The 71,434-nt window shown below is 41.2% G+C and overlaps 4 protein-coding genes across 6 annotated transcripts in view; all 4 read right to left on the reverse strand.

The window, feature by feature from the left end:
• Window positions 1-4,529: 4,529 nt before the first annotated feature.
• On the reverse strand, window positions 4,530-24,738 carry timeless (timeless circadian clock). The gene is made up of 30 exons (XM_034287030.1): window positions 24,580-24,738; window positions 23,182-23,323; window positions 22,536-22,689; window positions 21,598-21,712; window positions 21,433-21,495; window positions 21,187-21,288; window positions 20,677-20,832; window positions 19,698-19,831; window positions 18,732-18,819; window positions 18,406-18,582; window positions 17,645-17,862; window positions 17,339-17,442; window positions 15,859-16,028; window positions 15,470-15,589; window positions 13,807-13,958; window positions 13,318-13,415; window positions 10,041-10,161; window positions 9,678-9,879; window positions 9,171-9,316; window positions 8,969-9,054; window positions 8,697-8,820; window positions 8,437-8,519; window positions 7,804-7,964; window positions 7,442-7,664; window positions 7,190-7,258; window positions 6,945-7,063; window positions 6,215-6,440; window positions 6,034-6,079; window positions 5,860-5,927; window positions 4,530-5,635 (listed from the first exon to the last, which is right to left on the reverse strand). The coding sequence occupies exons 2-30, from the start codon at window positions 23,276-23,278 to the stop codon at window positions 5,532-5,534; spliced, it is 3,726 nt and encodes a 1,241-aa protein (XP_034142921.1). The 5' UTR covers window positions 23,279-23,323; window positions 24,580-24,738; the 3' UTR covers window positions 4,530-5,531.
• A 2,072-nt stretch (window positions 24,739-26,810) lies between these two features.
• Window positions 26,811-35,124, reverse strand: prph (peripherin). The gene is made up of 9 exons (XM_010881174.5): window positions 34,378-35,124; window positions 31,872-31,932; window positions 31,346-31,441; window positions 30,900-31,064; window positions 30,210-30,335; window positions 29,801-30,021; window positions 29,662-29,708; window positions 27,828-27,901; window positions 26,811-27,705 (listed from the first exon to the last, which is right to left on the reverse strand). The coding sequence occupies exons 1-9, from the start codon at window positions 34,938-34,940 to the stop codon at window positions 27,613-27,615; spliced, it is 1,446 nt and encodes a 481-aa protein (XP_010879476.1). The 5' UTR covers window positions 34,941-35,124; the 3' UTR covers window positions 26,811-27,612.
• Window positions 35,125-39,044: 3,920 nt separating this feature from the next.
• tuba2 (tubulin, alpha 2) lies at window positions 39,045-52,231 on the reverse strand. Of its 3 annotated transcripts, XM_029113779.2 has the most exons (5): window positions 52,121-52,231; window positions 49,024-49,246; window positions 48,784-48,932; window positions 47,749-48,675; window positions 39,045-39,228 (listed from the first exon to the last, which is right to left on the reverse strand). In XM_029113779.2, the coding sequence occupies exons 1-5, from the start codon at window positions 52,121-52,123 to the stop codon at window positions 39,181-39,183; spliced, it is 1,350 nt and encodes a 449-aa protein (XP_028969612.1). In that variant the 5' UTR covers window positions 52,124-52,231; the 3' UTR covers window positions 39,045-39,180. The 3 variants fall into 3 exon arrangements, with proteins under 3 accessions (XP_028969612.1, XP_010879475.2, XP_028969611.1); XM_010881173.5 differs by lacking the exons at window positions 47,749-48,675; window positions 48,784-48,932; window positions 49,024-49,246; window positions 52,121-52,231 and adding exons at window positions 40,264-40,412; window positions 40,504-40,726; window positions 42,272-42,391 and having other exon boundaries at window positions 39,045-40,155; XM_029113778.2 differs by lacking the exon at window positions 39,045-39,228 and having other exon boundaries at window positions 46,822-48,675.
• An 11,443-nt stretch (window positions 52,232-63,674) lies between these two features.
• The window catches only part of pmela (premelanosome protein a), an 8,593-nt gene continuing 833 nt past the window's right edge, over window positions 63,675-71,434 (reverse strand). Inside the window, exons 2-12 of the mRNA XM_010881172.3 lie at window positions 69,820-69,915; window positions 69,568-69,714; window positions 69,336-69,482; window positions 68,940-69,101; window positions 68,463-68,768; window positions 67,153-68,091; window positions 66,864-67,043; window positions 65,755-65,857; window positions 65,428-65,633; window positions 65,225-65,315; window positions 63,675-64,990 (exon numbers count right to left, since the gene is read on the reverse strand). Coding sequence (XP_010879474.2) covers window positions 64,837-64,990; window positions 65,225-65,315; window positions 65,428-65,633; window positions 65,755-65,857; window positions 66,864-67,043; window positions 67,153-68,091; window positions 68,463-68,768; window positions 68,940-69,101; window positions 69,336-69,482; window positions 69,568-69,714; window positions 69,820-69,915 — 2,531 coding nt within the window. The 3' untranslated portion in view covers window positions 63,675-64,836. The remainder of the gene's footprint in view (window positions 64,991-65,224; window positions 65,316-65,427; window positions 65,634-65,754; window positions 65,858-66,863; window positions 67,044-67,152; window positions 68,092-68,462; window positions 68,769-68,939; window positions 69,102-69,335; window positions 69,483-69,567; window positions 69,715-69,819; window positions 69,916-71,434) is intronic.

The raw sequence follows: 71,434 nt of genomic DNA on the forward strand, positions 1-71,434 counted from the left end.
AAGTCCAAAGAAATGGCATCTTAGCTGTGTTTGGAATAAAGGCCACTAAGCTAGCAGTGTGATTAAATATCTTATTAAACATTTAGTGAAAGTTTTGAATAAGTTATTAAAAACATCAAATATTATTTTTCTTCTAAATGCATTAATGCATTTTTCTAGGAAACTCAATAAATTAAAGGTTCACAGATCCTCCCTGCAGCATAAAAAATAAACTGTCCAAGAACAAATTGTCCATCTATTCTCATAGCATTCTCTGACAGAAAAGGGGGGAAATGTCTCAGTTCTCACAGCCAACATGAAACCATGTTCTGGCTAGGAGGTCAACACCATTTTAGTTATTTCAAATAAACTGTATAATTTAGAAAGTAGATTGCTTCTATGTGAGAGGCCTTCCTTCTCCCATCCTATGTCCATCAGCTGAAAATGCTAACATCATAGCTGACAGACCATCTGTTATTGCTGATGGCATTCAAATTTGAAGGAAAAGATATAGGAGCAGGGTTAACTGATTTGTTGTATCTTCGTTTTGATATCTCTGCTAGATGCATATGCATTGTGATACATTTGTACATGGCCTTCTGCACTTGTGTAGTACTTGTGTTAGCGCGCACATGAGAGAGAGAGAGGGAGGGAGGGAGATAGAGAAAGAACCCTTCAGTGTCGGTTTTCAATAAACCTAACAAAGCGTGGTTCTCTGGCGATTTTCTAATTGGGTGATTTGAAAACAAACAATTGAAGCCGTTAGGACAAAAGAAACAGGCAGGGAACAGCTTGCACGTGGAGGAATGGGCAGATATAGTGTAACCAAATAAAATAACAACCTGGATCCCAAGTTTACAACCATTAAAAATTTACTAATAATTCAACACTTTTTATCAAACATCCACACTGTTCCTACCCCCACAACCAGTCTCTGCTAACCCTTGACTACTGTATCATTCCTACTATGGAGTGCCATTTAGACTTAGATGCTATCAGAAAAAAAACGTTGGTCAAACTTAGCCACTTAAATCTTAATAAATATAGGCGGATTGTTCATTAGATATTTCCAACCTGGGACACACAGCTATCTGAAAGCGTTAACAATTTGTGAGGTGCTTAAAGGGTGAATAATAATAGAATTTTGTTAATATTTCTATATATTTAGCTGACCCATTGAATCTCAACAAGTTAACATTAAAATATGTATAGCGTGTTGAATTATGATTTGAAAATAAGATTGTGTAAATAGCAATACAAACCAACATTACTAATTTCATAAATTTTCCAACTGGCTTTCCACTCAGTAGGACATTGCCCAGCTGGTCAGCACAGAGTGGAACCTAACTGGGTTGGACATTTTGAGGAAATCTCAAAGCAAGTAAGCAATAGCTTCATGAGTGATTGAAATTGAGTTAGAATGATGATGAAAACTTGACTAAGATATGAACTTTTCTATCAAAAGTTGGGGCCAGAAATGCTAGAAGGCCCTACTTCAGGAACTCACAACAGACATGATACAGGTGATGTTGAGGTGTTTATTCCGAGTTCTGATTCTTCTCATGCTGCATGCTCCACCAAATTTCCTATACCTTACATGCTAGAAGGCACTATTCAGACTTCTACCTTAATTGAACTCAAAGGTGCACAAAGAGTATTGAGTGCAGTGGGGCAAGGAACCCAAATGTAAATGCTAACCCCCCCAATGCCAGAAGGTGCTGGCCAATTTCTTACAGGACAAACTAAACATCATTACAACATTGAAATACTGAGTTCTATTTCTCCTCAATACTAAAGCAAGCTCAAAATGATTCCACCTCATGACATACCGTATCACTGAAGAGGTCAACATCAACCATTACAATACTCTTATTCTGTGGTCAGCATTTGATTGTATGGCATCTAAAATGTTTATACAGTTATATGACTATTTACTTCACCTGTGTTTTATTTAAAGCAACAACACTTAAAATGTTCTCCATCAGCACTGCAGTTTCCGTGGGTTTGTGCCATCTGCCATGACAAACAGGCAGTAAGGCCAGGTGTCGTATGTGGTGAGTTGACAGTGTTGAAGAGGGAGCAGTGGGTCAGTGTTCAGCAGCCTAACACATGGAACACACATGGGTACACCATGGGGATTTGACATGTGCGCATGCCTGTGAGGCATTTTGTTTGAGAGGATGGACAAAGGCTTTGAACTGCCAAGATCACAACCCTTCCAGAAATAGGGCCAGGGGACAGCTAGATCGTCCAAGGAGTTGCCAGGTTTTCTACCAGTTGACAGTTCTGTTTTTGACTGTTACAGTTGTGAAATATTTGTTAACTCACAGCCCTTCCCTTAACATGTCAGATCAAAACAAACAGTTCATTCTACCACACAGGTTGTTCCCATCCCACATTGCACCACCACTGGCATATCATACTCACACCGTTAGCTGTGAATATTCAATAACTGGGTCATCTCTCTTGTAACAGGACACACAAACGTTTGTTTGTATAAGCTCCAACCACTCCTGTGCCTCTCCCATCCCGGCACTGGGTCTGTGGGATAGGGGCCGAATGGACGCAAGGACAGGAAGTGGCTAATATGCTCCAGATGTTTGGACCAGGGGGACCACCCCCACCACAGCTGGGAAAGGTGGGGGACCACAGTCACTAAATGTAAACATACAGGGATCCCCCTGAACCCACCCCTTTATTCACTCCCTTCCTAACAGAAATAGTCAAGAAAGATTTTGATAAGTGCCAATGAAGCCAGACATGAAGCCAACAGCACGGCAAAGATAATTTATTTATTTGAGATCAGCCAGACGATCAAATTTAGTAAAGCATGGGGATCGTGAAAACGTGCCTGTTGGGGAGGAATAGATTTAAATGTGGTTCTTTCATACGTTGAAATAACACTTGGCCCAACTTTGAAAACAAAAAACCAGGCAAGCCTAGTTCAGCCCCGGACGCAATAGAAAGTGTTGATCATGGCTGCCCTCTCAAGATTCTAACCTAGATCGCCCATGTGAAAGTGTCTTTAACCACAACACCGCAGAACTGACCATTTGTGGGGTGCCAGTATAGCATATTGACTTTAAATAATGTTGTCATGCATTAACATCATGTTAAGTTTGAATATTTCATTAGACACCATTAACCATCCTGTCAAACTGAGTAACATTTCTTATGAGGTTTACCTCCACAACAAATAGTATCTATGAACTGTATGACTTTTGCCACTGGCCGTTTTAAAAGCATATTAGCCAGTAAAATGTCGCTAGATGCTATTACGCATTGTGTTAAACTTAGTAACGTTTCTTATTAAGTTTACTTCCACCACATTTAGCATATATTCACTGTAGGGCTTTTGCAACTGGCCGTTTTAACAGCTTATTTGCTGATCGTGAATGACACTGATACAATAACTACTGTGTCGATATAGGTGACGATAACGGACTTATACGTCAAATGAAAACACGAGCAAATCGTGTAGCCAGCTTGAATTCAAAAATCCACCGCAATATAACAGTAAACTAGCGATGGCCGTTCTTCTAGCAGCAGGATATTATGCTAGCAATGCTCAGATTTTTTTTCTCAAAATAAAAGCCATCATTGAATTATATAAGGCGATATAGTTAATCTAGTCTGTCATTTTATGTTTAATGTCCGTTCCAATGTTATTATCTGTTTTTAACATACTAGATTGTCAACTATATGGTCTTCTAAATGTCGGCTTTTATTGAGATAATGAAAATCTTGAGTGCTGCCAGCATAATACCCTGCTGCTAAAACAACGCTAATGAAGCCTCGTTTGGCCATCACTTCAGTTGTTTCAATTTAGGCTTCCCGTAGCTACAAAAAGTCGTAGCCAGTGACGTTTTTGTCTGTGCTGAAGAACTCCTTTTACCAATGGCCGTTTTAACAGCTAATTAGTCATTCGTGAATGACAGTGAGTATGACGATATATTTATAACAGACTTTTTTGTCAAGTGAAAAGACGAGTGAATCGTGTAGGCAGCTAAGTGTTGGTCTTTCCTGAACAAATCCTAATATCAACCAGAACGGTTTTATTTCCTATTACGTAGCTACACAAAGTTATAGCCAGCGAAGTTCTTTTCTATCCTAAACCTCAGGCATCAAGTGTTGACGCTACTTAACAAGGGGTAGTGAGTCAGTCAGGGAGGGACGGACGGACTCGGTAAGAGACATTCACTCTTTTAGGCCGGCTCCGCTTAAGCGGTCCGGCAAAAGTCCACCAACATACCCCCTAGTGGCAACAAGGGCAAAAGTGTGAAGTCTTGAGTGGGTAATTACTGTGTACTCTTTGCAGTGGTTCCCAACCAGGGGTACGAAGGCCTCCAGGGGTACTGGAGGCCTTCGTACACTTGTCCTATCAACAGAGGTGTACTTGGGAACACTCATGAGGCCATAGGGTTACTGGTAAAATGAACATGACAGGGTATTTCAGGGCTATTCCAAGCTGAACAGAATTAGTTTGGTTGTACTGTAAATGAAAACACTGGAAACACAGCTCTGTGGACACAACAAACTTCTCACTCAAATTTCATTACTTATAAACATTTATTCATAAACATGCATAGGTCTTACCCTGAAATGTATGCGCAACATCAAAAACTATTCAGAAAACAACAGCTCTAGAAGATCTACTGGGACAAACGTTAACCATTAACACTCAAGTTTCTCTTTAACAATCTTGAGTATAAATAGAATAAATGAACTGTTTATGAATGGAGAATTAGTCTAATAAGTCCAGGTGTGGGAAGTCAAATCCCTGTATTGATAAGTCCTTTTAAATGCACACAGAACATTTAAGAATTCTCATGTGTAGCACGCTGCAAAACCAGACATTAGACATTATTAACGGCAAAAGACTAACACAGACCCCAGCAAAACATATGTTCTTACAAATTAATCAGCAGTTTCACAATGTAAACCAGTAATCATCCATTCTTTAAAACAAATGTAAGAAACAAACCTGTCTCACCTCCTCTGTGAGGACATGCATGCCTGTCTCACCTCCTGTGATAACGTGTACCTGTCTCACGTCTGTGATAACGTGTACCTGTCTCACGTCTGTGATAACGTGTACCTGTCTCACGTCTGTGATAACGTGTACCTGTCTCACGTCTGTGATAACGTGTACCGGTCTCACGTCTGTGATAACGTGTACCGGTCTCACGTCTGTGATAACGTGTACCGGTCTCACGTCTGTGATAACGTGTACCGGTCTCACGTCTGTGATAACGTGTACCGGTCTCACGTCTGTGATAACGTGTACCGGTCTCACGTCTGTGATAACGTGTACCGGTCTCACGTCTGTGATAACGTGTATACCTGTCTCACCTCTGTGAAGACATGTAAACCTGTCTCATGTCCTCAGTAGTAGCTGGTGAGGGTCGCCCGTAGAAGCATGGTATATGATGCTGCTTCAACAAAACCATGTCTAACTGGATGCCTCACATTTATGGTGGATGAGGAGTTTACCCCCTTTCTATATAAAGCACTGCTGTATTATATCCAATCAATTAAACGGAAAAAAGTCTCTAATCATCATCCTCGTCAATCAGGACCCTCTGTCTTCTGCGCTTGGTGGGGGCAGAGTCTGTGTCCTCATCAACCCCAAGGTCCATGGTGAGGCAGTCTTCATCTGTCAGGAGACAACAGTGTTAGCGAAACAATACAATGTTTAATTGTTGGTAAACCATTTTTATGGCTGGATGCCAGTCTAAACCAAATGTCCTCACCTTTGTTTAGCAAGAAGGACTATGGCAAAACAGTTGGTTGAACTGACTAGGCTATACCCAGGGCTATAATTTGTAGTTTGTGGATAAACTGTCACGACTGCTTAATTATGAGATTAAAGTAAAGTACCCTTCTCATCATCGCTATCCAACAATACCGCTCTGCTTCTTTTGGTGGAGGTCTTCTTCTCTGAGGATCTTTGAGGGTAATAGAGGACAAAACAGTCAGAGCAGAACCAGCAGACCAATGGATGGAGTTAAATAAAACTGGTGTAAAAAAAAAAATACAAGTTAAATAGCTCACTTCTGAGGTGAACTGTCTGAATCTATTTGCTCAACAGCTGTAAAATCTGTAAAGAGAATAAGACAATGGAATAGCTTGTCAAATAATTGTCGGAGTACAAATTAATTTTTCTAACAAAGATTTGGATGGGAGGTTCAACAAAGTCCATCCTGGTCCAGTGTCCTGTCTTTAATCTCATTACCAGTGTGTTCTGCTGTGGCTGAACCAGGCGGCTTCCTCTTGCGGGCCAGCAGCAGGGCTCGGAGGGCCTGAGATCTCTGCTCATGAGAGTCTGCTTCACCCTGCTTGACCGGACTACCCTCCAACCCCTGCTCCCCGGCCAAAGGCTCCTCACTGGAGCTCAGTGCTGCTGCTGCCCCCCTCAGTTGGGACGGTCTCATCTTCGCGGGGATCCTCCAGAATGACTCCTAAAGGGTCACACAGTGGAAACTCATTAGCTGTAGTATGTTGAAAACAGACAAACCATTTTACCAATGTGCATTTCTGCCAGCAAAATAGGTTCAGTGGGGAGAACAAGTATTTGATACACTGTCGATTTTGCAGGTTCCCACTTACAAAGCATGTAGAGGTCTGTAATTTGCAGTTTGTGCAAACCTGGTCAAGAACTACAGGAAACATATGATATCTGTAATTGCAAACAAAGGTTTCTGTACCAAATATTAAGTTCTGCTTTTCTGATGTATCAAATACTTATGTCATGCAATAAAATGCAAATTAATTACTTAAAAATCATACAATGTGATTTTCTGGATTTTAGATTCCGTCTCTAACAGTTGAAGTGTACCTATGATAAAAAATTACAGACCTCTACATGCTTTGTAAGTAGGAAAACCTGCAAAATCGGCAGTGTATCAAATACTTGTTCTCCCATGGGTAGAGAAACACCAAGCGAGGACTCTTCTAAGACTCACCTGTTCATCAGCTGGTGCTCGAACCCCAATTTTTTGTAGTAACCTCTGGAAGCTAGGTTTCTCCATGGCGTCCTCATTCTCCTCCGTCAGAGGGACAAGTGGTATAGGTTGAGATGAGCCTGTTGATGAAACTATAATATTACCCACCATTACATATTCTCTGTCTGAAATCACACATAAGACGTTGCAATTTCTAAGGAAACAATCCATTCATACAAATGAATCAAAATTACAGCGGCGCAAACCTTCTTCCTCACGGTCATCGGCCGTTCTGTTGAGGCAGTTCTGTAGCCACAGCAGGGGTCCTGACATACCTGTTACAAATACATACAGCTTAGGGACCATTACCAACTGTTGACAACAAGTAATACATGATTTTCTTGCTAATGTTACAACTTTGATCAGCTGTTACAATGAAGATAAACTACAATAGTCATCCCCAGAAGAGGTAGTCTGTATTTCAAATAATTATACAAACATGAATGCCCTGCTCTGACCTTCCTGCTGTAGAGTGTAAACCAAGGTCCCCACACTGGCAGTCTTCTCAAAAGTCTCCTCCTCTGCCACCCTGCCTCTTCTTCCCTTCGCCACTGTATCCTGCCTCTCTTGTTCTTCCTCCTCGCTCTCCTCTGAGTCATCTTCCTCTTCATCATCGTCTTCACAGTCCATTGGCTCTTCATCTGGCCCTCCGGTGAGGTCAGCTAGGAACTCCTCTTCAGTCTAACAGATTATACACAAATACTTGAAATTATCGTTTATTACAGGTGTGCAACAGCTTCTATGATTTCTCTATATTGCCAAACTATTTTAGAACATTCAATCACATCAAAAACCAATATCTTAAATGAATTCCCATTACCAATCCCACAGCGGAGTTCTTCCTTTGAGCGTTAGGGTTGCGGTGCCTCTTCTTGTAGAGTTCTCGTCGGTCTGAAACTAGGCCCAGGCTGAGCAGCTTCTCGACCAAGCGGGCACGCGAGCGTTTAGCTGTCACTTTCTTCAGGATGTTGCCCAGTATATCTATGGGGAAAAAAACAACCACGCATAACTAAGCTCAAGTACTCATACTCTGAAATGAAGGCTTGACTGTGCTAGTCGGACGATTTGCTTGTCAGACACATAGTGATAAAAAAACAACAACTGGGAAATCATTAGAACCACAGACAAATAATGAACACATTTTGTTAAAGACCTAGCAACCCATCTTTTATAGTGTGGTGAATAGCGGGTCAAGGAAGTAAAAGTACCCGTACAAGTTAGTAGACCTATTCTTAACAGAATTACTTCAGCTTTCATTCAGCTTACATTTACATTCACATTTTCTTTTCTTGATTCAGGTTTTCATTCTCAAACTCTATTCATTCTGATAACCATGATTGAAATTGTCATAACGGAACTTAACAACAACAACAAAGCAAATCATTCAATTTGTCATGATGAGAAAATGTTCTCCTAATAATGAAAATCTGCGTATCTTCCGAAAGAGTCCTACCATTTGAGTCTCTGAATTCTTCAAAGAGCATCTTGAGCTCCTCTTCCTGTTCTTCTGTCCACAGTATGATTCGAGTGCCTTTCCTTCAGGGAAGAAAGATCCGAGGTCACAAGTCATTGGTTGTCCTTTTCATTCTCCGGTTAGTAATGTCATGTAACCAGCATTTAACATCCACAAATTTAACATAGAATCTCATCTCTAATGTAAAAGCCGTCAGGCGACAATGTTCAACCTAGACACGGCAGCACCTAAACACTGACCTCTGTTGCTTCAGGTCTCGGACACTGTCTACAAGCCCCATGGCCACCATCTGGGCCACCAGCTGACGGCGTGTACGGGATGTGTTGCTGAGCAACGGCAGCAGAGTCTCCACAATGTCAGGCACTGAGAGGGAGTCGAACATTCAGGGAGAGAACGTGAGACAAGCATGGCATTCACAAGTATCTGTATGGGACTGTAACACCACAACACATCTTTCAGATGAACGCGTTTGCATTGAAAAGGAAATAAAAAGATGCCCCCGGCTGTTCACCTCCAGAATCACGGTGCTCCTCGTAGAGCGTTCGCAGCTCCTCCTCTTCCTCTGGTGCCCATTTTGCCTTCTTCTTGGAACCCTCCCTAAAAAAAAAAGAAACATGCAGTTCTTTTATTTCTAAAAGCGAAGCCTGGAACAGTCTACGATTAATCCACAAAACAACTATACTGTACATACACACAAACACACAAACACCCACCCTTCTCCAGGCTTGCTGTAGCCTTCTGTCATCTCCCGTACTGCTCCGACATTCTTCCAGAAGAGCAGCTCTACGTAGGCCTTACTGTTCCTAGCTGCTAGCGCAAAGAAACGTTTCAGCACAAATTTAGCAAAGGTCACCAGCTCCTGTAGGGGGAAGAGAAAACATTGGAATACATAAGTGTATTATATTCTGTGTTAAAATATTGTGCTGAAAACAAACTATTAATGTACTATAATAACTTATTTGCATGGAGGCATCTCTGGTTCAGATTCATCCTTAAATTCATCCTCAAAATGTGACTGTCGGCTTGCATCGATCACTTTAAAATGTCATCAAATGTATCCTCATCTCTCAGGGAGACTCCTATCTACCAGTTGATGTGATGCAGGGTCATATTGATAAAGTACCAAAGTCAGAAAAAAGACAAACGAGGGAGAAAGAAACAACTGACTTAATTTCACGTTCCACAGTGTAACCCTAATGAACAGGACCCAACTGGTGTACCTTATATGCAGCAGCAGAGGGGTCAGCCAGGATCTTGTTGAAGATGCAGAAGACAGAGAGCTGGAAGAGCAGGGCGTCCATTTTGAGGTCGACGGCCAGGCGGTGCAGCATGCGTGTGATGCAGTGGTTGGTGTGGGGGGAGTTCTGGGAGTAGGTCCGGAGCAGGAGAAGATAAGGTCGCACAATGTTGGGGTTGGCAAATCTGGTGAAGCACATTGGACAGTGTAGAGCTTCACTTGTATTCATTGTGATAAAATGGATTCTACGGTTATAACTAAAATAACTGGTGTCCTTGGTTACACGTCAGAGAGCAGGTTTACATCACAATTATAAGCTAAAGACAATAATACTTATTTCAGTCACCTCTTAATGAAGTCCAAGAAGTTGAACTCCGTCTCAGACACACGTACAGATTCCAATTCTTCCTCTACCTCCAACTCTCCATCTTCCTCTTCCTCCATCCCAGGTTCTGAAGAGGAGGGCCCTGGAAACACAAAACTCCTTTATTATAGAAAACATGAATGCAGAGTTTGTGCTCTCTGCTGTCGTTCGGCCAGACATGTCAGAGTATGAAGTCAGTGATCAAACGGATCCGAGGCAAAAAGAGCACTAAATAGCTAACATCTCCCATGAACTCTCCACACTAACTCAATCCTGGAAATACACAGACAGAATGATGCCATGACTTTTCAGGAGTAACGTTTGTAGTCCCATAAACCATTTTGGCAAACTTCCAACCCAAACCTCAGTAATCTAACTTTTCAATACAATTTCCTTTTAGAAAACAAGAAACCTGACAAGCCTGTTTTAACAGCTAATTGGCCATTCGTGAATGATATTGATAGAGTTAAACTGACTGATGTTTCTTACTAAGTTTACTTCCACCACAAACAGCGTCTATGAATAGCTGGCTTTTGCCACTGGCCATTTAAACAGCTTATTAGCCAGTAATAGGCTTTACCAGTACCTACAAACTTACTGGACTAGTCATAGGAATTGACCAATTGCTAGCAAGTCTGCCACAGCTATTTCATGGCATAAGAACGTATTTTTCTCTTTCATGGCATAACTACATACTTTTTTCTTTCATTCGTGAATTACATTGATACAATAACTATCAATAAAGGCGACGATAACTAACTTTTTCATCAAGTGCAATGAACAAGAGAATTGTGGAAATAAAATAAATGTTGTTTACAATAGATTCGAACTTGAGCCTTCCACGTGAGAGGCACTGTCTTTAACCACAAGCCACGACATTACGCATTCAACTAGTCATTAAACACTATTGTCAGCATTGTGTTAAACTGACTAATGTTTCTTATTAAGTTTACGTCCACCACAATTAGCATCTATGAACTGTTAGCTTTTGTCACTGGCTGTTTGAACAGCTTATTAGCCAGTAATAGGCTTACTAGTATCTACTAACTTCTTAGGAATAATCATAAGAATTGAGCAATTGCTAGTGAGACTGAAAATGAACGTTTCCATGCCAGAAACAGTCGTAATATATCCGTATAGAGTTTTAGGCTCACTACAACGTAACTACTACATGTTGTAGCCAGCAATGCACGGATGCGTACTTCGAAATTCCACCAGAAACAGTCGCAAATTAACCGTAAACTGTTTTATTTCCAGCTTTCTATAATGTAGTCATTGGAGGTTTTATCCAGCGAAGTTTCGTCTATACGTAATAATTAATAATGCGTACTTCGCCTGTGAGGAGATACGAACTCAGGACCTATAGTTCGCATGTCCGCTTCTCTAACCACTACGCTATTTAACAAGGTATACTCAGGCAGTCACTCAGTAAGAGACATTCGCTCTTCTCAGCCGGCTCCCCTTACGTTGTCCGGCAAAAAAAGTAACATAACACATTTCAGTGCCTCAAATCATTAACTTGTTCCTTTTATCAAACCTAATTCCTTTAATCAAACTACAACTAGGGCTGTCACGATTAAGGCATTTTAGTTGCAAAAATAATTGCGAAAAACTTAACAATATACTGTAGACAAATTGTTCATGCCACTATGATAGAGTAAGGCTGATAATACTGTAATAATACACCTGGTGATGTGGAGGTGGCTCTTCAGATTCGCCCTTTTGACACCTCTCTGGAGCAAATCCCACAATTCAGCTCCTCCAATTAATTGCTTAATCTGTCTTGAAACCAAAATGCATGCAGAGTGGTGCAGCGGTATTCACCAAATCCATGTTTTATGACTGCTCTACACAAAATGCAACTGCAGAGCAATGACAATTACATTTTCATTGCCATTTTCCTGCATTTCACCTCTCTCTCTGCTGCATATATTATAGGTTATTTTTTTTTGAAACAGCTCATTCTAAAACTATTATGTAGCCTGCCCTAACGTAACAAAACTTATTTGAACGCTCAATTGATTAATTCAGTTAAACGTGTACAAGGACGATTCATTTTATTTTCCAATGTAGGCCTAAATATGCAATGGTACAACCGATATACAGAGGATTTACATTTAAATTTTTTAGAACTGGACGTTCCTCCAAAATTGATGAAAAGGCAAGAAGAAAACTAGTCAGGGAAGCTTCCAAGAGGCCTACAGCAACATTAAAGGAACTGCAGGAATTTCTGGCAAGTACTGGCTGTGTGCTACATGTGACAACAATCTCCCGTATTCTTCATATGAATGAGCTATGGGGTTGGGAGGCAAGACGAAAGCCTTTTCTTACAAAGAAAAGTCCCCCAAAAGCATGTGAGAAAATGTGTTATGGTCTGATGAAACCAAGGTAGAACTTTTTGGCCATAATTCCAAAAGGTATGTTTGGTGCAAAAACAACACTGCACATCACCCAAATAACACCATACCGACAGTGAAGCATAGTGGTCAACAGGAGAATATAAACGTTTTGGCATGGCCCAGCCAGAGTCCAGACCTGAATTCAATTGAACATCTGTGGGGTGATCTAAAGAGGGCTGTGCACAGGAGATGTCCTTGCAATCTGACAGATTTGGAGCGCTTTTGCAAAGAAGAGTGGGCAAATATTGCCACGTCAAGATGTGCCATGATAATAGACTCCTACTCAAAAAGACTAAGTGCTGTAATAAAATCAAAAGGTTCTTCAACAAAGTATGAGTTTAAGGGTGTGCACACTTATTTTTCTAAATTTTTTTCCCCCCTCAAAGATTTCAGTTTGTTTTTCAATTGAATTGAAAAACAAGGGAATACTTGAAGAGGTGAGCATGGACTCTATGATGGATGTGTAAAGCCAGATAAGCATGGATTGGAAGATATTTTGTCTTTCAGAGTTGAATTGTTCACATTATAGGTCACATTAACAGTGGAAAATGTTCTGACATGATTTATCCCTTGTCTCATTCTTTTACATCACAAGAACCTGGCATCATTCACATGGTGTATGTTGAGACATTTCTAACATTGGCATAAATCTCCCTTATTCAGATTTTGGAATCTACATATTGCGCAAAAAGATAATTGTCATAAAAATAATGGCGATCTGGCTGCAATAATCGTGATCAGGCAATTATTATAATAATTGGCGACAGCCATAATGACAACATATTGCTTCTGAATCGGAAACCGTGTATCTAGACATTAACGGATCTGTGAAAGGGAAGATGCACAGCTTTCTGACTCACGAGGCAGATTGGCAAACAGGATCTGTTTGAGGAGCTCCAGTTCCTCCTCTGGCTCCACATCCGCGGATCCAAACACGTCTCCCTCTGGCCACACCTCCCTGTACATGGATGGAGAAAGACAGAATGTTATGACAACCACACTATAACAAAGGGGTTTTTAAAAAATCACAATAAAATCCATTAATTTCAATCACATTGTAACACAACAAAATGTGAAAAACCCCATGGCAGGGGGGTTGGGTGAATACTCACGCAATCCATTGTATAATTAACTATCCCTTAAAATAGGGTGTGAACTTCAGAGCGTCCTCCCAGACACAGATCAAGCCTAAAAACTAGGACTAAAAACTAATTCCCATGTAGATTATTTCACTGAGGTTGATTATTTTTATTTATTTTTTAGCCTAGGGCTAGACAATCTGACTGGGAAAGAATGGGTTTATATTAGTCCAAAAACACAATATCCCAGGAAAAGACAGACTGACTGACCTGGCAGCTCGTAGCAGACCCAGAGCCTCAGGGCCCAGTCTGTTGAGCAGGGAATCCTGGACACGCACCATAGCCTCAGTCCTCTGCTCCTCCAGGGGAGTTTCAGACGCTGCGTCGAAGGGCACAGCGCCTTCTGTCAGAGCCTCCGACAACTGCAGCCACACAGACAAGGAGACCCAGATTTAACAGACATGCAGATTAGACCAGGGGGGGTTTGAATGGAGGTCCCTGTAATCAAATTTACATTTTATTACAGGCCTTACCTGCAGAACATAACTTGGGTCAATATTTCTCTGTCCTATCCACCCTACTGCTATTTTTCCTATCCACTAACTCCCTTTATCATCAGGTTTTGTGGGAGATTTTGTTAGGCGGGTCTACAAATTGATGAGCGCTGTGCTGGTCTGTTTTAAAACCACACGTGATTAGTATGACAACATGAATATTCTTCAATCTTTGAACAACAAAAATATCCACAAATGAGAAGGCGTCCAAGCCTTTGACTGGTACTGTATACTTAATAGATTACAAGGGGACCCTCTACCATGGGCTCAATATAAGTGGGGTTCCTGGGCACAATAGTAAAAAGAAAAAAAACTAAAATAGACTTTGCTGCATCCATGATGTCTTTCCTAGCTGCCTGTTAGCAGTGTAATACCACAACGGGAAGCCATAAAGGCAGCCAAGCATTAACCTGCCTCAGTAAATGGAACTGACATATGGTCTGATGGAAAGTAGAAAAGCTAGCTGCTCAATGCGTGAACTATCCTCTGGCTGTTCCTGAAGATGGTTCTCTGTGCATGGGACAAGGCTGGAATGCGTTTAATTTCTGGGACCGCATGGCTGTCGGTCGCTTTAGGTTGGCATCACACAAAGCACCTTGCGTGTAATTTTGGTTGCTTGCAAGGGAGTTGCAGCGTGATTTCTGTGTGACCACCCGCAACTAAAAAAACATCACTACTGATACTTGCTGCGTGGGCCATGGTCAAGGTGAATAGAACACACCACAGCCAAAAGGAGCTGAATAATGAAATGTTGTCAACAGGTCCTGTCATTATGTCAGTACATCAGACTTGTTTCAACAGAAATTGTTCAACATGAACTGCACTAGATACCTGCTGTAGTTAGCTTGGTTTTTTTGTTAGCTTTATAGTACAGTGAACTCCAAAAGTATTTGGACAGTGACACTTTTCTTCGTTCTGTAATGCAGCTCTTAGAATATTTAGTATATAAATATGGGTTAATGTGCAGACTTAAAATTTTTATTTGAGGGTACATTTCTCCACAGCAGATAAACCCCTTAATACATTATTCATAATTATTAACTAAACCTTTCTTAAAGAGATATGATACTATGAAGGTTAAGATTACTGCCCCTTTTGTCAATTTAAAAAGAACCAATTTTTTATGTGGGATAGATTAAGTAGTCATTTAATAAATGTAACAAATAAATAAATCCCTCTTATTTCACACAAATCAAGCCAAAAACATCAAAATGTTAGTTATTTTTTATATTTCGTTCCACTTTAACATTATACAAAATGTTGTGTAGATTATTCACAAAAAAGCACAATAAAATCAACACTAATGTTAAAAAAAATTAAATAATCCCCTATGGGGTAGAATATTTATGCCATTCAATGTATAAATTATTAACAATGACCTGAAAGCCGCTGTCCCGGAGTTCTCCCGCTACAATGTTCCACGTCTCCTCTAGGGCCTCAGGGGTTGTCTCTATCGCAGTTGTCTTTTTCCGGCCCTTCTTACGCTTCACACGCTTCTTCTGCAGGAGGGAGGGAAGTAGAGTGGGATAATGGAGTTCAAGAGTTCTGTGAGATTACTGAACAATGTTTTGTTACAATTAAGCGCATGTAGATATTAAGTCACAAGAAGCCATCTGTGTTTAGATTGTCTGTCAAGAAGTCCCACTCTGCCAACCTCGGGAATGTGAGATGTTAACCTTATCCAGGGATTTCAGAAAAATCTTTGGCAAGTAACTTCACAGATGAAATATCGTCTCCCAAGTACTCCCTTCATGTCTCTCGTACTTACCTGCACAACTAGGTTGTTGCGTCCCTTGCAGAAACGCTCCAGCATACGCAGGAAGAGGTGTGTGGACTCTACCAGGTCCCTGAGGAACGAGCGCGGCTGCTTGGTCTCATCAAACTTCCTCAGCAGAGTCAAGAAGATCTCTCTGTACTCCATCAGGTAGAAGATGTTACCTGGATGGAACATAATGAAAGTTAAAAACAAGAAACCAGGCAAGCCTAGTTCAGCCGGCCCGCAATAGAAAGTGTTGCCATCTCGAGATTCGAAACCGTGTTGCCTACATGAAAGGCTGTGTCATTAACCACACACCATGGAGCTGTATATCTGCCGGGTGTCAGTATAGCCTCTTTTACCATGGGTTGTTTTAACAGTTAATTAGCCATTTGTGAATGACACTGATACAGTTAAACTAACGTTTCTTACTAAGTTTACCTCCACCAAAAATAGCGTCTATGTATGGCGTTTGCCACTGGCCGTTTTAACAGCCAGTAATAAGATTTACCCGTCTCTACTAACTTACTGGTATAGTCATAAGAATTGAGCAATTGCTAGTCTCTGCCAAAGCAATTTCATTTCATGGCATAAGAACATCATTTTTTCTTTCATGGCAAAACAACACATTTTTCTTTCATTCGTGAATGACATTTATATAATAACTACCAATAAAGACGACGATAACTAACTTTTTCATCAAGTGAAAAGATAAGAGAATCATTGAATCTACCAGAGATAATTAATAAATGTCATTGCTCTCAATAGATTCGAACTTAAGTCTTCCACATGAGAGGCACTATCTGTAACCACTACGCCACGGAATTACAGGTTTCAGACTCCATTGAAGATTGTGTTAAAATGACTAACGTTTCTTATTAAGTTTACCTCCGCCATAGTGTATATGAACTGTATTGCTTTTGCCACTGGCCGTTTGAACAGCTTATTATCCAGTAATAGGCTTACTAGTATCTACCAACTTCCTAAGAATAATCATAAGAATTTAGCAATTGCTAGTGAGAATGAAGATTAACTTTTCCATGCCAGAAACATTTGCAATATAACCATATACGGTTAAGGCTTACTATAACGTAACTACTGTATGTTAAGCCAGCAAATGTGTTAGTCTATCCTGACCCAAAACGCATGCACGGATGCGTACTTCGAAAATCCACCAGAAACAATCTCAATATAACCATAAACCGTTTCATTTCAGGCTTATCATAATGTAGATACCAATGGTTTTAGCCAGCAACATTTTCGTCTATACAGAATAATTCATAAGGCATAATTAGCTTCGCCTGTGAGGAAATACAAACACAGGACCTATAGTTCTCAAGCCCCATCTCTAACCACTACACTATTTAACAAGGGGTAGGGGTAGTCAGTCAGTCATTCATTCATTCATTCGCTCCTCTTGACCGCTTATGCGGTCCGGCCCAAAAAAAGGAAATAAAGCAGAAACTAAGAAAGAAAACGAGAGAGTTCTTACTTTTGATTACATTGGCACTCTGTTTGATGTTTTCGTCATGTGAGCGGTCCATCTCATTTACTGTCAGCAGCAGCTCCTGGTATGCTTTCAGGGCCAGATGCATTCTGGGGAAAAATACAAATAAAATATGTACACGTTCAAAGCCAGGGAGTTAACGATTGACAAACTATCCTGTGTGGACTCCAAATAATGAAAATATTGGTTTTAAAGTTATTACAGGCAAAAAAAAAATGAATCTCAATTTCTGCCCTTTAGGCGCTATTGGGCTCTTAAAAGAATTCTAAAGCCAGTTGTGAACACACCCACCTACGTGACCAGGATGTGGCCTCCTTACGGTCGGTGAGCATCATCTCATAGTAGTTGGTGATGTTGCGCTCGATGAAGTGGAATGTACGGATGGACATGGTCTCGGACACCAGGTCAGCACGGAAACCATTGCCACGGTTGAAAGCCATGAAAAAGCTGAGGGCCCAGAGGTAGTAGGTCTCATCGTGCTGCTGTGCCTGCTCCCTGACCAGCCCCTCCTGTGGAACCACACAGACCAATCAGCTGACAGGCCTGACAGTCTAATGTGACTAAACAGGCCTCAAACCACGTTTCAATCGTTTTGAATAGACTCTGTGATTAAGGAAAAAAACATTTAGAAATTCAACATCCAGAAATTCTCTCTGTGGAGGAAGACTACTGCTTTTGACTGTGCCTGGAAAAACAATGTAATAAAATTTGGATTGAACTGAGTGCATAATGTCACTCAGTACCTCCCAGAAAAATAGGGTTAGTTAAACAGATTTTCTAAATGACAAGTCCAATACCATAAATTATGTATGAGTAATATAAACGCTATACTTTGCTTATCTTAAATCATTTTATATAGCCAAGTAAAACTGAGAACATGCTCTCATTTTCAGCAAAAAATTAGGAGCATTTAAGGCAAAAGATTTCTTACACCCATGATTTGTCCTAAAAATCCTTTCAGGAAATGGTCAGATGCTCAAAACACTAGGCCACCATGCGATCATTTTTTGGGGGGTTGGACATCATGCAGTGTTGAGACCCATCCTTCTCACCTTGACCAGGTACATCAGGCGGTTGTAGCAATTCTCCAGGAAGTCCACACAGAACTTGCGCAGGAAAAGGCGCACGTTGAGGGCGGAGCGTCGTTTGCCCTCTGTGTCCTTAGCCTGCTGCTTCCGCTTGGGCACGCGCCTCACCGCCTTGCCCAAATCGTGGGTGTAGTTTTTGAACTAGTTGAAAAAGAGAAGAGATGTAAGAAGGGACTGGCCAAATAACTAGGACAACAGAAAGATGTCTCCTCTCTTCATTCAAAATGCTTCACCACTGATTTCTCCTTCAAATTCAGAGAAAGACAATAGGAATTTAGAGCGTCTCTTACATTATGAAGGCCTCGGTGGTAGATCACATCTTTCTCTCCAATGGACTTGAGTCCCTGAACCACATAGGAGCCTCCAAAACGAGAGTGTCTGAAAAAAATAAAAAGGCATCAGACAACAGCAAGGACGTTTCTGGTTCCCCCCTATAAAGCTCATGCCAATGTCAGTGTAGTTACCCAGTTCCCCTCCATAAAGCTCATGCCAATGTCAGTGTAGTTACCCGGTTCCCCTCCATAAAGCTCATGCCAATGTCAGTGTAGTAACCCGGTTCCCCTCCATAAAGCTCATGCCAATGTCAGTGTAGTAACCCGGTTCCCCTCCATAAAGCTCATGCCAATGTCAGTGTAGTAACCCGGTTCCCCTCCATAAAGCTCATGCCTATCTCAGTGTAGTAACCCGGTTCCCCTCCATAAAGCTCATGCCAATGTCAGTGTAGTTACCCGGTTCCCCTCCATAAAGCTCATGCCAATGTCAGTGTAGTAACCCGGTTCCCCTCCATAAAGCTCATGCCAATGTCAGTGTAGTTACCCGGTTCCCCTCCATAAAGCTCATGCCAATGTCAGTGTAGTAACCCGGTTCCCCTCCATAAAGCTCATGCCAATCTCAGTGTAGTTACCCGGTTCCCCTCCATAAAGCTCATGCCAATGTCAGTGTAGTTACCCGGTTCCCCTCCATAAAGCTCATGCCAATGTCAGTGTAGTTACCCGGTTCCCCTCCATAAAGCTCATGCCAATGTCAGTGTAGTTACCCGGTTCCCCTCCATAAAGCTCATGCCAATGTCAGTGTAGTTACCCGGTTCCCCTCCATAAAGCTCATGCCAATGTCAGTGTAGTTACCCGGTACCCCTCCATAAAGCTCATGCCAATGTCAGTGTAGTTACCCGGTTCCCCTCCATAAAGCTCATGCCAATGTCAGTGTAGTTACCCGGTTCCCCTCCATAAAGCTCATGCCAATGTCAGTGTAGTTACCTGGTTCCCCTCTGCAGGGTGCGGCTGCGTTTCTCCGCCTGCTCTTTCTGTCGTAGCACCTCCAACTCCTGGGCATCTCTCTGTTTCTCCTGAGCGGAACGAGTCTGACCTGCACTCACCAGAAGTTCTGGCGTCTTCAAGGAGTAAGTAAACATGAATATGGATACTTATTACAATAAATATTCATAGAATCAGAATGCATATAACAAATACAAGTAATTTTCTGTGTGCTGTGCATCAGTAAACATTTGTTGTAGCAGGAGCTGAGAAAGTTTAATTATTATTTTTCAGTATTTTATCATATTTTAAGTAAGGTTTTGGTAGATTTTTTTTTTTACTGACTCTCTCTATCATCACCCAAATCAGTGAAATCCATTATCAACGGCCCTGACTCAGTCTAGGCCACAGACAGAAACGCATAACATTGTAAAAACTGACAACAAAGTGTAAATAAAATGCCATAAACTCAGTCACACCAATAGTTTTACAGTGCAGAATCATTGTACTGACTGCAAATGAAGGTTAGATCTGGATTATTAATTAAATTCTAATTGCTACAGCCTGTCCTTCCATTCAGCCATGTGGACTTGATTGAAGACAGCAGATTGCCAAACATGATACTGGTGTGTTGTAGAGAGACTATATTGTTATATCTACTGTGACTACTTAGTAAAAATATAAGAAAACTGAAAATCAGGTCAATTCAGTAAGTTCTGTGGTTCTTTGTGTGTCAGAATTCAGTTCCTCAAGAATCCTAAGATTGACTTGCTGATTTGACCTGATGAGTGCCTGTTGGAGAGGATCAGCTTTAGGGAAGTAAGGAAAAGAATAACTGATCTAAGGGCCCTTTTGACCTTCAACATGTTTAGTGGTTACGGGGGATATAATACAGGCTGTAATCATACTGTATGAGATCACACAGACAGGAGTTACCTGGTGTTATGAACATGGGCCCAGACAGGCCTCTCTCTGGTCTTACCTGGTCTCTGAACATGAGGGAGGTGACCTCCAAAACGTGCATACTCCACTGCTGCTCGCTCGGCGCAGAGGCCAGGAACTTGATCAGGTCGTCCAGACCACTCATGTGCATGGCCCACAGCAGCTTGTCATGCACACTGGCATCATCATCCACATTCTGCCCAGATAGAGAGGAATAGAAGAGGCACAATTACAGCTACTGGAGTCAATAACCCTGAGGAGAGTGAATGAACAAGCAGAATGTCTGTCTCCTATGAAGTAACTGACAATCCCCCCCAAAAAACAATGATAGATTTTGCATATGTCAAGACAATACATTATCTAAATGTTACGACAAATATACCTTGGAGAAAAGGGACATAGGCCACAAAATGAATAGAGATTATATTGAATCTGTAACCACATGACAATATCATTACTTTATTTTTACATCTACATTCAACCCTTCAATGTCATGAAACGGTTAATGTACATTAGTCATTTCAATACTAATTCAATGGTGAACTCTGACCTTCTCCTCATGGGGGTCAGCAGGGACATGCAGTACATTTCTGACCAGCAGCAGAATCCTCTCAATCAGTAGGTTGTCCTCCTCCTGCCTCTGCTCCCAGTCCTGACAGAGGAGAGTGGATAGTGGGAGGGTAATGTTAAACACAGACAATGTTTCTCACTCGTGTGTTGTTGTTTTCAGAAAAGACCCAGATTATTCGTAGGGACTCCATTCTGTATTGTGATGGTCTAAAAGTACTACACGTACCAGTTGCAGAAGGTTGTACAGGGTCTCACTCAGAACTCCAAACACCTTCTCATTGGCAAAGGCCTGAAGTAGAGGTTGAGACATTGGGAGTCAATCGTCACAGGTAAGTATTAGGAATGGTGACACCAGGGTAACATTTGAGAGACATACTGACATCACTCCCACCTCCTTATAGGCCTGTAAATAGGAGACCACTTGCAGAAAGTGATGTCTGACAGTAGGGTCATCAGGGACTTTCCCAAAGCAGAGCAGCGCAGGTTGGGTAAGGTTGACCATGAGCCTGACAGGGAATAAAGATACACAGACACAACCAGCCTTAATGTCATGTCAATCCATGAAATGATAGTAATTGTTTAAGGTGGCAAATAAAATATTTGGAATCATCCTGATTGTATATTATTATTAGCTATTTCTATGTTTTCATCCTACCATTTAATTTGCTAAACTTGGTTGCCTGTTGCATGTTAAATATTTTTAATCGGACTCATCTACAGTCTTACACATACAACACTGACCATATGAATTACAGGATATACAATCATTTTGTGCCTTGCAACATTATGCTCATACTGTGCTCTAAGTTATAGGGTAACATGGGGCAAAACGCCCCGTGGGGTAAGACGCCCCCATGTAACTCTCAAGAAAAACAGCAATGTCACCATTTTTGTTTTCAACACCTAAGTGGGGTTAAAAAACAGGGTCAATTCTTAAAAGCCCTTAGGCATTATCTTCTATTGGGATAAGATTCCCCAGGGTGCAACTAAACCCATGGGGGGGCATCATACCCCAGTAGCTGGAAAAAATGATCCTTCCCGGAAAAATATATTTCATTAAATACAAATTAAACTGTCAGCTGAAGCCATTTATTTTACTCTATAATCCATTACCCTATGCATAGCCATCTTCAACACACTTTTCTTTTTTTGTTTCTGTAAATATACATTGATCTTAAGGGGTCGTTTCCCCATGTTACCCTACTATGCCCTATTACTAGGCAACCAAATAACATCTTGAGTAATCCAAGACATTACTGATTACAGCATTCTTACCTTTAGTGTTTGGATTAAAAGTTGAGTAATAAGGCAACCCTGAGTCTAGTGTACCTGATGCAGGCATCAAACAGGGCCTTGTCCTGGCTGTGCTGGCTGATGATGGGCAGCAGGTCGTTCTGAATGATCTGGCCCGCCCCCAGCTGCTGCCGGATGTCCCGTGTGTCATCCTCATGCCGCAGGTACCGGATCAGGTCCTTCACACTTTCTACAGGGGTGACACCCGTGCACACAGGGTTAGAGGTTACCAGACCATGTAAGGAGAGGGCGCTGTGCCCAAAATCTCACCTTTAAGGCAGATTTATACATGGTGGTCATTCTGCTGACACTCCTATCCATAGTGATTCTCATAGACAGATGGCATACATCTAATGGCAACCTACTGTATAGTTCTTGTGTTACAGCGGGAGGAAAGGGAATGAATGTGAAAAGGTAGCCAAGACATCAAGATTAACACCCCTACTCTATAACCAGGACACGTGTTAAAAAAAACAACATCCATGATTACACTGACTGTGAATGCATTGATTTCCTAACTGAATATTTCTAATTCTCTCATGGAAATGTGCATAACGTCAGTGTGCGTTATACGCTGACATAATTGATCCTCACACATCTGACAGAAGAACATAACACGCTCCTGTATACTAAGCAACCCTATAGCCCAGAAAGTGTTGTTAGCCAGCGTGACGCTGCTCACCAAGACAGTCAGGTTCTCTGTGGTAGGTGTCTCCCTCCAGGTATCCCAGGGCACTGCATGTTGCCAACAGCTCACAGTTCATAATTGACAATTCCATATACCACCAGACTGCCAGGTGGAGAAAGGCGTCCCTCTGACGCAACTGGGAGATTTGAAAAAAAGTATGTTTATCGTCAAATGAACAAAATAAGTGTCGTTCGGAGCAGTGAAATTCTTATGACATGATGAGGTGGGCATGATCAGGGGAGAAGACGCCTCATACTTTTGGATAGACAACGTCAAACGACAGTGTGTACACAGCACTAAACAAGGCAGTACACTTGTCTACAGACATCCCATATGCTGTTCAAACCTGTAAGGGACAGACAAAGTCTGAGATGATATTAAGTGACCCATGCGAGTCTGCTTTAGTAAAAGCGGTCTTAAAATGTCATTAGCCAACAAGTCAGCAATTACCAGCAATTGCAATCTACCATTTTCATAAATTCTTCACATACAAACGTACCTTAACCATGACAAGATGCAAGTGGACATTCTTAAGTTGAAATGATCACTACACAATTAAAAATGGATAGAAGATTACAGCAAAGCCTTTATTGCACCATTTCTCAAACTGTAGGGCAAGAGAAAATACAGGAGGAAAAATGCGCTGGCTTCAAAGAAAATAAAACTAACAGAACCAGCAGCTCCAAACTGAGGTTATAATAAATAGAGCCGTTCTCGCAATCACTTTGTAAAGTTTAAGTTACACCGTCAGCGATTCCAGTTCAAGAGTTAACATCTTAATGGCTTTTAAACAAAAACACTCTCTGGGTCTCTTTTTTAAGAACCCATGCCTCGTCACTGCCTGTCCCACTTTAAGTAGATGAATACTGCCCAGCTGACTACAACGCCGGCCTCCGTTAGGCACAGCTTCGTCTTGAGGTCCAGGGTGGGTGGAGTTCGACTACAACTCAGGTGTTGCGGTAGTGTTTTCAGAGACTGGTTTGTCGCTCTTATATCAACAACAAAAAACCAAAGAAAGGTTGCAATGTTTTTAGAACGTTTGTAAAAAAACAGTAAGTATCCTACCCGAAGCTAAAAAGGTCACCAAACCTGTCCACTAATCCTACCGCGAAAGAACTGTCAATTTATTGTAAATGTAGGATAGCGCGACATAACTACAGTACCGAACATACTTCAAATTCAGCGGACACCACAAGTCTCGCTGCATACACAAAGACTATAATAATTGTATAAATACATGATTTTATATTAATGACCATTAACACAATGCGCGATAGTTACCATGCAAATTATTACGAAGTTAGCTAAATACTAGCGCGCCAGCTACAAGTTAGCCTATGTGTTTTGTTCCGTGGTATATATCTTTCAATTAAAATATGCAACAGTACATACCAGACCAAGCCGTAGTACTGATGAGACGTCCTTTGTACTATGATCACAATAATCAGTATCAATATATTTTCCTAGATATAAACTATGTAATTAAAATGGAATTTTCACATGTAAAAATAAGCCATGTTTCTTCCTAAATCTCGCGCCAAAACGATTTGACCGGCGTCTTGTCAGCATTAGGAAAGTACTTCCGTGTTACAAAATATTCAGAATAAAAGTCCAAGTAGAAACATGGTGCATACGCCCCTGGGTTGGGTAAATGCAATAATTCATGATATACTACAAAAAATATAGGTACTTGTTTATGTTTCAGTGATATTTGTTTGAAATGTACTTTAAGATGAATTCGACTCAGATAAATGTGCAGAATGATTTTCCCTTATATTAAATGCATGTTGGCTTAGTAGGTCCTGTAGATTCAATTAAGAATGATTTAATGTACAACCCTGTTTTCAAAAGAGTTGGGATGATGCACAAAATGCCAATAAAAACCAAATGCGATGATCTGCAAATCCTTTAATACAGTTATTTAATTGGAAATAGTACAAATACAACATATCAAATGTTGAATCAGAGAAATGTAATTATTTTTTAAATATATATATATATATATATATATATATATATATATGTATGTGCCTTTTTGAATTTGATGCCAGCAACACATTTCAAAAAAGTTGTGACAGGGGCATGTTTATTTCTGTGTCGCAGCTCCACGTTGTAGTTTTGAAAGATATTTTTCAGATGCTCAACAGTTCGGGGTCTCCTTTGTCGTATTTTTTGTTTCATAATAGACCAAATGTTTTCAGTGGGTGACAGGTCTGGACTGCAAGCAGGCCAGTTTAGCACCCGGACACTTGCTACGGAGCCATGCTGTTGTAATACGTTCAGAATGTGGTTTGACATTGTCCTGCTGAAATTAGCAAGGCCTTCCTTGAAAATGACGTCATTGGGATGGCAGTATATGTTTCTCCAAAACCTGTATATTGTTCAGAATTAATGGTGCCTTCACAGAAGTGGAAGTCACCCATGCAATATGCACTTATGCACCCCCATACCATCACGGATGTTGGCTTTTGCACTGTGCGCTGATAACAAGCCTCTTTAGCCGGGTGTATGGCGTCCATGATTCCCAAAAAGAATCACACATTTTGATTTGTCAGACCACATGATAGTTTCCCATTTCGCCTCAGTCCATCTAAAATGAGATGGGGCCCAGAGAAGGCGGCGGTGTGTCTGGAAGTTGTTTACGTATGGTATCTTCTTTGCATGGTAGATTCTTTAAATTTCTGAATGCGGTGGCGCACTGTTCACAGACAATGGTTTTTGGAAGTGCTCCTGAGTGCATGCAAAGAGGCACTTCTCAACTTTGCAATTGACACCCCAATGAAGGTGTTACCCGAAATGCGTAGTTTTTTTTTCATGAACGTCTAGCCAGCACACTAAAGGCTTTTACATTTTAAATCCACATGAGTGGAATTTAATTTTTATACTACCTTTTAATAGTATACATTTTTCTTTGCTTTTCGTCCATTATCTCCACTCCAAGAACAGCTGTGGTACAGTAGTATCTTCATATTTCTGGAATACCTGATGCGCTCTTGTTACTCTTTCATTCATGAACCAAATTGTTTTGTGATATTCCACCCTGTTTAGTTTCTTAGCATTACACAACATTTTCAGTCATTTGGTGCCTCTGTCACAGCTTTTTTTAAATGTGTTGCTGACATCACATTCAAAGTGGGCATGTATTTTCCAAGAAACAATGAAAGTTCTCAGTTTCAACAACTTATATGTTGTCTATGTACTATTTTCTATTGAATATAGGGTTTAAATGATTTGCACATCATTGCCTTCTGTTTTTATTTTCATTTTACACTGCGTCCCAATGGAGTTGTACATGTTTACCTATGTTACAAATGTTTTACAATGCAATTATATGACCAATAGCAGTAAATCCAAATACTAAAGGCCTTTTTCTTTCCTTTCCAAAACAGTTGAAAAGGAAGGTTTTGAGTGAGGAACACAAGGGTTAAAATTAAGAGACCATGCTGTTTTATGAAAAACTACATTTCTATTTGCAAGTAGCCTACTTTAAGCTACTGTCAAATGTAAGGCAATCCCTTTACAGTGCAAGTCAATTCTTTGCTAAAGAGGGACTCTCCCTTCTCTGGAGCCGCCAGTGCACTGTATAACCAAAATACAAAGAAATGACAAGACAAATCCATAGCTCTGTTCCAGTTTACTTTATTTGCATTTTCGTTTTTACTCTCAGAAACACGCTGTCGTATAATTTAATAGCAGAATGTGTTTTGTATTTTGAAGTTCAAGCAAGGTGTGTGGCGCTACTAATGTAGTCTTTTAACGTCTGACTGTACGTATCTTTCATCAACACCATTGGTAGTCCCTCTTTGGCAGGTTATTTGAAACTGAGAATTCCATGATGCTGACTGTTGTCCATTTTCTCTCACAGCTACTGTACATCTATTCATGTCCTTTGAATGGAGAGAATCCATCATGGAAAACACATTTTGTAGTGGGATTGCTAAATACCTGTTGCTTTTCCCACTTGTGCCACTTTCCATTTAACCGCTTAGTGAAAGATAAGTTCAGCTACAGCATATTCAGTATAATCGATTTTTCGGTAAATCAAGGCCTCAAGTGGTGTACTGATAAAAAGGAGAAATTTGAAGTCTGTGTTGTTTCACTCCATGATGGCACTTTTGTGCCTGTCTGCTTATATATATATATATGGCTGTGTTGAATGTTTTAAATAAGGAATGATTGGTTATTGAAAGTAGCACCGTGGTCACATCTTGTGACAAAATTTAGAAGAGATTTCAAGTTTTAACATTGCATGGATATCTACCACAGATGCAACAGAAAAATACTTGTTAAAAAGTGAAAACTAAGTGGCACTCAAGGACCATGATGCTTCGAACAATTTGTGTATTTTTCTTCTTGCTTTTTAGTTTTTATCTTTTGTGTTGTATTTTTACATCTGAGTCTGGAACAGGCAATTACCTAACTACTCTAAACATCATGGTCATCATGGTCCATGTCATTCCTGATATGACTGCCATCCCTCTCACTTCGTTCCTTCTCTTTCTCTGACTCCTTCACCACCTGGAGTAAGAAAAGGAAACAGTAATGTCAAAATTACAGTAATTCCTGTAAAAGCTGTGTAGAGTGAAATTAGATTGTACAGTGAATATCAAAGTGGACACAGAAACATTTGGAATGTGTACCTCTCCATCACGGGTCTCCACAGTCTTAATCACAATAGACTTCCTGCTGGGAGTGTCTGGGGTGCGATGGTAATCTATGAGGGAGACAGGTTTAGGGACATATTGATACTGTGTATGATCAAATATATCAGTGTAATCAAAAATTATGTACAGTGGATATAAAAAGTCTACACATCCCTGTTAAAAGGCCAGGTTCTTGTGATGTAAAAGAATGAGACAAAGATAAAACATGTCAGAACTTTTTCCATCTTTAATGTGACCTATAACGTGAACAATTCAATTGAAAAACAAACTGAAATCTTTGAGGGGGAAAAATAAAAAACTTACAATAACCTGTTTGCAAAGTGTGCACACCCTTAAACTAATAATTTGTTGAAGCACCTTTTAATTTTACAACAGCCCTGTCTTTTTGGGTAGGAGTCTATTAGCATGGCACATCTTGACGTGGCAATATTTGCCCAGTCTTCTTTGCAAAAGCGCTCCAAATCTTTCAGATTGCGAGGACATCTCCTGTGCACATCCCTCTTCAGATCACCCCACAGATGTTCAATTGGATTCAGGTCTGGGCTCTGGCTGGGCCATGCCAAAACGTTAATCTTCTTCCATGAAGATAAGCATGGTGAAGCCATGCTTTTGTGCATTTGGATGTGTGCTTTTGGTTGTTGTCATGCTGAAAGGTGAATTTCCTCTTCATCTTCAGCTTTCTAACAGACGCCTGAAGGTTTTATGCCAACTGTATTTGGAACTGTTCATAATTCCCTCCACCCTGAATAAGGCCCCGGTACCAGCTGAAGGAAAACAGCCCCAAAGCATGATGCTGCCACCACTATGCTTCACTGTGGGTATGGTGTTCTTTGGGTGATGTGCAGTGTTGTTTTTGCACCAAACATACCTTTTGGAATTATGGCCAAAAAGTTCTACCTTGGTTTCATCAGACCATAACACATTTTCCCACATGCTTTTGGGGGACTTTTCTTTGTAAGAAAAGGCTTCCATCTTGCCACCCAACCCCATAACCCATTCATATGAAGAATACGGGAGATTGCTGTCACATGTAGCACACAGCCAGTACTTGCCAGAAATTCCTGCAGCTCCTTTAATGTTGCTGTAGGCCTCTTGGAAGCCTCCCTGACCAGTTTTCTTCTTGTCTTTTCATCAATTTTGGAGGGATGTCCAGTTCTTGGTAATGTCTCTGTTATGCCATATTTTCTCCACTTGATGATGACTGTCTTCACTGTTTTCCATGGTATGTATTATGCTTTGGAAATTCCTTTTAACCCTTCTCCTGACTGATATCTTTCAACAATGAGATCCCTCTGATGCTTTGGAAGCTCTCTGCGGACCATGGCTTTTGCTCTGAGATGCAACTAAGAACATTTTAGGAAAATCCTTCTAGAACCGCTGAACTTTATTTGTGATTAATCAGAGTCACTTTAAATGATGACAGGCGTGTAATGACTTCTATTTAACATGAGTTTGAATGTGATTGGTTTATTCTGAACACAGCCACATCCCCAGTTATAAGAGGGTGTGCACACTAATGCAAGCAGGTTATTGTAAGGTTTTTATTTTTCATTTCTCCCCCTCGAAGATTTCAGTTTGTTTTTCAATTGAGTTGTTCACATTATAGGTTACATTAAAAGTGGGAAAGGTTCTGACATGATTTATCTTAGTCTCATTCTTTTACCTCACAAAAACCTGGCATTTTAACAGGGGTGTGTAGACTTTTTATATCCACTGTATATGTTGTCAATATAAACTATATGGGTTTTTGCTTGGAGAGAGACAGTAACAGTAACAAACAGATGGAGGAATACAACATGATGATACTCACCCTTTTCACTACGCCCAAACTGGGAGGGATGCATGGGAACAATAATCCTAAAGAGAAATTCAGCAACAGGATGTTAGTTTGGGAACACATTCATAATCAGATGAAACTGAAGATATACCTGCAACCTTATCCTGCTAACCTGCTCTCTTCTCCCTCCAGCAGCTTGCGATAAGTTGCAATCTCTATATCCAGGGCCATCTTGACATTGAGCAGGTCCTGGTACTCCCTCAGGTGGCGTGCCATCTCATCCTTCAGGTGGTGGATCTCCTCCTCCAGACGGCCCACGTTGTCCTGGTAGTTATTGGCCTCCACACCAAACTGGTCTTCCATATCACGCATCTGCCTCATCAGAGCCTCGTTCTGAATAGTACATACATACATACATACAGTGAGGAAAGAAGAAAAATTAAAGCTTTCTACTTGTTTCATTAATACAGTGTCCTACACAGGGGTTTCCCAGCTATAGTCAATTACTGGAGCCGTGGGGTAAATGGCCTATATGACTCACTCACTAGTACAGATGAATAGGCAGGTCTGTGAGGTCTTACCGTGCTCTTGAGTGTATCGATCTCACAGTTGAGGGACTGGATCTGCCTCCTGTGCTCATTCTGCTCCTGCTTGGCCTGCCTCAGAGCGTCAGCGTTACGGCTGGCAGTGTCTGTCAGGTCAGCAAACTGAGGGAGCACCAAATAAATACACCAATGAGCAAAACGGTCACTGTGCATGCGTGCATGTGTGTTTCTTGTGTGTGTCTGTGAGTGTGTATGTTTTTATGCGTGTCTCTGTGTATGTATGTGTTGATTTGTGTTTGAGTGTGTGTGTGTGTGTGTATATGTTTTCATTACCTTGTGGGGGCATTTTTGTCCCCATAACTATAGTAAAACCTGAAAAACATGCCTTGTGTGGACATTTTTTAGGGCCCCATGAGGGGAAAGTCCATTTCTGGGTTTAGGGTCAAACTTACAATTAATTTAAGAGTTACATTTGGGGGTTCTTTAAGGTCCAGGCATTGTTGGTTAAGTTTAGGGTAAAGGTTAGGCATTACATCTAGTTAAAGTTTAGGCATAAATGTTACTTTATTGAGGTTAAGGTTAGGGTAAGTGTTAGGGTTAGGTTTAGGGTTAAGATTAGGGCAAGGGAGCATGCAATTTCGTTTTTCAGGGCCCCACGAGGATATAAAAACAAACGTGTGTGTGTGTGTGTGTGTGTGTGTGTGTGTGCGCATTGTCACTCCTCACCTTGGACTTGTACCATTCTTCAGACTGAAGCATGTTCTTGGAGGCGATGGTCTCATACTGAGCTCTGATGTCTTTGAGGGCAGCCGTCAGGTCAGGTCTGGCAGTCTGGTCCACCTCAGTCTTCAACTGCTGCGTCTGGACAGTCACCTGCACTTCCTGGATCTCCTGTTAGGACAGTGAAGCATGTGTAAGGGTTAGTGGAAAGAAATACATCTAAATAATAGGTAGAAAACTGTTTGATCCACATCAACTATTTACAAAAAAATTATGCATTCACAAATTCTGTATAAGCAAGTAGGAGCAGACTAACAATTACAAGTCAAACACCAGGACTATGACATGACCATCGTGATCACAGATTATTTTTATTCATAAGGATCATTATGGATTATATGTCATCATGAAGACCGTGACTTGTGGTTGGCCATCTCGGCAGGGCCCTGTACCTCATCATGCATCTTCTTGAGGAACTCAATCTCATCCATCAGAGACTCGATCTTCCTTTCCAACTCCAGGCGGGACAGAGTGGCATCATCCACATCCTGGTTTCAAATCAAACTGCAGTTAATATTTCATCAAACCCCAAACTGGTTAGAAATAACATTTCCTTGATAGGGTAACATTTAGAAATGGGTGGGATGGATCTGGTAATACATAAAATATATGTCAATAGTGTTTTGTCAAACATCCTGGGTTGTATTCATTGCAATGAAAATCTTACTGGAGTAGCTTTGTCTGGTGCCTGTTCAATGCATTGCTGCTTTCAGCGTTTTTAGAGCTGTCAAGTTAAAATAACAATGGTCTATATCTCAGCCAACCAGAAGGTGTCCCTGTTATGCAGAGCTGTGGGAAAATGGAAGCTTTGGGTTGGGCTCTGACACCTGCTGAGTGAGCGGTACAATCAGACATTTACGTACCCATTGGCTTAAATATTGATTTGGTGTACCGTGTGATGGCTAAGCATGTGTTTACCTTTCGGAAGACAAGCAGGTTATTCTCAGCCTCAGCTCTCTTCTGAGTCTCCTCGTCCAGCCTGTAGAGAGTGGTTAAAGACGAGAAATATTACAATGTAAAGTTACAATGTATTGGCCTTCAGAAACCCAGGTTACCTATGTACAATGTATAGGCCTTCAGAAACCCAGGTTATCTATTTACAATGTATAGGCCTTCAGAAACCCAGGTTATCAATTTACAATGTATAGGCCTTCAGAAACCCAGGTTATCAATTTACAATGTATAGGCCTTCAGAAACCCAGGTTATCTATTTACAATGTATAGGCCTTCAGAAACCCAGGTTATCTATTTACAATGTATAGGCCTTCAGAAACCCAGGTTATCTATTTACAATGTATAGGCCTTCAGAAATCCTGAACCAAGGAAGTTGAATACATGGGACAGGACTGAATGCAATGCTAATTGTATAAGAGCAATCTGAGGTTTCCTACAAAACAGTATGCAATTCTCTAAATGGTACACTTCCCACTGGGCACTGGTCAATCCTAGTGCACTGGATAAGGAATACGGGGACATTTGGGACACACTGCAAGGTTGTGTGGCTGGGTGTAACAGGCCTCCTGAGGTTGAAGCATCAGCTGGCAAAAAGCATTGGATCAATTTGGTAATTGACTGTCCTGTAAAAGGATTTTGGATGGTATCCAATCGGTCAGCAGCTGCTACTCCCAACAAATTTGGCTAATCACCCCTTCTTGTTGGTCATGTGGACTGCACAATATCTTAAGCCTGACACTTTTGGCATTCTGCACCATACTATAGTATGTAAGCCTACAGTATACTGGCTGGTCTGACTAAGCTGTCCCAAACTTGAAATATATATACTTAAGGATATAAGCAGAGTCTTATCTTAAAAAGTCAAAGCTAGAATCTGCAAAAAAATAACTAATGCTCAACTTATTTCTTTTGGGAAATAGCTGAAGAATGGGCCTGGAAAAATGTAACCACTCTTAAATTCAAGAGCAGAGCTAAAGATGTTTTGAGGCTATAGTAATTTTAAGATCACAATGTCTGAAAACGTTCAGTAAAACAAGCTTAAGGTAAGTATTTGATTCTGATGGGGTAAAGCAGCTGAACTATGCTAATTAATGTTATATTCATTAAGAATCAGTATAGTTAATTGAAAAGAATAAAATGCATGTAGCTACAGTGGATTGTGGTGTAATGAAGGGTCTTGAACAGGGAGTGGTTCTTCCACTTTGGCGATGAGTCATCAGAAATTATATCATTAGTCCGATGACCTCATCATCCCCCCTCAGACAGCATCATGTCCAGACTGGTTTTTGCGGGGCTTGCTGCCTAATCTCATCTTTAATTCATGCTGTGTCGCAGGGTTACTTTTTCCTAATGGTGTCCCTGGCACCATGCCATCACCACAAGCGGACACAGAACACCACCTAATGGAGCCTCTAAAATTGATTCACATTGATTTTTCCAGATGTTATTTTTCACCTCGCCTCCACCCCATTTCACCTCCCCTCTTCCTCCACCTCCTCCTCTTCTTCCGCCTCCTCCCTCACCCTAATTCTTTCCTGACTCCACCCTGTGCCCAGTATCTCCATCCTCCGTCCTCATTGTTACAGGGAATGGACAAAGTGCAGTTTGTTTTTGTGTTTTGTGTAGGTATTGTAGATAGCATGTATCTTCAGAAATTGTTTTGAGAAATTGATTTACTGAAATGGGGGTTTGTTTCATTTATTATAACAAGTTTGATGAAATTGTCGACATCTATAAACGGTGATGTGCCCAATTAAAGTAAATACTGTAATGGTAACTAATATTCTGCAAATAGTAACTAATAGTGCTAATGTAGAAATATTCTGATATTGTATCCAGTTCCTTGTTTTACTTGGCATCCCATTTGTTGCTAGGTTATGAAATAGTGAATATATATATATTTTTTTGTTGGATACTGCCCATGCCTGTTGGTGTTCACACATATACACACACATGGAAACACACATACTGACACTGCAGTAAAACACAGAATGCATTAGTGTGCTGTGGTGCCTTTGTGTCTGTCCATCCAAAGTGCCACGCCCCAGTTAGCTACCACAACTGGTCTGGACCGTTTTGGCCGAAGCCCAAGGACCCCCGGTCTTGTGTCTGTTTCAATTTCAGGCCATGAGCATTGAGGTGTAAGGGTATGTTTTAGGACCCACCCTGTCCCCTCCCTGGCAGGCCCATCCCAAAAAGTGTCAATCAACATCAGAGCTGAAAAACAACCAATTCCCCACCAGCTCTGCCTTCTAAAACACTTGTGCAGGACCTCCCAAACAACCTCCCCCTTCCCCCAACACACACACATCTCGCTTTCCAAATCTTTTCACATCCTCCATGCACTTCTGAAATTGTTATCCAATCTCCTAACCCCAAATCTTCATCTGTCCCCTGTATGACCATGCACTGATCAAGTTCAATGAAACCCTAGAACACTAACTCCCTAAATCAACCCAGACATCCATACCTCTGTTTGAGAAGGTCAATGTCTTCGGCCAAGTTGTCCCTCTCCACGTGGAACTGGTCCCTCTCCTTGCCCATGTGGTCTAGCTGGCGCCTCAGTTCCCGCAGCTCCTCCTGGAAGAGGTCGGTGGCCCGGCTGGGCTGGCCCTCCTGCTGCTGCCCCTTGAACTGGCTCAGTTCCTGCTGCAGGCTGCTGTTTTGCATCTCCAGGTAGCGCACCTTCTCAATGAAGCTAGCGAAGCGGTCATTGAGGTCTTGCAATTCCACTTTCTCATTGCTCCGTGTGGCCAGGAACTCAGCGTTGATCGCGTCGGCCAGCTGGAAGTCCACCTTCTCGTAGGCGAGACGAGGTGGCTGGGGGCCGGAGCGCAGCCGCTGCTGCTGGTGGTGGTAGTTGGAGGCTCGAGGAGGCACCACAGGGGACATGGAGCGCATATAGCGCCCGCTGGACACTGGCGTGCGGCTGAAGGACGAATAGGAAGGTGAGTAGGAAGACGCAGAGATGGCGGTGGGACTCGCGAACGTGCGTCGGTAAGAGGTGGAGACGCGACCTGAAGAGTGGCTCATGGTTGAGGTTTGGTGGTCTCTAATTCCGCGGACTAATTCTTCTTTATTTCTTCCTGTCTATCTGTGGATGGTTCCTTCTCACTGGTTCTGTTTGATGGAGCCGGAGGTGCCTGGGAGCAGACCGTGAAGCAACAGGACGTCCGACTGAGGACCAACAGTGCTTTTATATACACATGCTGGACATCCCATCCGCCTCACCCCCCCCCCAACCCCTGCCGTGTCTGCACACACCCGTCCTCACCCCCCGCACTCCCTCCCTCCTGCTCTTCCAGTCTCCAGAGCCCCTGCCTCTTTCCTCCATCCATCACTCCTCAACAAACATGCGCCATGTGGCCACTCCCTGGACTACAGCAGCCAGTGCTCCTCCCTCACTTTTCTCTCACTCTCTGTCCCTCACTCTCCCTCTCTGTCTCCCTCTCTGTCTTTCTTTCTTCCGGCTGCCCCACCCATCTATCAGTAGCTCTTGGCAAAATGCCAGACTTGTCTCCTATATTAATGACTCTATGTCTAAAGATGTTTCCATTGCAAAGCCCACCTCCACCCCCTTATCTTGACAACTGATATCTCATCTGTAGTAGGCTGTCTGCTGGTTTTTCGGTACTTTCACTCTTATATCTTACATACTTATATCCATCCATTTTCTTCTGTTGCTCTTTTCAACAATCCATCCTGTCTTCTCTTCCAATGTTCTTTATTTAACTAATGCGGGAGATATAAATAAACAATACCATGAAATTGATTATGTAAGATATTGTAAAGATTGTAAAGTAGTTTATCAAGAAATAATCCCATAGCAGAATATTGTTTTATTATTCCGGTTCTTATTTTACAAAGGTTATTTGGTATGACTACAGAGCTGAATTTATTTCCTCTCTTTGTCTCTTCCCCATTTTCCACGGTAATGGAATATTGTATTGATGTTCTGGTGGGCAAGGGCAGAGCCATGACTGTGCAATTCTATCTTCCATGGCTGATGTGTACAGACTGGTATCGAATGATCAGTGGCTGCATCCTATTTTGGAAATAATGTGAGATCTCCTGTGCAGCATATGAGATTCAAAAGAACACTTTGTTCCATTTTTATATGTTAGATTCAGCCACATTCAGCCATCTACATTAAGTTTAAAAATTTTTGTACAGGTTCATTGTGAGACAAAGGCTTTAAAATAAAATCATTTTGTTTGACCACTCTCACATATAGAGTAACCAAATTAATAAAAATTGCTAAATGTATTAAATTAGAAAGCAACGGGTTATAAACAAACCCACACATTGCTTAATCCATGGCCAGCTGCAAACGCCAACATTAATTGATCCTGCAATAGATTAAATTCAGTTGGTAATATTCCTTTTATTTATATTGGTAGTATACCCTTTTCATTTATTACTGGGTTTTGCGTAATCTAAAACCTACGCTATTGATTTACATTTTGGACATGTAACTCTTGACTGTAATGCAATACATTTAGAATGTAACCTCCCAATCCTGGTAAGTCTGTAGTGTGGTGCCTTTGACCGCTGTGCTCAGGAAGCCCGCCCCAATCTCTTTAAAACATGTAATCCATCAAAGCATCTCTCTCCTTCTGTAAGTATGTATTGCTGCATTAGTACAGCTGTATAGCCTTGGCCAGCTGCTGCCCATGTCTGGCTTTCTTGGTAATTAATTTCCTGTGTGTTGGGCCTTGCACCATAATCTAATCAACTTCCATTGTAGTAAATTTGTTTTCTCTTTTGGTTCCTATCCCATTCCCCATGCCTTTGTCTTTTCTTTAGGTAATACTACACACTACAGCAGCAATTTTCACTGTTCCTTTTCCAGTGAATTCCCAAATGTTTAATGATCAACTTTTGTATGAGCATCCCCTCATATGAAATCCGATCGCTTGTTTTTTGCGGTTTTTTGCTCTTGTTTTTTGCATGCACTGTCAACTACAGACATGTATATAGACAGGGGTGTGTCTTTATACCTTTTATATAGAACAAGGCTGTAACAACCAAATATGGAAATTTTTTAGGGGTTTGAATACTTTGTGAATCCCAATAAGCATATCATTTTGCTCTGTTTGAGGTTGTATGCTCTGATGAAGGTCGGTTTAAATGAAAGTTGAACAAAACACATTTAAAATTGCTTTGATTCTGAGCGTGCAGAGATAATTTTCCATGATCAATACTATTTCTCTGCTTCCTGCACCTGAGCTACTTTCTGTGTGTGAGGGATCTTGTTAGGATTGTGTTATGTGATCCATACCCTATATGTATTACTTTCCCATGACAAAGAAAACTTGAAACAGACAATCTGGGAGAAATCTTCTGCATTAGTGCTTCCTCCCGGCAGAAGTGTACCAAGAAGTCGCCGTTTTAAAGACATGAGTGTGTAGCAGCTCTTAATTACAGCCACTATGACATGTTGAATCACCTTTCACTCTCCAGCAGCACTGGCTTCACAGGTCAGACCAGGTAGGTAGGGTGACATGGCAGGAAAGACAAGGCAATATTTTCTCTGTCATTTCAACCATTCTTTCAACTGTTTGTTTTAGCTCTAAGCTGATGATCTGAAATTCAGAAGAAAATCAGAACAGTATTCCAATTGGCCACAGGTGGCAAAATATTTTATTTGACTCGCCAAAATGTTTGGTTTTAAAAGACAATAATTATCATCAACCCTGGGGGATGTCATTTTTGGTCAAGACATGAATCTGCAGGATATCAGCAAAAATATATTAGTTTTATATTTATATATACATATATATATATTTATGTTTGTTATTTTAAAATATACAAACGTTCTTGGAGTATCCTTTATCTTAAAACTGTGATACTCAAAGAAACAATATGAACAGTCTACTTGCTCAAAAACCTACCACAAAAGGTTCTTAAATTTATTTTTGTTTGAGAGAACTATTTTATAGCATAATTTGGGGCTTAGTTGTTTTTAATTACCAATGTACACATATTTTTTTTTAACTGCAAGTGCCCCAAACCATCAACTTCACCAAAAAATTTCCCACAACCTACCCCTGCAGTAGACACTTATCTTTACTGTCCACAAAATACAGTGATCAAAAATCGGTTATTTTCCATTGTGTAGCTTCTGCTGTCTATTCATTGTGAAGGATAAGGAATGGAAATGGTTGTGTAGCTTGTTTTAAAAAGGTTCACTTCCCTGTCCCAGGACATTTCTTACATTGGCATGAATGCAATTCGCTGCTGCTCTTTTCTGTCGTAGTTCTGCAAACCGGGTGATAGATCTCTAATTGTAACGACACTGCGAACAATAATTCAGACCAGCACAGCACATAGTCCACTACAGCTTACTGGCGATTAACAGTTCACGTCAAGGCTATGACGACTTGTTAGCCGTGACACTGTAAATACACAGAGATAACTTTTGTAGGACTGCTCTGCACATGTGGTTTGTATCATACATTGTAACAAATAATTTTACGGTTTGTAAATTGATATGGAAGGTAATGCTCTGCCAGGAACCGTTATGTGGCACAGTAGGTCCCTGTGACTGTATATATGGATAGAGGACTGTGGTTATGTGAAAACAGTATATTCGTGTTACTTTTTGTAGGACAAGGGTATGTGGAAACAATCCAAAATACATTTTGATTACTGAGCTGACAGGCAGGGCACATATCCCAAGACAAGAAATGTAGTTACAACATTTTGGGGGATAAGTGCCCTAGTCCCTCAAATGTGGCCTTGCATCCAAAAATATCCATGTACAACTTAGACTGACACCCAAAAAATTTGAACGGATAGATAGCTAGCACCTGACAGAATGTCATTCCTAAGCGCAGTAAGATGAGACACTAAACTTTAAATGAAACCAAAATAGTTAAATATGATGTAAGAAAGGTTCAATAAAGAAGTTGGTGTTTTGTTGAAGGGTATCAATATTCAATGTGTTGATAGTGTTGTCCCAGATTTTGATGCACCAGTATATTTCAGTTCTATTATAATGACAATATTTTCATTTTTAGTAGACGAAACATTCCAATGATCATATACATTCAGGGCTAGCTAAAATATTCAACACAGGATATTCCCACTAACCACTGTAATTTCTATGAGACATTACCTACTGTAAGCAAAGAATAAAACATTAAAATTCATTTTATTGTAATAAAAGGATAGAGTCAAGGATTTAAAAAGTCAAGGATACAAAGGGACAGCAAAAAAATAAATAAGGAAAGAAAAATTGTTACATTTTGAATGTTCCTGATCCGAAAACTTAATATTCTTCTCCCTCATCCTCTCCCTCAACACTATCTGCTCCCACCTCCTCATAATCTTTCTCCAGGGCAGCCATGTCTTCCCTGGCCTCAGAGAACTCTCCCTCCTCCATACCCTCACCTACATACCAGTGCACAAAAGCCCGTTTGGCGTACATCAGGTCAAACTTGTGGTCAAGACGAGCCCATGCTTCTGCCACTGCAGTGGTGTTGCTCAGCATGCAAACTGCCCTCTGGACCTTGGCCAGATCTCCACCAGGTACCACAGTTGGGGGCTGGTAGTTAATGCCAACCTTAAAACCAGTCGGGCACCAATCTACAAACTGGATGGAGCGTTTTGTTTTGATGGTGGCAATGGCAGCATTAACGTCTTTGGGCACGACGTCACCACGATACAGGAGACAGCAGGCCATGTACTTGCCGTGACGTGGGTCACATTTCACCATCTGATTGGCTGGCTCAAAACAAGCATTGGTGATCTCTGAAACAGTCAGCTGCTCATGATAGGCCTTCTCAGCAGAGATCACTGGGGCATATGTGGCCAGGGGGAAGTGGATACGGGGGTAGGGCACCAAGTTGGTCTGGAACTCTGTCAGATCAACATTGAGGGCACCATCGAAACGGAGGGAAGCAGTGATGGAGGATACGATCTGACTGATCAACCTGTTAAGATTAGTGTAGGAAGGACGCTCGATATCAAGATTCCTACGGCAGATGTCATAGATGGCCTCATTGTCCACCATGAAAGCACAATCAGAATGCTCCAGGGTGGTGTGGGTGGTCAGGATGGAGTTGTAGGGCTCAACAACAGCTGTGGACACCTGGGGAGCTGGGTAGATGGAGAACTCAAGCTTGGACTTCTTGCCGTAGTCGACAGATAGGCGTTCCATCAACAAGGAAGTGAAACCAGAACCTGTACCACCTCCAAAGCTGTGGAAAACCAAGAAGCCTTGAAGCCCGGTGCACTGGTCAGCCTGAGAGGGAGGAGAGATGTTTTATATAACAAAAATAAATATTGGATAATGAAAATAAATATGCAGGATGCACAATAGATCATCACTAGCAGTTTTCGAAATTCTTACCAGTTTGCGAATCCTGTCTAAAACCAAGTCGATGATCTCTTTGCCGATGGTATAATGTCCACGTGCGTAGTTGTTGGCTGCATCCTCCTTCCCAGTGATCAGCTGCTCAGGATGGAAGAGCTGGCGGTAAGTTCCAGAACGCACCTCATCTGAAAAAAGATCGACCGGTAGCTTTAACAAGGACTAAGGAGACCGATGTTAACAGAACATCATTGTTTAATAAAGACGAGGTGATCTTACCAATGACAGTGGGCTCCAGATCTACAAACACAGCCCTGGGGACATGCTTGCCAGCTCCAGTCTCACTGAAGAAGGTGTTGAAAGAGTCATCTCCTCCGCCAATGGTCTTGTCACTTGGCATCTTTCCATCAGGCTGGATACCATGCTCCAGACAGTAGAGCTCCCAGCAGGCATTTCCAATCTGGACACCAGCCTGACCCACATGGACGGAGATACACTCACGCTGTAGGAGAAAGTACAATAATGTCATACATAGTTTTGATTATTGTATAACTTCTGTCCTACAGAAGAAGAGTTATGGCTAGTTGAAGAGTTACTACGAAGCCCGGTGGTCAATGGAAAATAGCCTTCATTGCCAGTGAAGGGATTGTCAGTAAGGATTTTGTCCCCTCACACTGAAGTGACACAATCAGGCAACACTGTCACCTGCAAAGCTAACGAAGGTAGTCAGGCAAGTAGGCGTGCCCTCATATGCGGTCATCATTTTTTGGAAAGGAAAGAAAAAGGTGCAGTGTCTCTTAATTTGTATATACACACATTTGACATAAACGCTATATTTTAATCAATAATAATGGAGTTATGGAGTAATGGAGTTATCGGATAAATGTGTAATAGAGTATAGCGCCGTCATTTGAGTACGTCTTTAAAATATGTTGCTCATTACAATGGGAGTGATTATAACTCTCCTCTGTAGTAAGCCTCGTTGTAAACGCAGCTGAAAATCAGCACGGCAACGATTAGCGATGTATAGGCTTAGAGGCATCATAAAATCCCAGATATGGCACAAATGTGGCACTCATTTGGAGGGTGGAATTGTTCCTGGAGGCAGATAAAATACGTAGATAAAAACTCAGATTAAGTAGACGTGTGAGTTTAACGCTCTATTGTTTTTAACGAAATGTCAACATCTAAGAACAAATATGTAGCCTAATGCAAGTCTCTATACTCAATGTATTGAATATTTTGTATAGATTGTATTGCATAGAATAATAATACAAAAGCCTGTATAGTGTACTTGGTTTTCTTTACGCAAGATGAGGAAGCACCACGTGGTCTGACTGGCCGGGTTCATTCGGGTATTTGCCAAGAATGTTCAGACACCTGCGCGCCCAGACATTCAGTCCTAACCCTGGGTGCTACAAATTTTCCTAGCCCTTTCACTTCACAGGCGTTTAGTCTACAATTCGCTGTTGTAAATCACTTCATTAATTCTTGACGGTGGCAGAATTTCTATTTTAGAATAGAGCGTTTACGCGGTAGATCATTTATGTGATCACGACCGCACAGATTTCGAGTCTAGCGTACAGCAATGAAACCGCCCTGATAAGCGCCTGCCACGCTCTTCAATGCAACAACGTAACAAAGCAATTTAACGCAGTGGTCAAGAGGGAGGCAGAGTGAAAGAATAATAGCGCTTGTCCTTCATAAATAAAGGGCATCTGAATCTGTGGCGTACTAAAAGTTACCGAAGACTTAATCGACAGTGTGTTAAGCTGGGCACTTTTTGGCAAATTAGCACAAAGAACATATTACAATTCTAAATATCGACTGTGTCACATCAGATTATGTGTGATGATTGTCCTTAATAATAATTTTGTTTTTTCTGAAGCATATTTTCATTCAAAATAACAGTTTTGGAGACATTAGAAAAAACAGGTATAGCTATCGCGGTGTCATGATTGACTGATAATCGATAACTTATATATTCGATCATGACATCACATTTAAAGTATATCACAATTCCAGGTCTTTTCATTTTCATACTTACCATGTCTAAGATGAGGTGTTTAAATAAAGCAGTAAAGATAAAATATTTTTTATTTTTTTTGATTTACAACCAACTCTCACCGAATGACCTTAAGGTGTCTAATGTGAGAAGTTAAGCAATATGTGCCAGGGTGGAGCCTTTTATACTGGTCATGACGGCCAGCCACGTTTGTTCGGGTTTTAGAGAGAAGTGTACCGCCCACATGGATAAAGGGGCGTTACTGTCCATTCTATTGGACAATTTGAAAGAATGCCACTGATGACATGGATGGAAGGAAACCGTTAGGGCACAGATGAAATTAGGTTACGCAGCCACTGGGCTCGTTTGAGGGTTGAGCGTAGTGGATCCCACAGGGGAGACGTTTCTCTGACAACCGATAAGTTAGACTGTAGTTTTACTGCAATGCTCAGGTCAATCTAGCCATTTTCACAGACTTATGTATTTGACATATGTAATCAAAGATACATTTTTAAAATCCATTATATGAAAAACTTTTTTTTAAGTAATAAAAAGCATACATTTTTGTGAAAATAAAATACAGTTAGTTTGTAATGCTATTACCCACACAAAAAAATCCTAAACGCAAAATAGATATAGATAAAAAATACCTAAAATGTATCTTAAATAATCAAAGCTTGACAGGTATTTCTTACATCTGAGAGCCCTATGGACCCATCTAAGCCCATACTTGACCATATTCCTATTTCTATGTTTTTATCACTAATCGAACACCTTTATTGAAAAATTCATGTATGTGACTACTTAAAAAAGGGTCCTCTGAAGCTTGTGAGACAAAAATAACTTCTGTATTTTTAAGAATCCACAGAATTGTATTAGAATAATGATAAGGTAATAACACAAAGTCTATTATGCAGCTTTCGATTTTATCACTGGTGCAAACTTTTGGACACATCACTGTGTTCTATACATTTCAACTGACTGGGACCCTTTGGCTTACAGAAGGGCCAGACATTGGTTAATGTTTGTATAAAAGATAATAGGTGCCTTACAAAATAATGGGAAAATCAGCAGTCATCAAACACACTCACCGATTGTCTTGTCTTGGAAATACAGGAGACTCTTTCAGAGTTGGGTAAAACTGCTTCTGTCCACTATTCCTCTCTATCATGGAATGTTTTGCAGAGTAACCTTAAGCTAGACCGTTGGTGCCTTTAAAGCAATGCAGATGTTTGATAACGTTTTTATTGTTCAGTGTGTAAAATTTGAATTTTTCATATTTATTTGTTCACTTTTTATTTGCTGTCATACATGGCTCAGGTTTAAAAGAGACCCTTTAATTCTACAGAGACTGACTTTTTTGCATAAAGGGAATATAAAATTACTTTGTAACCCAAACGCTTTGAAAAATATTTATAAGTCTAACTGGTCAAACTTATAAATGACTGAAATAAAATAAAAAATATATTTAGGAGGTATTTCTAATAGAGTTTTGACATATTTTCATAATTCAATGTAGTCAGTGCAAAAATTATGTCTTGCTAGCTCATGCATCCTCTCACATACACAAAGTTACACTTAATCTAAACTAATGACAGTACTTCCAAAAATGCATCTCTCAAAATTCTCAAAGTTTGTAGATGACACCACTCTGGTCGGTTAAATCACTAAACCATGTACTGTAGAGAGGTTGAATGCTTGGTGACCTGGTCTAGTCACATTAATCTGGAAAATAAACAGTTGAGCTGGTGGTTGACCTCACAAACACTCTGCATTACTAACCTGTGAGACTGAAGGCTCAGCTCTTTGTTTAGCTGAATCATTCAAATTCATAGGGACCACCATCCCCACAATCTCAGGCTGGAGGACGAAATCACAGCAATCATCACATAGGCACACACAGGGATTTACAGCTGAAAGACAAAATATCTTCCAATCCATGCTGATCTGGCTTTACACATCCATTAAAGAGTCCATGCTCACCTGTTCCAGTATTCCCTTGTTTTTCAATTCAACTGAAAAACAAACTGAAATCTTTGAGGAAAAAATTTATAAATAAAAACTCATAATAACCTGGTTGGATAAGTGTGCACACCCTTAAACTATTACTTTCTTGAAGCACCTTTTGATTTTATTACAGCACTCATTCTTTTTGGGTAGGAGTCTAATAGCATGGCACATCTTGACGTGGCAATATTTGCCTAGTCTTCTTTGCAAAAGTGCTCCAAATCTGTCAGATTGCAAGGACATCTCCTGTGCACAGATCACCCCACAGATATTCAATTGGATTCAGGTCTGGGCTCTAGCTGGGCCATTCCAAAACGTTAATCTTCTTCGGGTGAAGCCATGCTTTTGTGGATTTGGATGTGTGCTTTGGGTCTTTGTCATGCTGAAAGGTAAACTTCCTCTTCATCTTCAGCTTTTCTAACAGACGCCTGAAGGTTTTTTGCCAAAACTGCCTGGTATTTGGAACTGTTCATAATTTCCTCCACCGTAACTAAGGCCCCGGTTCCAGCTGAAGAAAAACAGCCCCAAAGCCTGATGCTGCCACCACCATGCTTCACTGTGGATATGGTGTTCTTTGGGTGATGTGCAGTGTTGTTGTTGCGGCAAACTTACCTTTTGGAATTATGGACAAAAGGTTCACCCTTGGTTTCATCAGAACATAACACATTTTCCCATGTGTTTTGGGGGGACATGATGTTTGTTTTTGCAAACTTCAGCCAGGCTTGGAGGTTTTTCTTTGTAAGAAAAGTCTTCCCTCTTGCCACCCTACCCCATAGCCCATTCATATGAAGAATACAGGAGATTGCTATCACATGTAGCACACAGCCAGTACTTGCCAGAAATTCCTGCATTTCCTTTAATGTTGCTGGAGGCCTCTTGGAAGCCTCCCTGACCAGTTTTCTTCTCGTCTTTTCATAAACTTTTGAGGGACGTCCAGTTCTTGGTAATGTCTCTGTTCTCCACTCAGTGCCATATGTTCTCCACTTGATGATGACTGTCTTAACTGTGTTCCATGGTATATCTTATGCTTTGGAAATTCCTTTTAACCCCTCTCCTGGCTGATATCTTTCAACAATGAGATCCCTCTGATGCTTTGGAAGCTCTCTGCGGACCATGGCTTTTGGTCTGACATGCAAGTAAGAAAATGTAAGGAAAATCCTACTAGAACAGCTGAACTGTATTTGTGATTAATCAGAGTCACTTTAAATGATGGCAGTTGTGTAATGACTTCTATTTAACATGAGTTTGAATGTGATTGGTTAATTCTGAACACAGCCACATCCCCAGTTACAAGAGGGTGTGCACATTTATGTAAGCAGGTTATTGGTTTTCATTTTTCCCCCTCAATGATTTCAGTTTGTTTTTCAATTGAATTGTTCACATTATAGGTCACATTAAAAGTGGAAAGAGTTCTGACATGATTTATCTTTGTCTCATTCTTTTACATTACAAAAACCTGGCATTTTAACAGAGGGTGGGTATACTTTTTTATCCACTGTAGGTACTAAATGTATGCAATTAAAAATGAATTTAAGTCACCCTGGATATCAGCATCATCAAAGATGACCTCACCAGGTCCAGGCAAGCAGACCCTGCAGTGAAAACTGCCCAAAAGCTACTATAGTTCCTTCAGAGACTTGAGATGTCTGGCATGTCTACAAAAACTCTCACCAACTTCGACAGGTGCACCATCAAGAGCATCTTCTTGGGCTGCATTAATGCCTGGTACAGCAGCTGCTCCGCTGCTGATCAGAAGGCCTTCCAGAGGATGGTGAAGTCTGCAGAGTGTGTGCACAGAGGGAAGATAGCATTGGCTGCTATCTCCTCTCTTTGAAAGGCATCTACCACACACAATGTCTTAGGAAAGCACATACCATCATCAAAGACTACAGCCACCCAGACTATGGTCTGTTCACACTGCTGTTGGATTCTACTGTACCATTCATAGGCATATTACACTAATATTATATTTAGAATATTCAGTACTTCTAACCATACTGTTCATATTCCCCATTTTACAAACTTTCAATATTATTTAAATTCTTATTACGTAGATGTTGTGCGCCATGTCACAATAATTTCATTATTCAGAATTACATTTGATAAATAAGACTTTGACATTGACCAAAAATATACACAATTGTATAAGGTTAATATCAATTCACTTTAGGAATACAATAAATTGTGGTTTAAATTGTCCACTTGTGATCTGTGAACAAAATCAGAAAACCGGAAAGTCAATGGAAAACGTCTTTATTAGCACAAGTCTGTAGATCTTACATTGTTCTCCAAAAGACAAAGGATGACAAAGTCTTTTATTCCAAAATACAATAGGAGGCGGTCAGTGATTGTATAGCCAACCACAGGTTCACAGACCCCAGAGTCTGGACATCTTCCACATATACATAAATTGTACAGTATGTCCCAACCTCCCTGTGGTTTTGTATAGCGTCCACTGTCATTGGCTCCACACACAAGGCATATAGACTGGATATATAAACCGGATGTATGGGGCCCATCAGTAACCAGTATCACATATCCTACCACTGTCAGTACTCCCATGCGTTGTGTCAGATCAATAGAATTGCTTTTCATGCCCGTAATTCCACAAATGTTTGCAACACATTCATATTTGTGATGACATGGACTGGAAGTTATATGCCACTGCCCGTAACTACACTGTTAACAGCAAACGGAGTGAGATGCTCTTTGCAATCAAATATGGTATTGTCCTTACTATATTATCTGTCATTACCATTTGCCTTTGTTAGATTAGATTCAACTTTATTGTCATTGAGCAAGTACAGTACAGTACAACCAAACCCTGCTAGCATCTAACCAGAAGTACAAAGCGTTAGCTCGTTTAAGCTATAGTACTACAGGCCATGTGGCTGAGTCACTTAGCAGACTGCCGCTGGGGTACTAACCAGTCATTGCACCAATATTACAGGTAATTTCCTTTGTTTGCTGCCATACTGCAATTTGAGTGACTGCCACATTACGTGCCCCCGATGACACGTTAGTGATACAGCTCCGTTGGCAAGTATGCAATCAACTGTCTCGACTGCAACTCAGCTAGCATTAACGGGTCACTAATGTTTTGCCCTGGCTTATCATTCTGTGTCAGAGAGCAGTAACATTAACTACTATACACCATTAGCTGTAACGTTAAGCACTGTTGCATCCAAATGGTCCAATATTACATGCTATTTTTCCCTCGCTGATCAAGGTTAACCTACTGATATCCGTTTATTTGGGTCACTTATCTGAGTGTGATCATAACATTGGTACAGGATGTAATAACAGAGACAGAATAAACTTTATTGTCGATTCTTTTATTGGGCTCTCACCATAACAGTCCATAACAGTGGACCACACCTTAACATCCTTTATGATACTGGTTGATCAAGGCAGAATATTTGAGGAAAAAATGTAAATCATTCTCAGTTAAGAAATATTTAATATTCCTCTCCCTCCTCCTCTCCCTCACCCTCAATGGAGTCGACGCCCACCTCCTCATAATCTTTCTCCAGGGCAGCCATGTCTTCCCTGGCCTCAGAGAACTCTCCCTCCTCCATACCCTCACCTACATACCAGTGCACGAAAGCCCGTTTGGCGTACATCAGGTCAAACTTGTGGTCAAGACGAGCCCAGGCCTCTGCAATAGCAGTGGTGTTGCTCAGCATGCAAACTGCCCTCTGGACCTTGGCCAGATCTCCACCAGGTACCACAGTTGGGGGCTGGTAGTTAATGCCAACCTTAAAACCAGTCGGGCACCAATCTACAAACTGGATGGAGCGTTTTGTTTTGATGGTGGCAATGGCAGCATTAACGTCTTTGGGCACGACGTCACCACGATACAGGAGACAGCAGGCCATGTACTTGCCGTGACGTGGGTCACATTTCACCATCTGATTAGCTGGCTCAAAACAAGCATTGGTGATCTCTGACACTGAAAGCTGCTCATGGTAAGCCCTCTCTGCAGAGATCACTGGGGCATATGTGGCCAGGGGGAAGTGGATACGGGGGTAGGGCACCAAGTTGGTCTGGAACTCTGTCAGATCAACATTGAGGGCACCATCAAATCGGAGGGAAGCAGTGATGGAGGAAACAATCTGGCCAATCAACCTGTTAAGATTAGTGTAGGAAGGACGCTCGATATCAAGATTCCTACGGCAGATGTCATAGATGGCCTCATTGTCCACCATGAAAGCACAATCAGAATGCTCCAGGGTGGTGTGGGTGGTCAGGATGGAGTTGTAGGGCTCAACAACAGCTGTGGACACCTGGGGAGCTGGGTAGATGGAGAACTCAAGCTTGGACTTCTTGCCGTAGTCGACAGATAGGCGTTCCATCAACAAGGAAGTGAAACCAGAACCTGTACCACCTCCAAAGCTGTGGAAAACCAAGAAGCCTTGAAGCCCGGTGCACTGGTCAGCCTGAGAGGGAGGAGAGATGTTTTATATAACAAAAATAAATATTGGATAATGAAAATAAATATGCAGGATGCACAATAGATCATCACTAGCAGTTTTCGAAATTCTTACCAGTTTGCGAATCCTGTCTAAAACCAAGTCGATGATCTCTTTGCCGATGGTATAATGTCCACGTGCGTAGTTGTTGGCTGCATCCTCCTTCCCAGTGATCAGCTGCTCAGGATGGAAGAGCTGGCGGTAAGTTCCTGTACGCACCTCATCTGAAAAAAGATAGACCTGTAGCTTTAACAAGGCCTAAGGAGACCGATGTTAACAGAACATCATTGTTTAATAAAGACGAGGTGATCTTACCAATGACAGTGGGCTCCAGATCTACAAACACAGCCCTGGGGACATGCTTGCCAGCTCCAGTCTCACTGAAGAAGGTGTTGAAAGAGTCATCTCCTCCGCCAATGGTCTTGTCACTGGGCATCTGACCATCCGGCTGGATACCATGCTCCAGACAATACAGCTCCCAGCATGCATTGCCCATCTGGACTCCAGCCTGACCCACGTGGACTGAGATACACTCACGCTGGTTGAAAAGATGAACAAATATAGAAAATTAATAAAAAACACATTAAATGTTGCAACTTTCCATAATCACAATACATCCAAGTGGATTTAAAAATATATATATTTAGACATTTGAAATCTGGACGTGTTGTGTTCAGATGTAGTTCCAAAACAGTATTTTTGAAATTCACATGTAGCCTAGGATTTAATACAAGGCCAGAATTGAGCCATCAGATCACTTAGTTGTTAAATCACCTGACTAGAAACTGAAATGTTGCTAGATTGAATCCCTGCGTAAAATGAAAAATGTGGTGCCGCATTCACAAAACATTTTATCTTACCAATAGGGCTCCTAAACAGCACAAACATTTCCTAGCTAAGAGTTTCCTCTTAAATCCTATCCACAAAGCTAATAAGACCAACTTTTACTAAGGAATGGGGAGAAGTCTTAAGCTAAGGGAAAGGGCGGGGTTGACCCCGTTGCTATGGATGATGTCGTATTCCACGAACAAGCCTACTTACTATGCCCAGTGATTGGCTGATAGGGGAGGGGTCTCTGTCAGTGAATTCATCATAGAAATACTGTAGAAGAATGTGTCATGTTGCCATATTGAAAAAACAATATTCAAATAAAAATGTAGGGCACGTGTCACTGATTAAACATAAAACCAAGAAAGATATACTGACTAGGCAATAATATGTTCAGCTAATTGTCTGTCTGTTACATGTCTGGCAGCTAGTAAAGAAATGTGTGTTTATCTTTTGATGGTACAATCATTTGTGCAAATAGACCTATGTGTCCAATCTATAGCACCAACTACACTGGGTGGACCAGCTATGGCCATGAAGTCAGCTTTGTTTCTTTGTAGTTGGCGGATATCATAAGGAAACCGTATGATTTTTTGGACGATATGGGGTCTGGAGAGGGCATTTATTGTTTGATGTAATATTCAAATGACAGATGACTGAGATATATGTAGTTTGTCTGCGCTGCATAGCTGCATTTTCCCTGATTCCAAGTAGCATAGAGTTGTCACAGCCTTGATCTCTGGTGTTATTGGGTTGTTTCTGTATGTTGGTGAAGTGAGGGCATCAATGAATAGCTCTACTATGATCATAATACCCTTGCGATTATACCGATACCTTTTTAAAAGCTCTGTGTCATTAAATGTTCCTATAACGTCGACCTGATTAAGAGGCGGATTGCAGGCAGCAGCCTTTAGGATTTGTGATTTGGTCTCAGTGATTTAGGAGTCCTCTTGACTGCTCCTAACTTTTCCCAGATTTAGGAGCTGGTTTTAGCGCTAAAACGCTTTGTGAAATACTCTTAGGCCAAAAATGTAGGAGTCCTAAAGTTAGGACTGACACGCCCATTTTTTAAAGAGTCACTCCTAAATCCGCATGTAAGGAGCCTTATCCTTAACTGCTCCTGTCACTATGGAGAACAGTGCCTGCTAAGTAAGAGCTGTTTAAGAAACACCTGGAAATTCAGCTTGTTTATTATTGTTTACAATTATTTTACCTGGTAAGTTAACTGAGAACACACTGTCATTTGTATCAATCTGGGGAATAGTTACAGGGCGAGAAGAGGGGGTGAATGAGCCAATTAAAAGCTGAGGATGATTAAGAGTCCAATTTGATAAGAGTCCCCTTTACTGTCCTGTGGCATTGGGATATGATGTTTAGACCATAAGGAATAGTGCCCACTAATGGCCCTCCAACAGCATCTACCATGCTTAGCTTCAGTTGTCAAATGCACAGTGTTCAAGTTAAATTGAACAGTTTTTGCCCTGTTCATGACAACACAAGATGATTATAACAGACAAATAGCCATTCATCTAGGTCTGTCTTCAAACTTTGTTCAGAATGTTCACACAATCACAGTGAGCATTTGAATGATCAAAGGGTGTAATAAAATGCTGAAAATATGTTTTAGAAAACATGTTATTTTTATGAAATAAACACTGATTTATTAGACATATAATAATTATTAATAAATGTAATTACAAAGACTACATAGGGGATTAGATAGGTTAGATAGCTGAATCAATGTCTGCAACATCACTACGACCACAGTATTCCTCAACCGAATGTAATATCACAACAGCAGAATAATCTCTGTCAGACCAAATCACCACCATATTCAATCATTAATTAATAATGATTTAAGTGTTACTGTTTAAGCATTCATGCAGTATATTTATGCATAGTAACCATTTTAATGTTAATCAGTTTCTTGGGGACATGCATTTTCATTTTTTTACAATGTTACTTGATGCAATTTACAGTGTTGTTCAGAATGTAACATTCTTAGGTGTGATTGTGTTCAACTGCAGCATTGCCTATATCTTCACATTTTAATATTTTAACAAGCATTGCTGTGTTATTTCTCACAAGACAAAAATGTGGTGGTATTTTTTTTAAATTTTACAGCAGCATTATAATATGCTAGAGCCTATTCTAGGCATGACAACGATGTAAGCTTCAGAAAGTTCCAGATCGTTTAGTCCAACAGACTAAAGATCCAGAAAAGGTCGGATCCCAGCCACTCCCAGATTATAGTACAGCAGTTGATCACACGTCTTTCATGCGGTTTGTCTGTTTTTAAATTACCCTACACTGTCTTCATTCAGGGTGTTACATTTTTTCAACAAATAATTTCTTAACAAAACTCATAATAATATCAAATTCTCCATTAGACCTACGAAACATGCGTTTATTTTATGCATAAAAGAACATTCTGGATCAACAAAAACGAAACCAATGCATAATTCCTTTATAATAATAATTTCTACCATGTAATTATGGAATATCTCGCCCTTTTAATATATCCGACTGTGATGAAAAAAATATAATACAAGCATTATGTTTAATATTGAAATTAGCTTCTCACCATTTTGATTCCTTTATGAGGAAAGGATGATAGAGTCGCCGAATAGATGAACACTGTTCTCTTCTAGACACAAGCAGTAGAAGGCGCTGGGCACTGCGGGGAGAAGGAGGATGAGTAGGAGGTGGGCGTTGCTTCTCATCGAATGAACCAGACAGCGAAACAGCAGCCGCAGCCCAGAATCGCAGACAAAAGACAAATCATTTTCGAAGATAATATGTTGTACTTAGCCTTACTTACCAGATTACAGCGCTCTATTATTGTTAAAACGTCCAAATAAAACGTAATAAACATTGTACTACTATTGCACCTATTATTTCTTTTTTCGGTAAGCAAGGTACCTTGCGTATTTTTACGTATTTTTAATGCTACTTTGATATTCAGTTAATAATTTATATGTTTTTACTTGATTATATTTGTATTATTGTTACAGATTTCATGAGTCAAGAATTTCTAAATAATAGATACCCAAAATGTCGTTGCACCTCTACACATCACCAGAGTGAACATACATTTTCTAATCTTCAGTAGAGTAGTACATAATGCATAAATAGATTAACAGTTAAATAAACTTATGTTTACGTCATTATAAAGTGTTATACATGGTGCCAACGTCAATGGAGACCATATCACTGCAATTTAATGATTACTCCCTTGCTAAAATGAAAAGTAGGCTATATCAACAAATTGCAACATTAAAATATATAATGATAATTTGGTAAGATAGGAATATATAATAAATTAGGTGAGGATGTAAACCCCTATAAAATAATCTCCCAGAATTTTCATTCTAGTGCAAGAAATGGCTAAAACTCAAATGTTACATCTGTGTACATTACATGTAAAAATGTAATTATTCTAACAAATAAAAATTGAGAAGAAGTTGTAGATACTTCATAGAAATGCAATGACAAACATTAACACAAAAGTAGATTCATGTAGATCTATAAAACATGTTTTTGCTGCAACAACCCTTAAACGCTTCCTGCCCAGTATGCCAGGCCTGGCTCCCACCCTGTTGTTCAAGATTTTTGCTGCATTGAAGACACTCCTATGCAGTAGATCATGTGACTGATGTGTCACTGTAGTCACCCACAAATACATGGTGCCCTCAGTTTTCAGCTCTCTATTACTAGTCCTAGCTGTCGTAATCCTCTCTTCAACTTCCTGTCTGTACTCCACAGATATACACAACACCAAACACAGAATTTCAGTAATTTCAGATCGAGGTAATACCTTGAATATTTGCATTTTAATTAACCTTTCATTTTGTATCCCACTTTATATTGTAATGTGCCTACTAGGGAGATGGGTGGGCAATTTATAAAAACTCAAAGCACCTATCTGTCAAAGAATCATAACTTATAAATCTTAAAGTACACCAAATTGTTTTGGGGACGTCTTGGAATTCTAGCCTTCCTGAACCATCATAATGGACAACATGGTCTCTAGGATTTTATCAGAACATGTAAAAAATAAAGCATCATTTTGTTCTATTACGCAATTCATGCTGTGTAAAATATGTATGCTGATATATTTGCACCTTAATTGTGATGTTGTTCCCTATTATTTTTTGCATAGAGTTGTTTTACTATTAACATATTGATTTAATTGACTTCACAAGATGTCAAAGAAAAACAATCTGCCCTTTTGTCACTGAGCAAGGCTGTTCAGCCTAATTGCTTCAGTGTGTCATAATGATTGATCCCCTGGGTTTGATCCTACTTTTCTGGAGAGCATCAGGGAGAGTGGATAGGCAAAAAAACTATTTCCAATGTACAGGTTATTGACATTTCAGTATGCTACTTAACTCCATTTCTACTAAAATTATGATAGATGGGTATTCCTTGTATTCTTTGGATATTCTTTGTGACATGTGTATTATTATACCGGATGTTTTAAAAAAAAGATTGGCACTTGTTTTCTTTTGTTCTACAACCCTATTTTCCAAAATGTTGGAATGCTACGTAAAATGTAAATCTGAACAGAATGCAATGATGTGCAAGTCATTTAAACCCTTTTTTCAATAGAAAATAGTACAAAGACAACATATCAAATGTTGAAACTGAGAATTGTTTTTGTTTCTTGAAAAATACACTCACCTAAAGGATTATTAGACACCATACTAATACTGTGTTTGACCCCCTTTCGCCTTCAGAACTGCCTTAATTCTACGTGGCATTGATTCAACAAGGTGCTGAAAGCATTCTTTAGAAATGTTGGCCCATATTGATAGGATAGCATCTTGCAGTTGATGGAGATTTGTGGGATGCACATCCAGGGCACGAAGCTCCCGTTCCACCACATCCCAAAGATGCTCTATTAGGTTGAGATCTGGTGACTGTGGGGGCCATTTCAGTACAGTGAACTCATTGTCATGTTCAAGAAACCAATTTGAAATGATTCGAGCTTTGTGATGGTGCATTATCCTGATGGAAGTAGCCATCAGAGGATGGTGGTCATAAAGGGATGGACATGGTCAGAAACAATGCTCAGGTAGGCCGTGGCATTTAAACAATGCCCAATCGGGACTAAGGGGCCTAAAGTGTGCCAAGAAAACATCCCCCACACCATTACACCACCACCACCAGCCTGCACAGTGGTAACAAGGCATGATGGATCCATGTTCTCATTCTGTTTACGCCAAATTCTGACTCTACCATCTGAATGTCTCAACAGAAATCGAGACTCATCAGACCAGGCAACATTCTTCCAGTCTTCAACTGTCCAATTTTGGTGAGCTTGTGCAAATTGTAGCCTCTTTTTCCTATTTGTAGTGGAGATGAGTGGTACCCGGTGGGGTCTTCTGCTGTTGTAGCCCATCCGCCTCAAGGTTGTGTGTGTTGTGGCTTCACAAATGCTTTGCTGCATACCTCGGTTGTAACGAGTGGTTATTTCAGTCAAAGTTGCTTTTCTATCAGCTTGAATCAGTCGGCCCATTCTCCTCTGACCTCTAGCATCAACAAGGCATTTTCGCCCACAGGACTGCCGCATACTGGATGTTTTTCCCTTTTCACACCATTCTTTGTAAACCCTAGAAATGGTTGTGCGTGAAAATCCCAGTAACTGAACAGATTGTGAAATACTCAGACCGGCCCGTCTGGCACCAACAACCATGCCACGCTCAAAATTGCTTAAATCACCTTTCGTTCCCATTCTGACATTCAGTTTGGAGTTCAGGAGATTGTCTTGACCAGGACCACACCTCTAAATGCATTGAAGCAACTGCCATGTGATTGGTTGATTAGATAATTGCATTAATGAGAAATTTAACAGGTGTTCCTAATAATCCTTTAGGTGAGTGTATATACCCACTTACATTTTTGTTGGGGTAATGCTAAAAAACCAAATCTGGTAGAATATCACACAACTAATTAGGTTAATTGGCAACAGATGATTGTGTATTGAAAGATCATTTCAGAGAGGATGGGTCTGTCAGAAGTGAGGTTGGGGAGGGGTTCACCACTCCGTGAAAGACTGTGTGGGCAAATAGTGCAACAATTTAAAAATAACATTTCTCAATGTACAATTGCAAAGGGTTTGGGGATCTCATCATCTACAGTACATAAAATAATTAAATGACTCAGAGAATCTGGAGAAATCTCTATATGTTAGGGACAAGGCTGAAAACCAATATTGTTTGGTTGTGATCTTCGGCCCCTTAAGCAGCACTGCATTAAAGACAGACACAATTCTGTAGTGGAAATCATCACATGGGCTCAGAAACACTTCAGAAAACCATTGTGTGTGAACAATGGAATCATTGATGCAGCGTCCTCTGGGCTTGTTATTAACATACAGTTCAAAAGCCCGCATCCATGATGGTATGGGGGTGCATTAGAGCACATGGCATGGGTGACTCACATCTGTGAAGGCACCTTAAATGCTGAACAGTATATGGGTTTTGGAGCAAAATACATATTTTTCATGGAAGGCCTTGCTTATTTCAGCTAGACAATCCACACTCTGCACATATTACAACAGCATGGCTTCGTAGTAAAAGAGTCAGAGTGTTAAACTGACCTGCCTGCAGTCCAGACCTGTCAACCATTGAAAACATTTGCTGCATTAAACAAAAAATACAACTAAGGAGACCCAAAACTGTTGAGCAGCTGAAATCCTATCAAGCAAAAATGGGAAAACATTTCACTTTCAAGACTACAGAAATTGGTCTCCTCAGTTTCCAAATGCTTACAGAGTATTGTTAAAACAAGAGGTGATGCAACACAGTGGTAAACATGCCCCTATCCCAACGTTTTTGAACCGTGTTGCTTGTATCAAATTCAAACTGGGCATGTATTTTTACAAAGATTTCAACATTGGATATGTTTTCTTGTATTATTTTCGATTAAATATAGGGATTAAATGATTTGCATATCATTACATTGTGTTTTTATTTACATTTTACGCAGCGTCCCAACTTTTTTGGAAACAGGATTATAACAAGTAAGTAACCGCTCTTCACTGGGATTTGAATGGCATGGGGCCCAAAAGAGGCAACCTGTTTAAAAAACAAGGACCATGTGTTATACAGGCATTCCTGGGTGCACAATGGGGCTCTTGAGCTTCCTTGGGGGCCCTGGGTCTTACCTGATTTGAGGGGCAGAACGATATCTACATATTTTTGTATATTCTCTTTAACCTATTTCAAAGGGGGTGTCATGGCTAATTACATGTGATAGTTTAATCTTATAAATATAATATGCCCTGTTATAAAGAATCTCACTCACAATGCAAGAGAGATTAGCCCACTCGTGTCAAGACCCTCTGATCTCACTCTCGGAAGCAGTCGACTTCCAGGTAGGGATTGTACAGGCCTTCCAGCTAGAGACTCCAGAGCCCAGAGGAGCATTTGTATCTGCCATGAAGAAGCAACGGCTATGCAAGTTTACTCACATGGCAAAGACACCAACGCGAGCCCTGCCGAACCTCTCCCAGAACAGCCAGGGGAGAAACCTCTCCCAGGGGAGAAGCCTCAATTCCAAAGACACGTCGGCCCAACAGGGAGCATTGAAAAACTGCTAAAATACTCCATGTAAGCGAAGCAGTGTGCGCTCTGTATCACCGACCTAATCCTCAACTGAGCACCCGACCCTATAAGTAACACAGTTGCAACTAGTGAGTCCAGCCAATGGAGCCCCCTGAAAAAAGATCAGGGGGGCCTCTCCAAAGGGTCAGCACCCTAAGGCATGAGGAGGAAACCTAGAATAAATGATGAAGCTGATGTGACAGGTTCAGAAGTATATCCGGCAGGAGTGCTTAACAGGCCACATCCGGGATAGCCTAAGAGGGATGTCAGCCACCAGGGGGAGCACACATTCTCCAAGCTGGAATTGGAAAAGGGAACAGCAAAGAGTCTTTTTTGTGAATGGATGTTAATGCACGATTGAGAACCAAATTCCACTCAAGACAAAATTTAAAAACCTGTTGTCCTGAGTCAGGCACCTCTTCGCCAGATTCTTTCTGAATCCCATTGACTGAATGTGTGATTGAAATACAGTAGTGTGTACTGCCCCCTGCTGGTATGACTGTTATAGATAAATCACCTGATTTCCAATTGCATCAATGTAGCATGAGGTCCTCCAACCACCTAGGTCAAAGAGCCAAAAGGTATGGCTACCTGCACAAAATAAAGTCTGTTGACAAAATTATCTTAAATATGCCTGACTGCCCAAACAAGCACCCCAACTCATGATTCCACTGCAATGCACCCCTCACAATTGGTGTGTCTGAGCAGGCTGCTTGCATGACCAGGTTGACGCAGTGAGGCCCACAGTGAACATAAACAGCAGGTTGCTGTTTTCTAATGAGAGCCTGTGCCCCTGACAGATGCCCTGACATATGATGCTGCTCCATCATAGGTTTGGCCACGCAGTCCTGAAAGGGAGAGGAGCACATCAGAGACAATCTTTGAAATGTGCTCACCTGTGGTAAAGGTGGTTTCGTAGAGGCCAATGAATTCCTCTAGTTTTTCCAAGATGGAATCAACATAGCGGAGACAGATGGCCTCCTGCTCTGTGCCACTTACGTTCTGTTTTCCATTGATTATTACTGAATATTGGACCACTGGCAAAGCCATGATTTCTCCTGCAAGGTTGTGAATGATAGTATTGCTCATTAAGGTATAGCTGTGGTTTTCTGTTGCAACCAGTGTCCCATTGCAGGATTGTCCACTGTCTTGAGAATGAGAAGGTAGTGGAAGTTCACCTCTTAATTTCCATGCTCCCTTAAAGCTAGGGCTTGTTAGGCCAAGTAATTAACAGAGCTTATTCTTTTTAGTAAACGTTACCTGGCTAGTGAAGATGTTTTCTTTGAAAAGACTTTGGCACAATAAAAGCACAAAACTCCTTTCTGTGTAGGACAATAGTGTAACCAAGGGAAATCCTTGAGCCAGCTCTTCTGTAGTCAAATTGTCTTGTAGGCCAACTTCTGCACATCAGTGAACTTGGGATTAGGCTGATATGACTCAGTCAAAGGGTAATTTTGCTCTGCCTCTGATTCTCCTTGTTCCTCTTCTAAGGTGCCTTCCTGCTCTGATTCCTTATCCTCGCTGTTCTGATTTGGCACTTTCTCCTTGACATCATTCCTAGCACCAACAACCAACCACAACCAAGATGCACTTTGATAGGTGTTACAACAAAAGTGTTTATTTTCTGCTTTTTCTTTTTCTACTTTTTCTGTTAAAATGCCAGGTTCTAGTGATGTAAAAGAATGAGACAAAGATAAATCATGTCACAACTCTTCTCACCTTTAATGTGACCTATAACGTGAACAATTCAATTGAAAAACAAACTGAAATCTTTGAGGGGGAAAAATATGGCAACAATGGCACATCAATATTTGCCCACTCTTCTTTACAAAAGCACACCAAATCTGTCAGATTGCAAGGACATCTACTGTGCACAGCCCTCTTCAGATCACCCCACAGATGTTCAATTGGGTTCAGGTCTGGGCCATTCCAAAATATTAATCTTCTTCTGGTGAAGCCATGCTTTTGTGGATTTGGATGTGTGCTTTGGGTCGTTGTCATACTGAAAGGTAAACTTCCTCTTCATCTTTCTAACGGAGGTTAGGGGGGACTTTATGTTTGTTTTTGCAAACTTATGCCGGGCTTGGATGTTTTTCTTTGTAAGAAAAGTCTTCCGTCTTGCCACCCTACCCCATAGCCCATTCATATGAAGAATACTGGCGATTGTTGTCACATGTAGCAATACAGCCAGTACTTGCCAGATGTTCCTGCAGTTCCTTTAATGTTGCTGTAGGCCTCTTGGAAGCCTCCCTGACCAGTTTTCTTCTCATCTTTTCATCAGTTTTGGAGGGACCTCCATTTCTTGGTAATGTCTCTGTTGTGCCATATTTTCTCCACTTGATGATGACTTTCTTCACCGTGTTCCATGGTACATCTAATGCTTTGGATATTATTTTGTACCCTTCTCCAGACTGATACCTTTTAACAATGATATCCCTCTGATGCTTTGGAAGCTCTCTGCGGACCATGGCTTTTGCTCTGAGATGCAACTAAGAAAATGTCAGGAAAATCCTACTAGAACAGCTGAACTTTATTTGTGATTAATCAGAGTCACTTTACATGATGGCAGTTGTATAATGACTTCTATTTAACATGAGTTTGAATGTGATTGATTAATTCTGAACACAGCCACATGCCCAGTTATAAGAGGGTGTGCACACTTATGCAACCAGGTTATTGTAAGGTTTTTATTTTTCATTTTCCCCCCTCAAATATTTAAGTTCACAGTATTCCCCCAGCTATCCGCGGTTACATATTCGCGAACTCAAGTATCTGTGAACCTTTTTCAAGAAGTCCTATCCTAATTCTAAAAACGTGCAGATTTCAGCCATCCAATGTATTTATAAGTGTTTTATATCTTTCTATATTCTATATTTTATTTACATTATTCACAATATATTTACAATATTATCGTGCAATAAAACCATGTAAAGGGTAATGGGGCACTTTGTGTAGGGTAACTGGGATAATGGGGCATTGTGTGTAGGGTAACTGGGGTAATGGGGCATGTTGTGTAGGGTAACTGGGGTAATGGGGCATGTTGTGTAGGGTAACTGGGCTAATGGGGCATGTTGTGTAGGGTAACTGGGGTAATGGGACATGTTGTGTAGGGTAACTGGGGTAATGGGGAATGTTGTGTAGGGTAACAGGGGTAATGGGGCATGTTGTGTAGGGTAACTGGGGTAATGGGGCATGCTGTGTTGGGTAACTGGGGTAATGGGGCATGTTGTGTAGGGTAACTGGGGTAATGGGGAAAGTTGTGTAGGGTAACTGGGGTAATGGGTCATGTTGTGTAGGGTAACTGGGGTAATGGGGCATGTTGTGTAGGGTAACTGGGTGTTAGGGAGTGATTTTTAAGGGTGCGTCACTTATCCGCTATTTTCCTCATCCGTGAGGATTCAGAACCAATCCCTCGTGGATACGGGGGATGTACTGTATTTTTCAATTGAATTGTTCACGTTATAGGTCACATTAAAAGTCGTTATAGGTCACATTAAAAGTTCTGACATGACTTATCTTTGTCTCATTCCTTTACATCACAAAAAGGGGTGTGTAGACTTTTTATGTCCACTGTAGCTACTGTACTTTTATACTGTTGATTTTTCTGTGCAGTGTTGCCATATTGGGTGGGTGTCTGCCCAATTGGGCTACTTTTGATTACACTGGGTGGGGGAAACTAACCTTGGGCTGGTAGATGAAATTTGGCCTGCTTTTGTCAACATTTGGCGAATATTTAGCAAACATTGTGAAACAATATTACCAAACAAGCTGTCATTTTATGGTCAAAAACACAAATACACAATTCTGAGCTTTTACGTCTCCACCACTTTTCAACACAAAGTGACGCCCATGGTATTGTCTTTAGGTGTCAATGATTTGCTCTGTAATTGTAGGGTTGGTGAAAATACCTGCTGAAATGTCTGCCTATTAACTTAGCAGTTAGGGTGGGTGCTCATTATAGTCAACAGTTTTTTATGTGAAGTGCACAAACTGCCCCCTCATGTGCAAAACCTTAAAATATTTTCTTGCTAGAGCCCAGTTACTTAGCAACAGACATATGCAAGCAAATCCCTTAGTAACAGCCGGGTGGAGCTGGTTGGGGGAAAGGAGGTGGCGGGGGACTAGAAGGAGGAAGTTGCATAATTCAGCATGGTTTAGTACAATCTGCTGGTTTTGCATGTCTCTTTATCTATTCTCTGATAGGCTGCAGTTCAGGGCTGTACCTCTACATAGCACAATACCCACTTTATCAATCCCATTGGTGCATTCAGAACAGATAGGATGATTTTGTAGAATTGCTGCAGTGAGGGAAAAAATTCTGCCTTAATTTATTTCAAAAAATTGAGCACAATATATTTTAGCTGGAGTATCATGCCTTTGGAGAGTATTCCGACCCCTTCACTTTCCCCACATTTTGTTGTGTTATAGTGTTATAGACTTAATTTATTAAATGTTATATTTGATTAAATGTATAATTGATTAAATGTTATAGTAGATTTTTTTGGATCAATGTATGATTGATAAAATAAAATCTCTACAGAAGGACACCAAAAACAACATAATACACCTAATACATCTGTCCTTTGGTCTGATGAGTCAAAATATGCGATGTGTGCAGGAGGAGGATGTGTGATGGTTTGGGGGTGCTTTGCTGGTGATACTGTCTGTGATTTATTTAGTTCAAGTCACACTCAAGCAGCATGACTACCACATCAGACTGTAGCGAAACGCCATTCCATCTGGTTGGAGTGCTGGGTTGAGGTTGGTCAATCGCCCAACCTCAACCCAATTGAGATGTTTTTGGGATGAGTTGGACCGCAGTCTGAAGAAAAAACAGCCTACAAGTGCTCAGCATATCTCATGAAACTGCTTGAGAAAGTGCCAAGAGTGTGCAATGCTGTTATTAACGCAAAGGGTGGCTAGTTTGAAGAATCTAAACTGTAAATGTATTTTGATTTGTATCTAAATGTTTTTTGATTACTTCATGATTCCATGTGAGTTATTTCATAGATCAGATGTCTTTACTGTTTTTCTGCAGTGTGGGAAAAATAAAGAAATACAGGTATGTCAGGAAAATAAGGAGCCTTTAGTGAAGGGGACTCATTGGTTGAGATGCTTGGCCAACACCCAAAGGAAAGCAACGGAGGAAAGAAAATTGCTTTTGCGCTTTGCAACACGTGTATAAAGCAAGTACTGTTAGCTGAGCTGATACCAGCCCCCCCCCCCCCCCCCCCCCCAGTTCACAACCACAATACCTGAAGGGATTCATCCAATGTGGACTGTTACACCGATCAGCCAAAACAGCCCTGACCCGTCGAGGCATGGTCTCCACTAGACCTCTGAAGGCGTGCTGTGGTATCTTGCACCAAGATGTTAGCAGCAGATCCTTTAAGTTCTGTAAGTTTCGAGGTGGGGCCTCCATGGATCAGACCTGTTCGTCCAGCACATCCCACAGATCCTCGAATTAGATTGAGATCTTGGGAGGCCAAGTCAACACTTTAATCTTGTTGTTGTGTTCCGCAAATCATTTTTGCTTTGTGGCAGGGTGCATTATCCTGCTGAAAGAGGCCAATGCCATCAGGGAATACTGTTACCATGAAAGGGTGCACATGGTCTGCAATAATGCTCAAGTAGGTGGTATGTGTCAAAGTAACATCCACATGATTGGCAGGACCCAATGTTACCAAGCAGAAGATTGTCCAAAGCATCACACTGCCTCTGCCCGACTAGTTTTAAGGTTGGCATTAACTACCAGCCCCCAACTGTGGTACCTGGTGGAGATCTGGCCAAGGTCCAGAGGGCAGTTTGCATGCTGAGCCACACCACTGCTATTGCAGAGGCCTGGGCTCGTCTTAACCACAAGTTTGACCTGATGTACGCCAAACGGGCTTTCGTGCACTGGTATGTAGGTGAGGGTATGGAGGAGGGAGAGTTCTCTGAGGCCAGGGAAGACATGGCTGCCCTGGAGAAAGATTATGAGGAGGTTGGCGTCGACTCCATTGAGGGTGAGGGTGAGGAGGGAGGAATATTAAAGTGAATTGCGTCACCCTAATCAAATCACTGATTACTCTACATAACTCAGCTTTAGTGTTTTTTTGTGTTAATTGCTTTCAACCACTGTCATAGACAGCCATGCTTTCTGTTGGTATCAAATGTGGTTAATTAAATGTACTGCATGTTCCGGGTATGTTATGGTATTGCAATGGCTTTACTTTTCACACTATCTGTTTGTCCCCTTCTGATGTGGATATATAATAATCTGCTGTTTATTTCTGAGTTTGCTTCTTTTAAATTTTTTTATGTTGAAATAATTGATTTTGTATTTACCAAGGAATAATTTGATTATTGCATTGTAAGAAACAATGCAGTTATATATTGTTACATACAATAGTTCTACAACAACGTGTTGGTTTATTTACTTAGAAATATTTCTCTTTACACACAATTATTATACACTAATAACATGGGTTATGAGCAAATCTTTGAAAGTGCATGTAGCATCAATAATTGTTGCAATGTGTACCTACAAAACAAGTAACATGGTTGTTTTTTATATGTAATGAACAATCAAGAAAACACTGCAATATGTTACAACTTAATGTAAAGTGTAATGACAGTAAGTTCTACCTCGTTTGGGCTGTTTTTCTTAGACTTTCCTTAATTTATTTTAATGCTACAGTCTGCCATCTTGTGGCTGAACAAATACAGATTTAGTTTTTTGTTTTTGTGAAGGCAAGGTTTAAATTGTGCTTCTTGAGGAGCGATTATTGTTAGCAGGATTTGCCTTTTTAGTCAAAGCATGTGAGTGGTTTGTTTTTGTTTGAGAGGTCCACATTTTTAGCAACAGGCAAGTGATAAACGTTTTAAGTACAGCCTGTGAACACTTTACAATGAGTTAAATCTCAACATAGATGCAGAGGTGTAACAAGTCTAAAGTAAAAGTACTCAACTGTAAAAAAAAAATTTAAGCAAGCCCCAGAGACTTTACATGTAAAGTTCAAATAAAAGTAATTACTGCATTGGCCACGGCTGGGGACAGTTTCTACAGTGCCATTTATTTGCAAGTTCAGTGAATACTAGTAAAATATGAATTCTGACCTATAGTTGAAGACTCTTACATCATTGAAGTTTTAATGCTTCCTTTTGGGTGACAGAAATGTTTTTATATAAAAAAAAGTGCTGTGTTTTTATCAGCAATTGAAATTAGAATCATTAGCAAAGCCAATTATGCGTTGGAAGCTTATTAAAAGAGGTAGTCATTTATTGTAATGATTTTTTAAGATTATAAGAAGAGTGAGTAACAAGTACAGAAAATGAACAATATAAATTACCAGATGTAAACTTCTTAAAAAAGTATGTGGGTCAAAATAAATATATTATTTTGTCAAAAGTGATGCCAGAAACAAACACATTTCATTTTTCTTTTGTTCTGTGTTGAAAATGTATACAGTACATAATTGTTTTTATTAAAGTTGCTTTCAGTGTAACAATACAAAATACATCTACTTCATATTGCTTGCTCTTGTTGCAGTTTGCCTCTGCATTAGTTTTGAGTGTCAGGGTGTGTCTTCATGGTAACACACGCAAGTTTCCCAATGTATAACATGTATTTTACATTTGCTGAGTTAACGTGAGTGTCTGAGTGGTATTCATGTGTTGTGCATGTGTGCGTGCAGATGGTTGTGAGTGTTCACACCACCCTTCCCTGAAGCAGTGGGCTTCTTTCTCCTGGTGATTGTCGGCTCAGAAGGTTCCAGAGCAACATCGGCACGGACGTGATACCAGAGGTGCCACTGCTGCCGCCTGTTGAATCCTCCCTCAGTGGACGGTACTGTTTAAACCGCCTGTTTGGAAAACACAGGTTAGCCGGCATTCACTCTACTGTTATTTATAATGTAAAAAGTTGATTTCACAATGAATTACAGATTTAAATAGAAATGGAAAGCAGAATTGTCTCAATTTGACCACCATGTTCATTTTTTGACCACCAAGTCAGTTATCAATTGGCAGAAACCAAAGTGTGTGGGGACTATTGTATCGTGTGACTTTCGGGCTGGTTAGAGCAGTCGTTCACTCACTTGTAGCTCAATGCGATGGTACCAGCAACACAGACAAGGACCATGACGCCCAAAACCGCAGCCACAGTTCCTGCTTTGGAAGATGTAGAGCCTGCAAACACAACACGCAGGATGAGGAACGCACGGTACCCTGCTCAGATCAGTCTGACTGTCGTGGTATAATGTTTGTACAGTCGCACACACTATCCGTTCATTTCACTTACCCACTGTCACGCTGACTTGAGCACTTGCCACAGCCAGACTAACGTCGTTGGTCAAGGACACATTGATGCAGAACACTCCAGAGTCATTGAAGAACTGGCGAAGGATAATCTGACAATTTGGGGAGGGAGTCACGTTGTTACACACAGACTCCAAAGGGGTGATGCAGTCCGCGTCCGAGATGGTGGTGCATATTTCATTGGGCAGGCTATGTAAAGAGAAGGTGAAGATATAAAGAGCAGGTAATGGCAACGTTTTAAATTAATTGAATTCCTTTAGAATGTGCATGGTTTCTTGGGTCGTGTTTCCACTGCTAGCTGGCTACTCACCTTCCTTGGCAACTAATGGTCAAATCCACTGCATTCTGCTCCACCTCAGTGGTGAGAGACAACACATTGGCTACCTGGGTGATCTCCACACTCTCAATGCCCTCTGGGAATAGAGATTGATTTAGAGACAATTATCAGCAACCATCAGTTGCATTTTACATAAGCTGTAGCCAAATATTGTGTATAGACACCCCTTGCACTTTTCACTAAATAATAAAAACAATTTGGTCTCCATCAACATTTGTTAACTTTACAATATTAATTTTGAAAACAGACAAAATGTAGACAAATAAAACATTATAGATATCACGTTTTTGCACATCCTTTGGGCAAGATGACTGCCAATAAATGCTTCTTGTAGCCACCAATGAACTTGCTGAAACCATCTACTGGCAATGTGGTCTAGTTTTCTGAGAAAACTATTCAGATTGGTTTTGGGGTTGGGGCCCCTGAACGTCTGTGTGCAGGGCATCATGAAATTATTATCAGAGCAGTTAGCTGCGGTGAAGTGGATCAATTTTCCCATAGAAATGTGTAGCTCTTGTATTTTGTTTTGTATTATACACTTATTTTACCAGGTGAGTTGAGTGGAAACACACAAAGGATTAGTTACTGGGAGAGCTGTGAATGTTTAGGCATTGGGATTGGAAATGTAATTGATGGCTACATAAAGTGTGTGCTTGCTGTTATTTTTAAACTATAACTATTGTTTTGTAATGATAAATATTTTCAGCCTTTTATGCTTCATTTGATAGAGACAGATGTGAAAGAGGTGATAGTTAGTTTTTTTTACTTTGTGGGTGGGAATCAAATATGTGCAGTAGTATATGTGCACCAGATGCAGTGATTTGGCGTGCCATTATTTTAGTCGCAGGCTCTGCAGGGCAAGCATTATCTCTGGGGTGTGTATACGTTTGTCCACATTATTTTTAGTTTTCAAAGATAAATTGTAAAGTTAAGTTTCCAAAACTATGCAATAACTTGATGCATCTTGACGAACTGTTATCCCAACATTATCCCACAAATGTTTTTCTTTCTGAAAAAATTTAAATAGAAAAGCACAAAGGTGTTTATATACAGGATTTGGCCTCATTTGTATTTGGACTTACGGATGATGTCCACAGCGGTCGAGAAGGAGCCATAACGGTAAATCATACAGTTGTCGGCCGCTGCAAGTTCAGGAGCCTGCCTTTTAGCCACAACCAGATCCACCTGGACCTCTGTTCCTGCCTCTACCTCAGCCTCTACATCTCCATCCACCACCACTGGAAGAGTCACAGCTGCTGGCACTGAAGGGACACCGAGATACACTGTTAACATTAGTAAATGTCTCAAATGGTTGCTTGACCAAACGTGTTTCTGTTTATGTTTAGAACGAGTACGTGATGAAGTGGTCACCTGCAGTGACACCAGCTGATGCATCATTCACGGCCTCTACGACCTCTAGCTCTGCCTCAGTCTCAACAGCAGGTTCAGCTGGTACCAATTCCAGCACAGCTACAGCCTCTGTGGCGGCAGGAACAACGGCGTTTGCATCCGGGGCCACCACTGTTGCAGCCGCGGCCTCAACCTCCGCTACAACGACCTCACCCTGTGCCGGTGCAACGGTGTCCACCGCCTGGATCTCTGGGAGGACTGTGGCCGCTAGCTCCACGGTGGCCTCCTCTCCCTCTGCAAGGGGAGAAACCGAAGGCGCTGTGTCAATGGTGGCCACACCTTCGACCGCTGCCTCTACCACAGAGGCTTCAGCAGCTGCTTCTTCGGTTGCTGGGACTACGGGGGCAGCAGTTTCTCCCTCCACAGCAGGTACGGCAGGTTCCTCCACAGCAGGTAGGGCAGGGTCCTCCACAGTTAGTATGGCAGGGTCCTCCACAGCAGGTACGGCAGGGTCCTCCACGGCAGGTACGGCAGGGTCCTCCACCGCAGGTACAGCAGGGTCCTCCACGGCAGGTACGGCAGGGTCCTCCACAGCAGTGTCCTCCACAGCAGGTACAGCAGGGTCCTCCACGGCAGGTACGGCAGGGTCCTCCACAGCAGGTATGGCAGGGTCCTCCACAGCTGTGGCAGCTGTGTCTTCTGCCGTGGCATCAACTTCTACTGCAGGGACAGCGGCAGTATCCTCTGTTCCCGTGACGACAGCTGGATCTTCAGCTGCTGGGGCCGCTGAGGCGACCACCTCGACTCCCTCCGGCGCTGTGGCTCCAGCTGTGTCTGTGACATCGCCATCAGCCTCAGAAGGGGCAACCTCAGAGGCAGGCACATCCAGGGCAATGTCACCTGGAGCTGGCCCTGGGGTAGCCACCACGACAACCACAGCTGAGGGATCCACAGGCATCGCTGGTTGAAAACACAAGACAAAACAATTAACTGTTATTTGTATTTACTAAGATCACCATGAGGTGTTGCCAAGGCAGCAACTCATTCACTGTGGTCCAGCGATAAAACACACAGCATAATATATATTTTTTTGCATGATACATTACATTTCACTAAGCATCCCAAAATCAACATGCAAGTGCGAATGCGCCAGTTTGTCTGACACTGTGTGTCTTTACGTTCCCGCTGGGCGGTCAGATGTCTGTTTTTCGTAAATGCAATCTTTTTAGTCAGAGTTGACAGCTAGCTCATGAACATGAATATGCATTGATCTTTGTAGGGACTGGATCTAATAGATGGATAAGCCGTATAATGGGACGTATGGTTTTCACCTGTGGGGCTGGCAGCGCTGGGATCCACCGGAGCGTCACAGCCGTTGGGGATACTTGCCATCAGGACCACTTGAGGCCTGTAGGTGCCAGCGGTCATGTATGTGTGTGTGACCTGGTTCTCCCTGGAGATGAGTGTTCCACTGTTGTCCCCAAAGTCCCAGTTGAAGGTGACATCTGAGGTGCTGAGGTATTGGCTGGGGTCGTGGAGGCTGATGCTGAAGGTAATAGCTCGGTTTTGGATGAAGTTCTGGTCAGCCTTGTTCACATCGTTAACTTGGGACAGAGACACTGCAAAGGGTATCTGGTCTGGGGAGGCACAAGGCGTAGGCAAAAGACGTCAGGTCAGTGTTATGAAAGTTTCTGGAAAATGGTTTAAATGATCAATTGAAAATCCAATCAGAGTTGACAGATGTTAAGCTTTCAGTCCAATTTGTTCTGTAAATCTTTCCCACTTAAACCCCGGTTTCAGCTGCCCACCTGTTATGGAGAAGGTTGTGGAGGCATAGCCCAGCGGTACGAACTTGTCCTTGCCACGGGTGTGGTAGATAACCACCTCCATGTTGTAAGAGCCAAGGGGCACATTGTCTGTACCAATGGTAAGAGAGGATGAGGGCCCACCAGCCACCTGCCAGTAACGTCCTGGAACACAGAGCAGCAGTAGTTAAAAAACAGCGGCTATAGAAACTATCTGACTGACCTGATGATCAAAAGCTTAGAAAGAACAGTTGCTGACTTGTTAGTTCATCCAGCCCTCTTATGAGAGGAATGATTTCACAATGCTCACCGGGCACAGCTTTCAAAATAGCAGGAAGCTTTGAGTTATTGTGTTGTATTCTTTATATTAATGTCTGTAAATGAAAGAGCCGACCTTACCCCATGTCTTCCACACAAACACATAGTGGGGTTTCCTGTCTGCTCTTCCAGTGAAAGGGGTGCCATCAGGGAAGACACCGCTGTACTCTCCTGAGGGACCGGAGACCTGGTCGGAGTATACTGCCTGGCCCTGACGGTACTGTGTTCCTGTAGACGAGGAGCACCAATGCTCAGTTTAACAGGAAAGGTCAATGACATGAGAAATACTGTGGTGGAATTTAAAAGATCTCACCATTTACAGTGCAGTTACGCGCCCACACCACCTGTCCATCAGGAAGCACTGTCTGGTTGGAGGGGAAGTGAAGGTCGATGGTAAAGGTTGCCTTTGCGCCAGTCAGGGTGGGTGCATCATTTTTCACAGTGAATGTAACTTCTCCACCTGGCGATGGAAATTGACAAATTAATCAATAGGAATTGACTTCCTCGACAGTTGATTCATTGAAAGTGAGAGCAGCAAAGTGAGAGCAGCAAAATGAGAACCCACCAGTCCAACAGTCTCGAAACCGGGAGTCTCCTTCCTTCCACATTGGATACATCCGGGAGTTCCATGAGCGGAAGTGTGTGAATCGTGTTTTAGGTTCTGAAAGAAAAGAAATGGCTAAGGTTTTTATGTACACTCCCCCAATTAGATTTGAATTGAGACTACTAAACACAAAGCCTATGCTTCTATTAAGAATTAGGCAGGCCTAAAGAAAAACAGTGGAAAGTATGCCTACTTTACAATATTTAAATTTAGCAAAACTTTTAAGTGTGTAGTTCCAGGGGTTAACCATTACACTACCTGCATTTAATTGAACTACCACTGAGCTATTTTAAATGCAGTTAAACAAATAGTTAAACCCTTTCATCAGTTTACTACACTACTTACCAACACTGACCAGGATGTCCTTGTATAATGTCTTGTTGAGGTAACTAGTAACTGCCACTCAGGTTTGCAATTTGTTTCGTAACACCAGCTCAAACGACATAGTTTCTGCTGTTCCAAAATCAATTCTTCCATTTTGAACCTACAGCACACTGTCGGACCCATTTTGGTTCTCTGTCCTGTGGCCTACCCCGGGTTAAGGAAAGGTGATCATAACACTATAGTTTGTGATGTAGGTAAGGTTGAATGTTTTACAAAAAAGCAGTCGAAACAGTTATTTGAGGGGTTAGATAGTGGTGCCATGTTTCTTCGATGGTTATGGATGGGGGGGGGGGGGTTGGGTGAGGTGGAGGTTCCAGGCTGTGAGTCACACGGCCCCTGCAATCCCTCTCAATCCCTTTCATGTGACTCTCAGCTGAGTACAGGCAGCCGTAATCCCAACTGGTAGACCGGGGCGAGTCTCTGTGAGGGTCAGACATGGAGGCGGCCTCTCCTACTGCTGGCCGTGTGTTTTGCTTCAGTGTGTGTGGACATGTTTATTACGACTAGAAGCATGATGTTGTATTATATGGTACAGGTTCAGGACTTAGCAAACCGCAACATTACATCATCCTCTGTTATTCTGAGCCCCTTGTATTCCCCATGTCATATGAAACCATACTACCACACTCCACTGAAACTGATTGCCAGTGTAAAGACCCATATGTCTAACCATGTTAATTACAGTTTGTGGTTAGGTTTAGATATGGAGTAGTGGCCTACGTTTAGTTGAACTACAAATGTTGTTTTATTCATCAGTATCTTGGATATAGTTTAAATACGTTCATATAACGGTAGTGTTTTCTGTTTTTCAAATAGTGGTGTAATATATGGGTGAAGTAGGCAATACATTTATTGTTTAGCAACAGAAACAAACATTAGTGCACAGAAATCTGAGGATTTTCGCTCCACAGAATTACACATTCAGATCTCCATTCACCAAAGAATGTATTACCAAATGTACAATACCGAAGTGGATGATTAACTCCAAGTTTAGAGTGCATTTACTTGAGAGGATATTTTATATTTCTCCCAATGTTTATTTAAAACAATTCACAACGCCCTCTGCGGGAGTCCCAGGCACTGTCAGTGTGCCTTGATCAGGATTCAAACCCCTGACTGCAATGTAGCAGCAGCACTGTGACTCAGAGCTCTGAGCCACTCAAAAGCTCCTAGGAAGATGTTTTTTAATTAA

Source organism: Esox lucius, chromosome 17, assembly GCF_011004845.1.
Source record: "Esox lucius isolate fEsoLuc1 chromosome 17, fEsoLuc1.pri, whole genome shotgun sequence".
NCBI lineage: Eukaryota > Metazoa > Chordata > Actinopteri > Esociformes > Esocidae > Esox > Esox lucius.

Bases quoted from the DNA above. Each gene is read 5' to 3' on its own strand.
- prph (XM_010881174.5), bottom strand. From the start codon at position 34,940: ATGAGCCACTCTTCAGGTCGCGTCTCCACCTCTTACCGACGCACGTTC. The intron at 31,065-31,345 runs GTACAGGGCCCT...CTGTCCTAACAG, and splicing joins TCAAGAAGATGCATGATGAG to GAGATCCAGGAAGTGCAGGT. The intron at 29,709-29,800 runs GTTAGCAGGATA...ATTTCTCTTTAG, and splicing joins CTGGAGGGAGAAGAGAGCAG to GATTATTGTTCCCATGCATC.
- tuba2 (XM_029113778.2), bottom strand. The intron at 48,933-49,023 runs GTAAGATCACCT...ATCTTTTTTCAG, and splicing joins TCTGGAGCCCACTGTCATTG to ATGAGGTGCGTACAGGAACT. The intron at 48,676-48,783 runs GTAAGAATTTCG...CCTCCCTCTCAG, and splicing joins TAGACAGGATTCGCAAACTG to GCTGACCAGTGCACCGGGCT.
- timeless (XM_034287030.1), bottom strand. From the start codon at position 23,278: ATGGAATTGTCAATTATGAACTGTGAGCTGTTGGCAACATGCAGTGCC. The intron at 17,443-17,644 runs GTGGGTGTGTTC...ATTTTTCCCCAG, and splicing joins GCCACATCCTGGTCACGTAG to AATGCATCTGGCCCTGAAAG. The intron at 16,029-17,338 runs GTAAGAACTCTC...TGTTCCATCCAG, and splicing joins GAGTGCCAATGTAATCAAAA to GTAACATCTTCTACCTGATG.